Here is a 72,089-nt window from a genome sequence, read left to right as displayed (position 1 = left end):
ATCAGCGTCGAGTGTTCTCTTCTCCACATGGCATGGCCCTTGCTGCTCCCGTGATGCCAATTGCATGATTTGTACATAGCCCTAATTTGCTGATTACACTGATCTTCTCAGTTCCTGCTATTCTGAGTTCTTACCCCCTTGCTATTTTTGGTTTTAGTTCAGCATTGATATTAGGGAAATGCCATTAGAAATAACAAGGTATTCAAAATAAAATCCAACCAGATAAATTTGACAACTTAAAATACATGAATCTTTTTTGCACCTGAGTTATTCACCATTAGATATTTAATAAATAATTTAATCAGATGAAAAGGGAAACTTATTTTAAAAGATATATGTTTATTTTAAATACATGTCTCAGTCAAAATTTAGCTGGACTTAATAAATCACATGCCAAGCATAGGAAATTACTTTCTACAATAAATGCATCTTGTCTTATTTCATTCATTCTCAAATGGTGAGTATACATTGATACATAAATGTGTTAGAACATCATTGCATAATATTCTGTTCCTTCTTAGAGAGAAGGGAGATTCTGGAATCAGAGAAGAAGATGATTCAAGGGGTGTTAAGAGGGAAGAAAAGCTAATACAAACTCTTTCCCATTGCATCAAAGCAGGAAGCATGTCTACTATTCTCTATTCTTATTGTCGCAAGTGAAATGGAACAACAAAAGAAAAATATCTCCACCACTTACTGTGCTGTGTGACACTTCATTTCACATCTCTGAACACCAGGGCCTTCCTATGAGAAATGTCTGTCCCCAAGGTGTTTATGAGAGTGGCACAAGTTGGCAAATGGGAATGGCCTTACTGCAGTGCCTGCCAGAACACATGGTCAGAGCTCAGTGATTGTTCTCTCCACCCTCTCTGTTTGTTTGTGGCACCATATCCTCACTCAGCACCTCTTGACATTCACGGTGACTTGACTTTAGCAAGACAAAGGTGTGTGTTGGGTTGAGAGTTAAAAGGGCTAGACATATTCCAGGCTCCGCTCATCTCTGTGAATGTTCTAGCCTCTGGCTTTGGAACTGAGTTTGCTGGTGAATTTGTTTATTACATTTACACTGTTAGTACAGTTGTGTATTGAAAAAACCTCTACCATGATATTATTCTGATTTAGCTTAAAAATAACCTTTGCTGTGATTTTTTAATTATAAGGTTATTGCTTGCTTAATATTGTGAATGTAGATTTTAAAAAGATAAGTATAAAGAAAACAAAAGTTGGTCATAATTCCATAGCTCATTGTTAACATTCTGATATGTTTTTTTCTTGTCTCCGTCTATCCATGTGTCCATACATACCAACATATAGATATAGAAACATAAAAAATGCAACCATAAACACACATATGCACATGTAACATACCTATATGTATATGTATGTACACATTGAAAAATATGCAGAAAATGCATATAAAGACACATATATGAAATATATGTATACACACATATATAAAGGTGCATATATGTAAAATGTGTGTATATAAATGGTAGAGGGGTGTGTGTGTGACCTATTAGATTATTTCTAACTTTTTCTCTATTATCAATAGTGCTACAACCTAGATATTATAGCTTTTCATTTCAATTTATATTATAACCTTACAGTGGATTTCAAGAAATAGACTGGCGGGTCCCAGGCAGTCTAATATTTAGCTGTTCCGTACACGAATGGCGTATCTGTCAGCATTCATTTGGATTAGTCAGTGGTAATGACGTATCTATGGTTTAATATTTAAAATAAGAACCATTTCTCTGAGAGTATGAACATTTAAAATATGTTGCTTTTTAAAAGAGATTTTTACATTTGAATTTGCATGAGCCCTCACCAAACTGAGCTGGGAAAGTAAAATCTACCAGTTTCTCTTGGAGCTCTTTGCTTGCAAGGACACGAATCACAGGTTTATCGTGGAGTTTTGATCAATAGAACATAATGTAACAAATATTAAATTTGTAGACTACTCACAAAATTGGAAATCTTACCAAATAACATTCTTTCTGGCCCGCATCCATGTCCCAGGCTCACGCCAGGCACCCACAGAAGAACGTGGTTCGCTGTCTCCCACCAGTCCTGCCCGTGGGCCCTGCTTCCTGCCCTGTGGGGCCACCACTCTGGGTTTCTGATGTCAAATCGTCCTCCATCACCATTCCCAGCTCATCTCAGTTCTCTGGAATCTTCTCTAGTCGTATTTGTAGAGGGAAGGATCCCCATTCTTAGGTCTTCCTTATGAACTGCCACTGCACTTTGGCTCCCCTCTCCCCTCGCGGAGGTAAAGGTCTACTTCCTGCCAGGAGAGGCAGCACTAAAAGTACCTTTACCTTAGCTCTCCCTCACAAGGCTTTGCTAGCTCTTACCTCAGCTTCTTTCCCAATTATAGCTAATAAACAAAACCATCTGGATGCCTTGTCAAAGATATAAAAGGGTACTGCTACTTTGGTCTACTGGTCTACAAAAAAATTAATCTGAAGGCAGCATGTAACAAAGTACATTAAATTTGCCACACTATTATACAAGGGTTAAAGAATGAATGAACAAATATTTAACAAATAAATAAACACATCTTTAATTTTCTATAATTATTTAATCTTCCTTCAAGTGTCCCCACCCAGTATATAAAGTATATGGAGGTTGACAAAACTTGCCAATTGTGGATATATCTCTCGTCTTTTAGTTTAATCTGGTCTCTGACTTGTAAGTTTTCCATTAAGATCATCCACCTTTATGTTGCTCCCTTACCAAGAGAGCATCTCAGAGTAGGACAAAGCTTTTAGCCTGTTCGTATTGGTGGAGAGGGGTATCTGGCCTCTGGCTCTTTTGGGTGTATTCTCGACAGCAGGGTAGAGGGTAGCCGTTTTCTGGGTAAGTGCTACTTTTGAGATGTACATCAGGTCCAATCTCTGTGTTTCCTGCTGATTGCTGCTGTCTTCTCCAGGAACTCCCGTGGTCCATTTGTTTGGCTTTGTCAGAATCCTCAGCCCCAACTCTGGTGCTGTAGATGCCTCCAGAGAGCAGACTGTGACAAGGGGACCATTCCTGATCTCGGTGCTGCTCTGTTGCCCTCACTCATAGAGCCACATCACTGCCGTCAGGGCAATTTTCCCTGTTAGGTTTTCCAAGCAGTCCATCAGCTGTCTTCTTCATCTCCTGCACAATCACCCACCCCCCCCCTCTCTCTCTCACACACACACACACACACACACACACACACACACTTTATCGGGCCCTTTCCACTCAGAACCTCACTGTCCTGCAGCTCCAGAATGTTAACTTGGGCTCAGCTTCCACCAGTGCTCATCAATATCACCTCTTCATGTTGGAACGAAGCCATAAGGCACAAACAACTTTTCTCAAGACTATAAAAGAGAAACTCATCAGAGCTCTACTACTTTTATTTTTCCCCTGTTTGTGATGTCTCTTCCTCTCTGTGAGGGAGGCCAGGAGATTTTTCTGCTACTCACTTTTCCTCCTCCTCCCCCAAAGTTCACCAGGCTGGAAGGATCAGCTTTATTTTCTCTCATAATCTAGCAGTGACCTTTGCTTTGTTATATTTTCTTTTTTCTCTGGAGGCTCAAAACCTGACAACTTAGTTTTAATTGCAGATAGGATGAAGAAAAGGAAATGTTTACAAGTAATGAACATACATGGATTCGAATTTCAGAAATATTATTTTCATTACCTATTTTGTAGATATGATTTTCTTGGTATAATAAGAGGAGAGACTGATTTATCAGATGCCCCATGGGGTAGTCTATTGAAGTTAAGGCAAGAATAATACTGTGAGTTTCCTACCAAATAATAAGAGTTAACATTTCCATAACATAGCTGTGTGCCATGTTCTAATCTAAGCATGTTACATATATTAACTTATGTTCTCAAAATAATCCTGTGAGGTACATGCTATTATTTTCACTATTTTAGAGATAAGGAAGAAAGGACACAGACAGGCTGTTCATCCAATGCCAAACAGCTAGTAAATATAAGAACTGGGTTTCAACCAAGATAATAATTCCCTTGTTTGGAAATCCCAGCAGAGACAAAGCCAGGCTTACCAAAAAAAGAACTGATGATAACCTGCAACTCATATGGAAAATAAAATATTTGAAATTTTCACTGACCAGGTGTTCTACAAAAGCCAACAATGAAATGCAGCAGTTAAAATAATCACAATAAATCTTTGACAACAGTAACCAATGGAGAGAGTAGAACTCCCAAGAGAGGCAGCTATTCCACATTCTTCACTGGCCACAGCACAGCTGTAGTGCTGGGATTTATTCTTGGGACCACGCACTAAAAGATACTGGCAACCTAAGTCCACTCAGATGAGGGCAACTCAGGTAATATGGGTAATATAAACCAACTCCAAATCAATTCTTGAAGTATCTGAGGGTGTTTAAAATGGAAAAGAGAAATTCAGGGAAAATGATAGTGATCTCTAAGCTCTTGGAACATGGTGAAAAAAGAAAATTAGACTTGCTGTGGGTCCTGGAACTGCAGTTCTCCCACACATCTCCCAGTGGGACACACTTCTTTTCATTCAGTTTGTAGGTGAATCCCAAGTGATATGTTACTGAAAATAATTAAAGACTGCAAGTCTGGAATTGAAACTCACTTGTGATAAATGAGAGAAGATTTGAGTTTACTCCTATAACATCACTTTCATTCATTCATTCTCTATTGAGAGAGATACAGGAGAATTATATACAGTGTAAGAAGAATAACACATAAACTCAGTTATCCTCAGTGAAGTGTCTCATACATACGTGAGCCACTTTAGAAGGTAGAACTAAGTGTCTTAGAATTACAAGTAGCCTGACTTCCATTCTACATAATGATATGGGATCTAACAGTAGAAGGGTTAGACTGTAACATGAAATTGATAATTATCTACACAATATTGTTAGATAGATCCTGATATTAAGTGTGTGGTTGGTCTCAATGATATCTAACTTTCCTTTCAATTAGATGATACATTTTTATTGAAAAAGAAAATGAGCCTGTCTTACTTCCCCTCCTGCTTTTAGCTCTAGGATTCACCTTGTTCCTCCTGTGTATTTCTTGCATACAGCCCAGCCTTTCATGAAGTGTGAAACACATATGTGACACATGGTTTCGGCAGGTACAGGAAATGGATTTAGTTTGTGGTACATAAACTTCAAATCAAATCGGCAACCTTATCTAAAAGATTGTTGTGTTTTCATTGTGCCTTTTATATGGTTACTTTCTTTGGAACTGATTGCCACTTACACTAGTAATGTAAACTTTCTCTTTTGATGTATGATTATTTAAACAAAAAAGTAAATTATCATAAAGAACTATATTAAGTAATAGCATAGTTGGTATAGGACATGACCATTTTTGAGAAGATGGTCTGATGATTGACTGGACTTGGGGAAACACTTGAAAGGTTTTCTGAAGCTCTCTACCTTCACCCCAAAACATATGACAATACTGACATGGGGAGACGAGCTTACTGCTTGCTGTGGGTTAAGTACGTACTCCAGAATTCATGTTTTGGAAATCTGGTCCCTGGTGTGGCAGTGTTGGGAGGTTGGGACTTTAAGAGGTGATTAAGTCATTAACAGAGATTAGTGTTGCTCTGGCAGAACTGGGCTAATTCCCACGGAGGTGAATGAGTTTTTGCTCCTGTGGGACTGGATTAGTTACTGCAAGACCAGGTTATTATAAAGGAAGGCTGCTTTTCATGTTTTGTTCACTTTGCATGTGCTTCCTCTTCTTCTTTGTCATGTCATGATGCAGTAAAAAAGCCCTTGCCAAAAGCTGCCACCATGCTTTCGGACTTCTCAGCCCCTATACCATGAGACAAATACACTTCCTTCCATTACAAATGATCCAGTCTCAGGTATTCTTTCATAGCAATAGCAAATGGACTAAGACACTGTTATTTTTCATTTCTACATCTATTCTCCTTGTTAGATGACCTTTCCTCCCTCCTCATTTATACAAGGTTTCTTATGCACTTCCAAAATTGTCCGTAACTATCCCTATTAGAGAACTTGACCTGTTCTATTTAATTGCCTGTTTACTAGTTGATATTTCCTGGAGAATGTAGATTTCTTTTAAAAAAGCAATAGATCCTGAATTGCTACTTTTCTCAGTGAAATGTATGTAATATATACTGGAATTTCAAAAAATTCGGTTGAATAAATAAAATTGCCCACAGATAAAATCCATGATTTGTATACCCCCACCTAAGCACTTAGATAACTCTAATCTTATGCTATACTCTGCACTTATATCTCACTTTGATAACTTCATGGAACAAGACTTATAATATTATGCTTTTAAGTTATACATTGGTATAAAGTATTTACTAGGCTTGCAGAATATTTAGGTTTTCTATGTCAGTTTTGTTTGCTTTTAGTGCTTAAGTTTTTGGAGGCCAAAGTGAAGAGTATACAAACTCTTCTTTCCATCAAGTAAAATGTTATAACGAATGAAGCATATTATAAGCACTTTCTGTTGTGTGAAATTTACTCATTGATGAAATGCCTAATAATGCTGAGACTCAAATAATCAGTTGTATTCTTTGATATTGCCCATCTCAGAAGTAAATAGCTATACTATGAGTTTGTTTTAAAGCTCTGAGACTACCCCTAAAATTGAGAGAATCTATTTATAGGTTAAATCATTGGGGATACTATTTAATGCAAGAATAAAAGAAAAATAGTAACCTAATTTTGGGGGGCACTTCTATTTACTTCTTGGGTTTCATCTGTGATTAAGTACTTAGCATATGAATGCTTGATTTATTAAGACTGTTTCTATAAGTGACCACTGTTTCTTACCACTTTTTTTGAAAGAGTGGTCTACCTGCATAAGTAACAGTGGCCCTCAGTTATTATGTATGAAATCATGAGAGTATTTAAACCTCACTTCTTTCTCAGTTTGGGGGACATGGAATGGTACCTAAGGTGACAAAACAATAAGAAGCTTAGAAGGTAATTTCCCAGAATTTCCCTCCCCCAAATGACATATTATCTCATATTTCTTGTTCCAGATGTGGCAATTTATCTTTAAATAAATATTTCTGTGATTTTAAAGCTTTTTCTCCCTCTTCTTAGGCCCTTGGTTGTTTTATTTCTTGTTGTGTGTTCTAAGATAAGAGAGCACATTTCTCATGAAAAACAATGCAAGCATGAGGATAGCAGAGCAACACCTTTAAAGTACTGAGAGGAAAAAAACTGTCAACCTGGAATTTTATATTCAGTGAATACGTCTTTGAAAAACAAAGGCAAGTTTTCTGTTTAAAGTTTCAACATGTAAAAGGCTTGTAAATTATCGCTCTCATTCTTACAACAATAAATAAAAACGCTAAACAAACTGAAAATCAACAACTTTTTTTAGAGCCATCAGAGGATTAAGGTGGCAGAGCAAAGAGCAACCACAAAAATTGGAGAGAAAGGAGAATATGGAAAATCAAAGCCCAAATCACCTAACCTGTAACGAAAGCCACTGGAGTTACAAAGTGGTGGGAACATTTAAAAGGTAATTGTGAAGAATTGCTGAAGGATAGATGTGGCTGACAGTGAGAATAAGAAACTTCTAGGGGAAGTTTCTCAGATCTCTGCCTTCAACACACATTTTCATGGATTTTACCTCCAGAAACCCCATAAGGTTGCCAAGCTGAAGATCCCAGAGACATTCCTGAAGGTTTCAATTAGGGATAAGAAGAAAGTAACCATTTGAAATATACCCCAAACATTCACCATAACAAAGGCTTGCTCTCCTAGGGAACCTACTTCACAAGAGCCTCTCTACCTGGAGGAAAGTCAATTAGTCAACTCCTTCCTCCTCTAGCTCTCCTAATTCATCCTCAGAGAGGGTGGGGGAAAGGCTAAGAACTCACAACTCCAGGGTTCAGTCCAACTAAAAAGTGAAGATTTAATCGTAGAATTACAGAATGCTCCCTTCCCCCAATCTTTACCACCACATCAACAGAACTCTGGTATAGTAACAGTAGATTATTACAGTGAAAAGCACTGCAAGTCTCAGGCTTGATTTAAGAAGATGTTCTTAGAGAAGGGGGAAAAAAATGAATAAGGACATTGAGGAGACTGAAGCTTTCGGCATGTAAACGTGCTGAAACATTAAACATTAAACACAGCCTAGATCTTAGCAATAGTAATGTAAAACCTCACACTAAAAATTTATCTTAGTTCTTATTAGCCAATGCATCATATCCAGATTGCAACAAAAAGTACAAGACATGCTAAAGAAAAGCACATTATCCTAGGAGACAAAACAAGCAACAGAATGAGAATTAGTTATGGGCACAGATCTTGAAATTATCAGGTAGACAATTTTAAAATAACCATGATTAATATCTTAAGTCTTCTAATGGAAAAAGTATACAATACATAAGAATATGTATTAAGCAGAGAGATGGAAACTTGATGAAAAAAATTGAAAAGAAATGATGAAACTCAAAAATATTGTGATAGAAATGAAGACTACTTTGGACAGGCTCATCAGAAGACTAGACATAGCTGAGGGATGTATTAGTAAACTTGAAGATACATGAATAAAAAATTCCTGTTTGAATTGCAAAGCTAAAAACGAATAATAAAAAACAAAGAATATACAAGGACTGTGGGACAATTACAAAACTGTTACATGAGCATAATTAGATTAAGAAAAGAAGACAAAAGAAAGAAAGGAGCAGAATAATTATTTGACTAATGATGGCTGAGAACTTTCCCAAATTAATGACAGACACCACACAACAGGTAAAGGAAGCTCAAAAAATAAGGAGTATGAATGCAAACAAAAAACAGCAACCAAAAAACCCCTACACCCAGGCAAAACATATTTAAACTAGAAAATCAAAGACAAATGTAAAATTTTGAAAGAAGCCAGAGGAGGGGAGGAAATGCCCTCCCTATAGAGAAGCAAAGATAAGAATTAAAGCAAACATCTCATCAGAAACTATGTAAACAAGAAGAGAGTGGAATGAAATATTTAAAATGCAGAAATAAAAGCAAAACCACCAACCTAGAATTCTATAATCAGTGAAATTATCCTGCAAAAGTGAAGGATAAATAAAGACTTCTTCAGACAAACAAAATATGAGGGAGTTCATCATAAAAGAATTGTTCTGCAAAATGTTTAAAGAAGTTCATCAGACAGAAGGGAAATTATGTAGGTAAGAAACTACAATCTATATAAAGAAAGGAAGAGTAGTGACAAAGAATAAATATAAGTAAAATAAAAATATTTTATTTTTATTATCTTTAATTGATCAAATAGATAATTGTTCAAAGAAATAAGAATAACAATTCTTGGGGATTATAACATATGGATAGCTGAATGAATTACAGCAATGTTATAAGGGATGAAAAGGAGAAATTGGACACACTCTGTTACAAGGTAAGTGTACTAACCATGAAGTGGTATAGTGTTATTTGAAAGTGGACTTAGATTAGTTGCAAATGTACATTACAAACTCTAGGGCAGGCACTAAAAACTTTTAAAATAAGTATAATTTATGTGCTAAGAGAATAGAAAAAAATATTGCTCAGTGAAAACTAGAGAAGGTAAAGAATGAGTAGAAAATGTTAAACATAAATAAAGGGTAAGTGCAATATAACAATTATGAACATCAAAGCTACTAATCAAAATGTGTCAATATTCACTTTAAATGTGAGTGATCTAAATACAACAATTAGAAGACAGACTGTCAGACTGGATTAAACAAAAAAAAAAAAACTTGGCCCAACTGTAAGTATTCAGTTAGAAACTTACTTTAAATAAAAAACATAGGTTAAAAGTAAAGAGATGTGGAAGGATATATACCATGCTAACAGTAACCAAAAGAAAGTGGGAATAGCTATATTAACTTCAGAAAAAGCAGACTTCAGAACAAGAAAAATTATCAGAGATAGAGAGAGACATTACATAATGATAAATGGGCTAATTCTCTAAGAAGACATGACAATTCTTAATGTATATCCATCTAAAAACAATTCATCAAAATACAAGAGGCAAAACTGAGAGAAAACCAACGACAAATACCCAGTCCACTATTATAGTTAGAGACTTCAATACTCCTCTTTTATTAATTGATAGATAGAACCAGCAGAAAATCAGTAAGGGTATGGCTGAAATGAACATCACCACTTATCAACTGGATATATTTGACATAGAATACTTCATTCAACAACAATGGAATATGTATTCTTCTCAAGATCAAATGGAACATTCAACAAGATAGACAAAGTTCTGGGCCATAAAAATACCTTAACAAATTTAAAAGAATAGAAATAATGCAAAGTATGTTCTCACACCAAAATGGAATAAAATTAGAATTAAATAATAGAAACCCTAAAAATCCTATGATATTTAAATAACACAATACTAAATAACCTGTGAATCAAATAACAACAAAAAAGTCTCAAGAGAAATTTTTAAAATAATTTGAACTATATGAAATGAAAGTAGAACTTATTAAGATTCGTGAGATATAGAAAAAAATGGAGCTCAGAGGGAAACTTATTACATTGACTCCATATATTAGAAACGAAGAAAAACCTAAAATCAAAAATCTAAGATTCTAAGGAAACTGAAGGCAAAAGAGCAATTTAATCCTCATGCAAACAGAAGAAAATAAATAGTAAAAATTATAATAGAAATCAGTGAAATTAAAATCAGGAAATCAATAGAGAAAGTCCACAAAACCAAATGCTGTTTTTTTTAAAAAAATCAATAAAATAAATAAAGCTCTGGCTAGGCTAACCAAGAAAAAAGAGAAGGCACAAATTACTAATATCATAAATGAAAAATATATCATCACTATAGATTCCATGGACATTTAAGAGGATAATAAAGGAACATTACGAACAACTCTAGGCCCACTTATAAGATAACTTATATAAAACAGACCAGATCTTTGAAACACACAAACTACCAAAACTCACAAAAGGAGAAATAGATAATCAGAGTAAGTCTATAATTATTAAATAAATTGAACAAATAATTAATAATATTCTAAAGCAGGAAGTACTAGACCAAAATGGTTTCACTGGTGAATTCTACCAAATATTTAAAAAAGAAACAATATCAATTCTTTATAATCACTTCCTGAATATAGAAATAGACATTTCCTAATAATTCCATGATGCCAACAACTTTTTTTATACCAGCAATGAATCACTGGAATTTGAAATCAAAACACAATACTATTTACTTTAATATCAAAAAATGAAATAGCACTACGAACCTATTAGAATGGCTAAAATCCAAAAATCTAACAATATCAAATGCTGATAATTGAGTATATAGCACAATAGTAACTCTTATTCATGGGTAATGGGAATGCAAAATAGTGTAATTACTTTAGAATTAGACTGATGGTTTCTTACAAATCTAAACACAGTTTCACCATATGATTCTGGAATTGTGTTATTCAGCATTTATACAAATCAGTTGAAAATGTGTCCACAAAAACTCCCTGTACATACATAGCAGCTTTATTCATAACTGCTTAAAACTAAAAACACCCAATATTCCTTCAATAGGTAAATGAATAAACAAACTGTGGTATATCCATGCAATAGCATATTATTCAGCAACAACAAAAAAATAGCTAACAAAGCCACAGAAAAAGGCATTGAAGTTCCTTAAATTCACGCTGTTAAATGAAATAAGCTAGTATGTGCAAAGGCTACATCATGTATGATATGACATTCTGAAAAAGGCAAAAATTATAGAGTTGGTAAAATGATCAATATTTGCTAGGAGTTCAGGGGGAGAGGATGAATAGGTGAAGCACAGGAGATTTTTAGGGTGGCAAAACTATTCTTTATGAGACTTTAATTGTGGACACGTACCATTATACCTTGTCAAAACCTATAGTATTTAAAAACACACAGAGTGAACCTTAAGGTATACAGATTTCTAAAAAATCATTTAGGAGGTTAGGGAATTTCAGGAAGGATTGCAGACTATGGCAAGAGAATCTTATTGTATGACAAATGTATCAAAGGACCTAAATAAAGTGAGCGGGAGAAAGACACTGAACTAAGTAACATTAGAAATGAATGGAGTCTGTAAGACTAAAGGCAAAAGGAGCCATAATTAAGTCCTGTACTTTGGTTGGTAGAGTTGTTTTCTGTGGTGCTACAGGTTCACAGTTGTGATAAAGCTATAAATGCATACTGGAATTAATTAAATAAATGAATGGCAGATGGAAGAAGCAATATTTCTCATTGTTGGAGTGAAAATTTACAGATTAGTAAAGGAAAGAAGCAAGCTAGAATGATTCAAGTTTTAATGAGTTAGAGGTGCAGCTATTAGTATGAACTCATGTTTAATTTAATGTACATACAAATGTCTACATATAGAAATATCTATAGATATGTGTACATAAATGGATTAGCATACATGTATGTATCCCCTTGCTTTTTCAGCTGACAGTGCAAAATAGAAATTATGACTTAGTAGCAATGAGTACATATTACATCCAGAGATTGATTTCTAATACTAATTTCCAATAATATGAACCAAGGCTTTTTTGGAGAAACAGCTGATTATTGGACTGGGGCAGGAAATGTACAGGATGAGCTTGGAGCATCTTGTAATGGCAGAAAGTAAAACAATATTAAAAAAATTGATGGGGATATGTCAAATGGGCACAGCACCCGTTTGAAAGAGCTCCCAATGGCCAAATATGAAACAATTTGAGCAACAATTATAGTGGTATTGGATTATAAGCCAAAGTATAAAATAGGTGTCAATGTATCCATACTAACATAAATAAATCATTGAATAAATTAATAAATGGGGAAATAGAGACAAATTTCCACTGCAGAAGAATTCCAAGTGGATTATGTTGATACTTCAACCTAAAGGAGGTAGAGCATAAATCCCCACTCCTTAAGTATAGACTGTACACCGTGATTTTTCCTTCCAAAGATTACAATTTGAAAAATGCAAAAGAAAAGAATAACTTTACTGTGGAGAAACCTGTAAAGCACTACTCTGCCATATGATCAGTTAACACTGACAGTGATAAGAAGTCTTGTTGATAGTGTGTAAACTTGATTTGATATAACAAAAATGGCACTTTACCTCTGTGGTTTTCCTCCTGTAAACTCACAACCACAATCCAATCATGAGAAAAGCATCACGCAAATTCTAACTGAAAGACATTTACAAAATGCCCAATCAGGACTCCTCAAAATTGTCAAGGTCATCAAAACCAAGGAAAGTTTGAGAAACTGTCACAACCAAGAGGAGTCTAAGGAGATATGGCAATGAAATGTAAGCTAGTATCATGTCACAACCAAGAGGAGTCTAAGGAGATATGGCAATGAAATGTAAGCTAGTATCATATATGGTCCTAAAGGACAAAAGAGATGTTAGATAAAAACTAAAGAAATCTAAATAAATTATGATGGTATTGTATCAGTATTGGCTCATGAATTGTAACAAATATACTGTATGAATGTAGATGTTAATAATAGAGGAAACTGGGGGCAAGGATTAGGGTATATAAGAAATGTCTCTATTATCCGTTCAATTTTTCTGTAAATACAAAACTATTTTAAAAATAAAGTTTACCAATAAATTTTTAAAATAAAGTTGAAATAATGACACATATTAAGAAATAGACAAGCTAAAGGAATTTATTCCTATAGGCCTATACTATCAGAAATATTACAGGAAGTTCTCAGGCAGAAGGCTAATGATACCAGATGGAAACACAGATTTACCGAAAGAAGTAAAGCATCTGGGAAGGAGTAAAAATGTGGGCAAACATGAAATAGATTATTCTTTATTTTTAAGCTCTTTAAATAAGTGGCTGTCTAAAGCTAAAATAGGACCAAAGTATTGTAGTACTTATAATACATGTGGAAATAAAACGTATTACCAAAAATAGCACAAAATACAAAGAGGAGTAATTTGAAAGTGCTCTATTTTAAGTTACTTGTGCTTTATATAATGTGATATAATATTATTGAGCAGCAGACTGTGATAAGTTAAAGATATGTAGAGAGAAAACATTAGAGCAACTGATATAACATAGTTATAAGTAATGAGCCCATATTGATGATAAAAAGGAATATTAAAAATGCTCAATCCAATATAAGTCTGAAAGTAAAAATAAGAAACAAAAACCATATGAGACAAATAGAAAAAATTTTCAAGACAGTATATTTAAATGTAAACATACCAATTACTATAATGTAAATTATATAAGCACTAAGTTAAAAGGCAAAGATTGTCAAATCAGATTTTAAAAAGCAATATCTAATATATGCTATCTAAAAAGAAATCAGTGTTAAATATAAGGACATAGATTTTCCATAAGCAAAAGAATGGACAAGTATCTAAAAAATTAAAAGAAAACTGAAGTAGCTATATTATACCAAATTAGACTTGAGAAAAAGAAATATTATATTACATAAAAAATGGAAGAAACTTATGAAGAAAACATATTAACTCAAGAATGTTTTTGTTTAATAAGAAGTTAAAATAAAAATCTTAGAAATATAAGCAAATATATTCAAATCCACAAGTAATGTAGAGAGTTTAACAATGAAAAGTGCTTCTGTTAAATACCCACAGCTAACATGACATTAATGGTGAAAAAATGATTTCTCCCTAAGATCAGGGATAAAGTAAGTATGTTTGCCCTCACTACTTCTATTTAATATTGTACCAGACATTTTAGCAAAGACTGTAAGACAAAGAAATAAAGTACTAATATAAGTGGCAAAAATCTATCTTTATTTATAGATAACATAATTGTCTACAGAGAAAAATCACAACAAATTCTACAAAAAGAAAACGCTCAAGAGGAAATGAGTGACTTTAACAAGATCACAGGATACAAGGTTAATAGATATAAAAGTAATTGTATATTGAATGTTTCACCCAAATCGCATTTGAATATTTCACCCAAAGTTCATATGTTGGAAACTTAATCTCCAATACAACAGTGTTGATAGGTGAGATCTTTAGTAATCATGCAGTCATGAGGGCCCTTTACTTGTGAATGGATTAATGCCATTGTCAGGGGAGTGGGTTAGTTCTCATGAGGGTGGGCTCCTGAGAAAAGGAATGAGTTTGGCCATCTTCCCCTCTTATTCTCTCCTGCTCTCTTTCCTTTCCACTTTCTGCCACCTGATTACACAGTATCAAGGCTCTCACCAGGTGTGGACCACTTGATCTTGGACTTCCCAACCTCCAGAACTGTAAGATATAAATGTCTTTTCTTTATAAATTACCCAGTCTGTGGTATTGTGTTATAGCAATACCAAGTGTACCAAGGCTTTCCTCTTGGATGTTAATTAACGAGAACTAAAAACTTTTCTTTACACAAAGACATGTGCATAAATGTTTATATTGTTTTATTCATCATAAATAAACATCATAAATAATGCAAAATATTTATCATTTTATGAATAAATAATTTGCAACACATCCATAGAGTGGAATAGTACCTAGCAATAAAAAAGAATAAACTAGTGATACATGCAACAACCTGTATGAATTTTGAAAGCATCATACATTACAAAGAAGCTACATACTATATGACATGAAATTCTAAAAAAATGAATATATAGGGACAAATATCAGAAGAGTAATCCCCAAGGGCTGGGAGCTGAGAGAAAGGAGAAAAAGGGCAAGAGAATATATGATGAAGTGAAGAAAATACTCTAAATTTATTCTGATGATTATGTGACTACATTTGTCTAAACTCATCACACTGTACACTTAATAGAGTTTATTGCTTATAAAACATACATCAATAACTTTACTTAAAATAAATTAACTGAAAAAACAATGAGTGATCTTTGTCTTATTCCTGACTTCAGGGAGAATGATTCTAATGCTTTATAATTAGACATAATGTTGGTTGTCAGCTTGAAATAGAGAGCCTTCATCATCTTGGGGATTTATTCTTGATCTCCTATTCCTAATTGACTAACATTTTTTATCAATAATTGATGTTGAATTATTTTAAACTACTTTTTCAGTGTCTATCAAGATAAAATTTTGTCTTCTCCTTTGATCGATTGTTGTGATGAATTATTACTCGGTTTCCTAATATTGAATTGTTAGTGCATTCCTGGAATAACAACCTATTTGGTCAGAGTGTGTTATCATTTAACAAACAGCCACATTTGATTTACTAATATTTTTCAGTTGTAGTTCTAAAGATGTTTAGCCTTATTTTTTAATATTCCATTTTTATTATGTTTTGTATAGGATTTTGCTTGATTCATAATTAAAATTGGGAAGTTTTTCATCAATTTCTATTATCAGAAATAGTTAAACCAGAATTAGTTTCAAAGACTACAGCATAAATTGTTTGGTGAGAATGACCTTTTGATGACTATTTCCTTTCCTTAATAATATTCTCTGTTTCTTTGATGTTTATGAGCTTGTTCTTAAGCTTCATCATAAAGCACTAATTCTTATAATAAAATCTTTTCTGACAAATGATCCATTTCATTGATATTGTAAAAGATATATAGAATTTTAAAATGTTCTCCATATTTGATCTTGCATTTTTACTTCATAATGTAGCGTAGATGCATTATCTCTTTTTATCTTCATTATCTTTGCCAAAATTTCTGTAATGTCAGTAGCTCACAACATTCAGTACGATTTGGAATAGACTGGAATATTTGTCATCCTGAATTTGTCTTAGCAGAACCCGAGAAGTAGTGAATTAGCATTTCTGATATGGAACGATAAAATAAATATTACAGATTTTACTTATTTCTAAAATTACCTAAATCAGTGTGTTGTCCTTCATCGTTTTTGGTGAGGTTGTTTCCTACATTTGTAATGCAGTGACATCGGTTTGTCACATCCTGCATTTCATCCTAGGATTTCCCAAGGACCTAAATTACTTTTTCTTTATTTGTATAAAGTATATAGGTAATCTACCCTCAAGAAAGTGGACCACAACTCCTCACATTTTGAGTGTGGACCGCATATAGTGACTTCCTCCAAAGGACTATAGTGTTGAATACAGGGAAGAACAAAAGTAACTTTACAGTAAAGAAAGCTGACAAACACTATGTTAGCCAGGTGATCAAGGTTAACATCAACAGTGATAAGTCTTATTAACAGCATGTACTTTTGATATGATGTGATAAAAATGGCACTTTATGTCTATGGTCTTCCTCCCAAAAACCTAAAGTCTCAGTCTAATCATAAGAAAAACATCAGACAAATCTCGTTTGAAGGACAGCTACAAAATATATGACCAGTATTCCTAAAAACTATTAAGATAATTAGACCAAGGAAAATCAGAAATTGTCACAGACAGGAGCAATCTAGGGAGACATGATGGCTAAATGTAATAGGGCACTCTGAATGACACCCTGGCACAACAACAACAAAAGGACATTATATAAAATCTAAGGAAATCTGAATGAAATATGGACTTTAATGATAATAGACAACGTTGTTTCATTAATTGTAACAACACACCATTAAATGTGACGTAAGATGTTCATGATAGAGGAAATTGTGCAGGTTATATGGAAATTCTCTACTATCTTTACAATTTCTCTGTAAGTATATAACTGTCCTAAAATTAAGACTCTATTTTAAAAAGTTGCATATATCTAATCACTACCCCTTGATAATTAAAACAAATGCACTTTCTTTTATTATCCTCTACTTTTTGCTTTTAATCTAATATTTTAGATCATGATTATTATATAACATTTTAAAATATCTGAGATGCCTCTTTAGAAAATATATTTTCCTATTTGCAATTTAAAACCCACATTAAAAGTCGTTTAGGAAACTGTTTCATTGGTTTATTGTTCACTGTTATTTGGTTAATTCTATTTCTTGAGGAAGTTGATTCATTTTTTAAAGCAATGGATAATTTATCATAAATAGAATTTAAATATAAATTCAACAAAGTCAACCTTCTTAAAGTCTACTTTGTTAAAGGCTCTGAAACTGATCTCTATTTGTCAAAATAAATGTTTTCTGCACTCCAGTGTTTATGGCAGCACAATTCACAATTACAAAGATGTGGAAACAACCCAAGTGCCCATCAATACATGAGTGGATTAATAAAATGTGGGATACGTATACCATGGAATACTACTCAACTACAAAAAAACAATGGTGAACCAGCACCTCTTATATTATCCTGGATAGAGCTTGAGCCCATCCTTCAAAGTGGGGTATCACAAGAACGGAAAAACAAGCACCACATGTACTCACCATCAAATTGGTACTAACTGATCAACACTATGGTGCTCACATGGTAGTGATATTCACTGGGTGCCAGTCAGTTGGGAGGCAGAGTGGGGCTGCGTAAATTCACAACTAACGGATGTGGAGTGCACTGTATGTGGGAAGAGCATGCTTGTAGCCCTGGCTTGGGAAAGGCAAAGGCATTATATGTAACCAAAATATTTGTACTCCCATAATATTCTGAAATTAAAAAAAAAAGTTTCTGAAGTGCTATGAAAGCACTAAAGATATACTTTATCCAAAACAGAATCTTTCTTCTTGATGTCATCTGAAGTATTTGAAAAGAAAATAGAAAGAGAATACTATTTTCATTATGTAATTCAATGGTATTCATTGCTATGATCGCCTAGCATCTAAAATTATGTATACCCAGGATGGTGTCATCTATTGAAACAAAGGATACAAGAAGGGGATAACTTTATTCGGAGATAGACAATAGATTCCACATTATACATTTTAAATCTGAATTTCATTCAAAAGTTAAATTCATTCATGTGGGGATATTCTGCAATTAGACATTCTAGTCATGTATTACACAAATTGCCCAGGTTGCAGAGTTTTTAAAAAGTGAATCCTCAGAAGTGGTAGTTGCACCTTTGAGAAAATTTAGATTAAGAAGGAAAGAAAACTTAGGGGAATAAAACAGACAGATGTTAATATTAAGTGTGAAGGAAAGGAGACAAAGTAGGAGCAACCACAGCACCAAAAGGAGACACAAGAAACTGGTGCAACATGAACAGGGAGGAAGAATCTGAAGGAGACAGTAACCACATGTGTCAAAGGATGAAACAAGAGTAGGGTTGATGGGTAGGATAGTTAACACTTATTAGTTAACACCTCCTAGAAGCTTTTTGTATAATATCTAACTTATTCCTCCAAAAATCCTGCTTAGATAAAATTATCCTTTTTCCTTAATAGGAGAAAGAACTGGAGCTTAAGTAATCTAAGAAACTGCCAACGGTCATGAAGCTAAGCTGAAAAATTGAAATTGAAACCCTAGTCTGTAGATCCAAAGTCCACACTTTCTTCCTTTTCCTGTGATGAATGAATGTTGCAAATAAATATGTCTTTTTTAAAAAAAGAAAAAGTTCTAATCTAACCCTGATGGAAGAGCACAGATTTTCTGAAAATTGAGGAACTTATTAGAAGTGAGAACATGAAAATTATAAGGGTAAATGTCCTTGTTGAAAAGGAAGATAAGGGTAAAACTCAAGGAGAAAATTGTGGAAAAAGTAAGCAAAATTAAAATGAGAACTGTTTGAACAGGTTTAATACTCTAGGATAAAGAATTGATAAAGAAGAGGTTGAAGATGTAGGAGAAGAGGGAAAAGGGATGGAGAACAGTCCCTGAGATGGTAGAAGGAACAGAGAGACAGACTAGGGGCATGAATTTGCCTTCAGGAAGGAATTGTTTTTCATTGAAAATACAGGAAACAGTGAAGAAGGTGTGTGGCCATGCATGTTCTTTTACTGCTTTATAGGTAGGAAGTCAGAAGTGTGAACATATCCCTGCCTAAAGGCAATTAATGTTTTATCCTGTGACACAGGAGATGGCAGTTAGGGGGCTGAGCAGGGGACCAGAAAAGAGTGGCAAATGTATTATGCATTGGTGAAATTAGAAAAGGAATTAACATGGATGTTCTTGTCTGGAGTTCTGAAGGCCCACTGAAAGTTGGAGAACATAAACTTACACATGAGAATGGTTAGGGCACAGAGTTGCACAGTGGATTTCTAAATATATGTGGATGGAAGGACAATTTAGCAAAAAGTGGAATAAGGGTTATATAAAAAAATCCTAAGGGCATGGGTAAATAGAATGAATGAAGAGAGTGAGTATTAGAGGTTACAGATCAAAGATGTAATCCACTAATTCTAATTCCCAAATTGATGTTCTGTGGATCACTATGCTTTTGTGTTGTTCTTTACATAAGTTTGGTTAAAGCTGTTACAAAATCTTGATTATTCAGAATAAAAGTTAGTATACTAAATTATTTCAGTAAAGAAACATTTCATCTTTTGTTAACCCTACTCTCCTAAATTTATTTAACTACACACAATTTTATCTTCATCTCTGTAGCTCCTATTAACATGCTAAAACACAAATGTTTCATATAATAACATAATTTGATTACTGATGGTGTCAAAGAAGTAGAAAAAGAAGAAAATCAACATAAGAAGATAGGAGTCAAAGAATGAGTATTTAAATTTAAATTTTTAGAGCTGATGCATATATACAAGATTCAGGAAAGACAGAGCAGGTATATGATTAGGTATCACAAGTGGACTGTAGCTAAAGGTCACTTGAATTGAAAAGGTCAGGAGCAAATGGGGTAGATCATTGGGAAGGTCACCCACATGGTTACAGAAGTAACCTAGAGTCAAGTGGGAATTCCATGTGAGAACAATGGCCAGCTGCCAAAGTAGTGGTCCATTGTTGGGATTAATTTTGAGGTTGGTAGAGGAGAATATTGCATAGGAATAGAAGATACATAACTAGTTGTTAGGAATTTGTAAGAACAAGAGTTAAAAGATGAAATAATTTAATAGCATCTTCAGCAATGATGAAAAAAATTACTCTTATCTTTGGAAGCTGTGCTATGGGATCATGGGAGAGCGAGTGATCTCTCTTTGGGAGGTCAGGAGGGCAAGAGAAAACACTAGCGGGAGGATCCAAGGTTTATTTTGTTGATGCTATTTATTTTTTAAGTAGAAGATGTCATTATGGGTTGAATTGTGCATCCCCCTCTCTGGCCCCAAAATTCATACGTTGAAGTCCTAACACTGGTACCTCAGGATGTGACCTTGTTTGGAGACAAGGTCTTTACAGAGGAATCAAGTTAAAAAGAGGTGATTAGGGGGGGCTCTAATCCAAAATGAATGGATTTCTTATGAAAATGGGAAATTTGGAAACAAAGACAAACAAGAGGGAAGACGACATGAGGAGACACAGGGAGAAGACAGCCATTTACCAGCCAAAGAGAGAGGCCTGGAACAGACCCTTCTTTCACAGCCCTAAGAAAGAGCCATCCTTGATTTTGGACTTCTGGCCTCCAGAGCTGTGAGAAAAAAAAAATTCTATTGCTAATGTCACTTAATTTGTGTCACTTAATTTGTAAAAGTAGCCCTAGCTAAACTGTTATATACAGATGCATTCAGTGAAAAGTTTGAGGATGAATGGAAATAACTGGCTTTTATTTTTAATTTTTACTCTATTTTTTTTATCATGGAATGAGATTTTTCTAAGAACATAGTAATAAGGTCTAGGAAACAGAAGGTATTGGCAGCTGATTTTCTCTCCCCTAGAAAGTGGACAGTATGCCATAGACAATCAAGGTGCTAGGTGGGTTGGTCATCGTTGCCTCATTATTATGAACAGAAAGAAATTTACATCAGAATTCTCTTTGCCTTTAATCAAGGTGCTGCCAAATGTCACAACGTCCTAGAAAGGCATAGATGACCTAAATGTTCTAATGCAATCTGTACTCATACTTTAATAGTCCTTGATGAAAACCGATCTTTGGCAAGTTATCTGGAATTTTGCTTTTCAGAGTCAGAGTAGGGAAAAAACTCTGCTTTGTGGGAGCCATTCTGTTCACCGTCTTCTTTCGTACTGAATATACTTGCTCACTATCTAAGGCACTCACTACGTAAAGATCCAGGAATGGTGGGAATAAGCTTTTCATTGCACATGACACCTAGAATGGTGATACAGGAGCCTGTGATACTCTGATGTGCACAGAACTTGAAATTTTAGTGAATCAGTCCACTGAGGGTTAGAATTTTTCTATATACTCTAAAATATTTCTGTTCCTAGAAGACAGCAGGAGGAAGAACTGCTCTTTGAATCAGAGTCAGGTGTTGTGTGGTTTTTAAAGATATAATATATATATATATATATATATATATATATATATATAAATGAATACTGTGCAGACTGAGGTGGCTTCTTTTCCATCTGTCAGCACATTCTTTACAACCATGCATAAACCTTATTATCACACTCAGTGTGTTACTACAGAAATTATCCTGGCCCTCAGAACAGTTTCTCTACAGCTTTGAGTAGAATTCAAACTTCAGTGAAGATAACATAAAAACAAGCAACCTAGTAAAAAAAGGAAGGAAACCAACAGACATTTTTCTCTTGTAGAAAATTTTCTACAGCTCCTTCATGTTATCGTATGTACCAGGGCAAATATTTTACATGGAATAAAATAGTTCCTGATGACACACATTTGGCCTTGATAACATTTTCCCCTATATTCATAGATACTAACCTTTGATGAAAAGACCACATGAAGTAAAAGACGTGGGATGAATATGGCATAATTTCAGAGATTTTTTTTTCACATAAACCTTTGAATTCTGAACTGTTGTAATTGTATGTTTGGGGGTATATTTGGATAGAGACATTACTGCCATCCTGTTCATATTTATGGGCCTGACCTTTGTGTTATAGTAGCCTGCTTTGAAGCACAGTTATTTTTAATTGCTTTATGTGTCCGTGGAGACTATTCCTTGCCTCCGTCAGTTATATACAGTACCCTGGCACATATGTTTGCTCAATGAATCTTTCAATGACTGGATCTTTATAACCACATCTGAATACAAGAGGAGGAAATGTTGCATTTTGGGGTTGTGTGTGTGTGTGTTGTGTGTTTGTATGAAAATATGTTTTATTGTCAACATGGCCATCTACTTAATGAGGTGACAGGAAGAATTTAAAAGTGACAGATTGTTTTCGCCGCACTGGGGCCATCTGAGATATAGTCTCCTATAAGGCAGCTCAGTAAACCTAGCCTGTGTGAAGCCCTCAGTGTGTGATTCATCGCTGGCAGCAGGGCTACTCACGGAGGTTTAGCAAGAGAGAGTCATGGGCTGAGCAGCGAGAGCCTGAAATTGCTCTCGGAAGAGACTGAGAAGTGGTGTGTGCCAAGCCCGTGCCTGGAATTCACAAGGGTGCTCCATCACCCGTATCACAAATGGCTGTGGACCTGATTAGGAGCTCAACAGAACGACTGCCAATACCATGTGTCTCTGGACAACTCATTTGCAATAGAAGGCCGCCCCATCCTTTTGGGCTAAAGAAAGCAGGTCTGTGAAGTTTCTTCCACAAAATAGGTCCCAAGATATTCAATGATGGTAAAATCAGCTCAGGCAGTATTGGTCAAAATGTGGTCCCCGAACTAGCACCTCAATATCCCCTGGAGCTTGTTAGGAGTACAAACTCTCTGCCCCCTCCCAGACATCCGGAATCAGAACTTTGAGAATCAGACAAGGAAGGAAAGAAAGGAATCTACGTTTTAATCAGTTTTTCCAGATATCTGTTCTTCACCACCAAAGCTATAGCATTTGGTGGACAATACAAGTGACCATAAGAAATGAGAAAAGAAAAGTAATTATACTTATCAGAGATTCAATTAATTGCATCTAAGGTAAAACTACAGTTAACGGGAACCAACTAAGTGGATTCTTGAAGACAATCTGTGTTCTTACTCTACCATTTATTAGCTTGGAACGTCAGCAAGTCACTTAACCTGTCCAAGATTCATCCCCTCTATTGTTAAAATGAGAAAAATAATAGTGCCTACCCTACTGAATTTATGAGACTTAAATAAAATGATGTATTTGATTATATTTGTAAGCAGGAAAGTGTGGAAAAATGTTAGTTGTACTTAACATTAAATGGTCCTTATTGTGCACTCCATTTGAAGACAGATCACAATGAAACCAGTTTACAACAGGACTGGGGTAATAACAGCTATTCTGTATTTATTACATTCTCATTGCTTGCCAGACATGGGTTGTAGATACATTATTCCATTTAACCCTTTTAATTCTCAAAACCACAATATTAAGTGGGTTGTAAAAATGTACCACTAAGATTTTTTGAAAGAGTAAAGTGGATGAAAGAAGACAAGCAATTTGTTGAAGGGCACAGAGCTTGTAAATCACGTCCTTGTGATTCACACTCAGAGCTGTCTGACTTGATATGCTGTCTTACCTCCAGCACGATTCCTTCTCCAGGGGAAGGAGAGAATTTTTACAGTGTTCCACAGCATCATAACTTTATCGATCTCTTGGTGTATAGTACCATGACTGCTGAGCAATAATGACTGGAATGATACCCATGGGTTACAGTAGGATGCCTTGAAATTAAAATATAATAATAACAGTTGCTATGGCTTATATGTATATGTCCTCCTGAAATTCATATGTTGGAATCTAAGACCCAGTGTGATAGTATTAACAGGTGAGCCCTTAGGAGGTGATTATGCCATAAGGGTGTAGCTCCCATGAATCAGATTTACAACCTTGTAGAAGGACTGGAGGGATCTAAGCCCATTTTGCACTTCCATCTCTTGGGCCTTATGAAGAAGATAGCATTCATCCACTCAGGAAGACACAGGCTTCAAGGTGCCCTCTTGGAAACAGAGACTGGGCCCTCATCAGACACCGAACCTCCTGATGCCTTATCTTGGACTTCCCAATCTCCAAAATTGTGAAAAATAAATTTCTTTCTTTATAAATTACCCAGTCTCTGTTATTTTAATAATAAAATTTTAAAATGTGGTCACTATTCTTTGAGTAATAAAGTAGAAAAAGTGATTTAAAGTATTTTTTAAAAATTGTAATAGCAAGGAGAGATACAAAGATAGGTTATCTTATGGACTCCCAGTTAAATGAGTGTCCCATTCTAAAATATTCTAGCTATGCAGGTTCTCACCATCTTCTATAAATAATATTATATAACATATTTTATTACTGGAGCCTCCCAGGGACTACTGTGCAATTTCTCGTGATACTATTTTGACTCATCAATTATGTAGGCATAAAATAAAAGATCAGTAAATAACTAAACCAGGGACATTTCAGATGACAAGAGCTTAACTATCTTTATGCCAAGTTCCCAGACCTTGACAATGTAAGTTGTTCTCTGGTTTGATTTCTCACTGTCAGGGGAAACAAGGGTTTGGTATATTTAAAGTGACTTTGCATGGTTGGGTCAATGTAGCTGACACCAGCTCCCTCTCTTTCTTTTCCTGTGTGTGTGTGTGTGTGTGTGTGTGTGTGTGTCTTGGGGAGAGATGGCGAGGGGGCTGTCTCTCTTCTCTCTCTCTCTCTCTTTCCTTCAGAAGCCTGCCCAGGCATTGCTACTAAGTAGTTTCTTTGTAGACTAGACAATGAAAAAAAAACAAAGAAAAAAGGCAAAAGGACAGGAGAGAAACAGGACAGCAGAAAGGCACAATAACAACTACTGTCCTGGAAAGAGAGTCTTTGTGCCACACAATGGTCTGACCATTTCAATGCATAGGGCAGAATAGAGCACACCCAACACTGCTTTGCTCATATCCTGAAATGTGAAAAGGGTTGTCCTAGTTTCAGTCATTTTCTTTTATTCTTCCACTCAAAGGGAGCTAATGAAATAAAAAGCCAAGGCTATATGATCACTGTTTTCTTAGCAGGCTTTTGAGGAAGTGGCATTTCCATCCTTGTTCCTATTCTTGGATTGTTCCTGAGTCCAAGCAAGCATTCCTCCTGGTGAGGCACTCTCAGGACGTCAGGCTCATCCCTAGCATATCCTCAGCCTTTCTCATAGGTCCAGACGATGCTGCATAGTCAGTCGGTCCAGACTGATGGAACATTAATATAATGGAAGCCAAGGGTTACCGAAGGTATGATAAATACACTTTTCCTTTTAAAAACTGATACTATAACCTTCCCATGCTTGTTCCCTTTCTATTGACTATTTGATAGATTAGACACAATATGACTCATTACCGAGTAACCTAATTAGTAAATGAGAGGCAAATTTATGGTAGAATAGACATTTAAAATCCTGTGAACTAGTGAACTAGGGAAATGTATTTAACCTTTCTGAGCTTCAATTTCTTAATATGTGATCAGAATAATAAAGCCTAATTCACAGGGTGATTTATAAAGTTTAAATTACATGAAGTGATAAACTATATCTCCCTTCGTTCATTTGGCCAGCAAATACTTAAGTGTGTTTACTAAATTCTAATAGTGTATGCAAAGCATGGGCATATTAAAATGAAAATCTCAAAGATCTTAGTGTCTAAAACTAAAACAAAGATTCTAGAATTCAGATTCTCCATGAACTTGGTTTGAAATAATAATTACATCCTTATTTTTACTTACTGCTAAATGAGATTTAGCATTTTAAAGAATTATGAATGTAGATAACAAACCACAGTAGTACTTTGTCACAAGTAGAAACTACAGATATCATGTCAGAGTGGCTGAGATATCTTAAAATATGGTTTTTATTCACCACTGCTTTCAAATTATAATTGTGGACTGGCTGCTAGATTTTCTTATTTAATGCTATAATAAATAAACATAAATAGATATAAAATACTATATCATGATATATTTTGTTAACATTTTTGATAACTGTATTCATTATATACATACATAGTTTTTGTAATCATATATATTTGGTTTTACATGTTTAAAATGAATGGGTTTATGAATTTCATCAAATTACCAAGGGGGTTCTTGGTAGGAAAAGTTAAGAATTTTAGCTTCAGAAAAATATATAGCTAAGTAAATTAACAATTCCAATACATTATAATTAATGTTATCACAGCCATACAGTCAGTGTCATTGTAGAGATATTATGGGCTCCCAGCCTGAGTCAATGTTTGTGTGTGTGTATATGTGTGTGTGTGCAGTGATGGAAGCCCTGGATGGTTAGTCTTGGAAGAGTTCAAAGGTTAAACAATGCTTTAGCTAAGCCTTCAATAGGAAGTTAGAGTTAACTAGGTCAAAAATAGAGGTTTTGGTAAAGGATAAGCTGTGGGGGAAAGAGGATGGACATTGTGCATCATGCATTAGGCCAGGGTTGTGTGAGAAGGCTGCATAGATGTGGGAGCTGCATGGCCACAGCCCAGGGTGCACCTAGAAGAATGTGGGAGATAAGGCCAGAGAGGTCAGCAGGTGTGCAAACACTAGATCAGGAGGAGATCTGGATGCCTCGCTAAGAAGTCTGATTGTTATCCTAGATGTGGTGGAGAGCCACTCAAGTATTTTTAGCAGAAGGATGCTTCATATTTGTGTTTTAGAAAGATTGCTCTGGCTGCATTGTGGAGGTTGGATTATGGGGGTGTAGCAACTGCAGGAGTGGTGAGCCCCAGTCAGGGGAGAAGGAGGTAAGGTAGGAGCCTATGGATGTAATCCAGGCCAGAAAGGATGAGGGTCTACACCGAGGCAGAGGCAGAGTGTGAAATTACACTGTGCAAAGTAAAATGCTACTGCAGAGTTAAGAAAAGAAGGAAAGAAGTGAGAAAGGAAAAAAGGAAGGAAAGGAAAATGAGAAAGAGGGAGAGAAGGAGAAACAGAAAGAAGAAGAGTGAGGAAGGGGAGGAAGTCAGAGAGGAAAATCAGCCTTTTGCTAAACAGACTTTGGAAGTCAAAGTGTTTCATTAAACAAGATCATAACTGTTAGTCTACCCTGGAGGTGACCTAAGATTGCTAGTAACCCAGGTCTAGGCCAATCCGGCAGATTGCTGCTGCTTGGTTAGAATAAAAACTAATCAGAACCCTTCTTCAGTGGTTCAATTGTTGCACAAATAGTCACAGTCAAAGTGAGCTCAGTGCTGTTGCCAAGTACACAGCCTCCAAAAGGCAAAAGGAAAGGCAGTACAACTTCTTTTTTGACAGTCAGCAGTAGCTAGGTTTGTTTACAGATTCCCAAAGATTGACTACACACACACACACACACACACACACACACACACACACACACACACACACACACCGTCCTGGAGTTTTGTATTTAATAAATGTAATATAGGCTGTATTTCATATTGGATTTAGTATGAGAGAGTTACAAGAGCACATCTAAGGGAATAATTTGACCCAGAAGAAGTAAATCAATACTCACCCATTCTAACATGCAAAATGTGGATGAAAAAATGCTAAAAGCAATCATACAAAGTAATATCTGAGGATGGCTTCAAGGAAAATCCAACTATTTTATGGAGCTCAACTGTTAAGTTTCCTTTAGTTTTTTCTTCTTTTCTTTCCCTTTTTTGTATTAGTTGTTGGTGTGAAGCAGGAATTACCTATTAGACACCATTAAAGCTATTTCTAAAAATTATTAGCTTATTGAAACCTGTTCTTTTGTATGACAATTGGAATTTTGTATTCCAAATAAATGATATTCTGCTTTAATCTTGATGAATTCCTGAATAATTGAATAATTCTGTAGGAGAACAAATCTGATCTTAGAAAATACCCAAAATAAAAAATGCTAAGAGGGAGATCCCCATTCAAAAGATATGGTTATGCAAATGAATGGAGGTACACGTAATTCCAGAAGAGATCTTAATTTAAACAACTCTTCTATTCTACTCCAAAGAGTGAATGCAAATTCACAATTCAGCCAATCCAAATCCACTTTTCAATGGATTAGCTTTTATATAAGAGAAGGATAGAAGGAAGGTAGATTAAGCCAAATAAAACAGGAAAAGTAAGGGAAACTGTTATGAAAGTTAATAAAAGCAAAATTCATGACACTGCAGAGGCATAAAATTAAATTAAAAAAAGATGTCAACATAACTGTTTTAGGATAAAACTTATATGAAGGGTGCTATTTCCCTATTAAGTAGATTAACATTTAAATCCATGTTTTAAACAATTTTGATGGTACTTCTGAAGCTAAAACATGCTTGTTCCCAAGATTTAGGAAACAAAAAAAATGCATACAAGTTCAACACATGAAACCCTTTCCATTTTGAGTAACTGGGTTTGTGTGAATATCTGACAGCCCAATAGAAAGAAAAGGTCTGATTTTACATAGCTTTTATAAAGCCAGCAACATTTTCCAGCACATTCCAAAAGCTCCTAATGACACTTCACCCAGTTCAGCCTTCTGAAGGTTGATACATAATTAATGAGGTGGTGGAAGTTCTCTGGAATTAGTTTTCATCTAAATAAAGGTGCCCGATGTTTATCTGTACCCTTTGTACTCATTGTTGCCTTGAATATACCGAGCTTCCTGTTGGTACAGGGAACTATTGATTTGCTGACTAATCTTTTTATCTGATCATTATAGATTGTAACTCTCAGTCTATAACCTTTACACACACTGCTATTGTGGTTAAATAAAACACAATACAAAATAATTAACATGTTCCCGTATTGATATTTCTCTTCCAGGCAAGAGCAGAAGACTCCCAATTGACAACTGGACATTCGTATTTTTAGAGAAAAGTATAAATAGAAGATGAATACACAATCTTTAGTTCCTTAATATAAATTACTCAGGAAGAAATAGTACGTAGCCTTGGGGAAATCAACAGCTTCTTCAATTGGATTGCTTCTGTCACTGTATGGACACAGTCTTGTTTGATGTCCTCCTACCATTTGTCTTGTATGGAGTCTTTTATCTAAATCCAAAGTAATGCAGTCATCAGGGCTGCAATTCAATAATGGCTCCACAGGAGCTGTCATCCACAGTTTGCTATTCATCTTGTAAAAGGCTTTGAGTTTTCAAAGTACCAACTAAGGTTGGCATTTCAATGCTGTGGACAGATCTCTTAAAGTTCTTTTGTGTTCACAAGAAAGGGAGCGAAATGGAGAATGGGGGAGGTTAAATGGCCAACCTACTACTCTACCTGCCTACCTAGGGGTAGCCCCAAGCTACCCAAGGGAGCAAAGGCATTAGTTAATCTGACCCACTCTGTAACCGGATGTTGCGATGAATGGGGGACACAATGAGTGGTGTTTACTTCACACAGTTTCACTGTCATAATTAAGAGGCAGCAAATTTCCGAAAAATGACCAGAAAAGGGACAGTTAACAAGAATGATGAGACAGGCAATTCCTTGGGACATTTTTAGAACCAAATCATTTTAGAAATAAGAGCATTTTTAAGGAGTTTAGAGATGACTGAACTCTAAACTGAAGCTGAAGCTGTGCTCCACTGGGATGTGTGGCTGTGTGAACAGGCTGGATGGGGCTGCTGTCATTGGATCTGATTGTTGAGCTCTTTTGTTGGCAGTGTGTGTATATTTCTGCCATCCACTTAGACTCAATTTCCTAGTCCTTCTGTGATCGTGATATGTAAGCAGGCAACGACTAGCCTAAGAAAGGGGAGGGGTAAATTTTTCTGAAACCATGAAGAGATTATGCCAAATACAATTTTATCAGACTCATGACACTCAACTATCTGTTTGAGAAGGATGGAGACATTGACTCATGACTGAAGCCACCCAACTGCTACACTAATTCACTGTGACTCTGGCCCCTGGCTTGCACTTTGGAAATGAGATTGGCTAACCGGAGCTATAACATAACAGAAAGAGTTCAGAATAGTAGTGGAGACTCAGATTATAAACCCAGCTCTCATTCTGATTATATAATCTTGGGCAAGTCATTTGGTTTCAGAGCTTTAATTTTCTTATCTAAGCAATGAGGCATTTAGAATAAAATATTTCAAAGATACTTATCTTCTAAAACATACCATGATTCTGTGAATGTAATAGGTGATGACTATATTTCTTCTCAACTCATAAGTTATTTATTCATTCATGCATCATCAAAATAGCTACAACTCTTTATAGAGCTTTTTCTATTTGTTAAATTCTGTGTTAGTGGCTGAGAATACAACAGGTTGTAAAAGCACATTTTATTCCTGCCCTCCCCTCATAGAACTTCCTGTCTAGTGAGGGGGACAGACATTTTGTCAATAATGATGCCAGTTGTAAATTTGCAATTGTGATAAATGCTAAAACTGTAACAAATGCATGGTGCAATGAAGGCTTAACAGGTGAAATTGACCCAGTTGAAGAGCTCAGGGAAAGCTACTCTGCGGATGTAATAATTAAGCTGAGATCTGAAGGCTGGTGATATGATTTTCTTTGCCATCTGGATCAGTCTAACCTTCATCCTGAAAAGAATAAAGAATCATTGTGATTTTAAACACAATGTAGCATAATCAGATCTCTTCTGACTCATTTTCAGAAAGACCATTCTGTCAAAGTAAAGAGAAAGAGTTGAAGGAGAGCAAAACCAGACGTAAAATTAATCTCTCTCATGAGATAAGTGAAATTAATTTGCAGCAGGAATATAAGGAGATAAAATAGTGCTTGAACTTGCAATATCAAGAGTTGGGGCAGGACACAGGTGTGTCCTGTGTCTGATTGCTCCTTGAAGTCTAGCTCTCAGGGTTGGGCCCTAAATTTAAAAACATCATTTCCTTGCCATTTGTGACAAAGTTAAAGAGTTGGCTGTCAATTCACAATTGTGTATTTAAAGAAACATAAGTTAACTTTATGGAAATAATATCTTTTTATATTTTTCTATTCATGCCTTATTTAATGATGGATTGCCATAGGAGCTGATGTGAATATCTGTGGCACTAGTAAATTATTTTGGTGGATTCTAAAGCTGAATCATTACTTTATAATGGTTGGGCCAAAATGAGCATCCTGTGAAATTTTGCCGGTCCTGCGGTGTGGTCCATAATCTGTTAAATGTTATTTTGTAAGCCTGCCTCTTAGAAAGGTTATGGGCAAGTTGAAAATCCTGATTGATCATTTTAAAGGCTGTTCACGGTGACTGACATATTGCTAAAAAGGAAGACTTTCCAAGCAGATCCAAAATATTTCCTCAAAGTAACTTCTAGGTGTCCTGTCACATCCACAGTTAAAGCAGAGAAGATAACTTATTTTGGCTTGAAACCTCCTTTCCAACTTTATTACTCACAATTCTTTTCACCAATATACTCATTTTTCCAAATTGGCCTTCTCAGCATTTCAAATTAAGGTAAATGTGATTCCGTAGCCATGCCTGCATGTCTGCATGTGTCTTCCCTCTCATAATCTCCTAGTCAACCCCCATCATCCTTCAAGGCCAAGTTCAAATTTTTCTTCCTCAAGGAGGGTATCACATTGTCTCTTCAGTTTATTGAAATCTCTCCTCTAAATTTCTACAGGTTTTATTAGCTACAATATATTTTGTCTTTATATCCTTACACTGAATTATTTTAGTTTTAATATATATTTGTTATATTAACATATGAATTTGGAGACAGATATACATAAATATCCAAGTAGATTGAAAGATCCTTTAAGAAACCAGACCCTAGTCATACACTTTTCATGTCTTCATTCTTACAACATCTGAAAGAACAGACAATAAATATTTGACAATATTGTAATAGATGATAGATACTAAATGGTTAAAATAGTACCTATTAAAGAATCTTTCATGGCCAGGCGCGGTGGCTCACGCGTGTAATCCTAGCACTTTGGGAGGCTGAGGCGGGCGGATCGTTTGAGCTCAGGAGTTTGAAACCAGTCTGAGCAAGAGCGAGACCCCATCTCTACTAAAAAATAAAAAGAAATTAGCTGGACAACTAAAAATATATAGAAAAAATTAGCTGCATGGTGGTGCATGCCTGTAGTCCCACCTACTTGGGAAGCTGAGGCAGGAGGATTGCTCGAGCCCAGGAGTTTGAGGTTGCTGTGAGCTAGGCTGATGCCAGGGCACTCTAGCCAGGGTGGCAGAGCGGGACTCTGCCTCAAAAAAAAAAAAAAAAAAAAGAATGTTTCAAATCTTTCCAAGAAGATTAGATAAAATTCCTTCAGTATAAAGAGCTAAGTTATAATCATGATATTGCCAAAGAAATGGGTTGATTTTGGTTACTTTTTCTAAAATGTGACAAAGTTACTGTGTGCTTTCTAGTGTAAAGATTCCTAAAATCAAGAGTAATATGGTGGTCAGGGAAATAGAAGAGGAATTACAAAGTCTGGCCAAAAACTCTACTGCTATTCAAGGCAGTCATGTAGTGAATACAGGCTTTGCTAAAATTAATGTTTTGGACCATTATTAAAGGACTTTATGGGATTAACCAGATATTAATAAAATTTAAGAGGCGGTCACACTCAGCCTCCTCAGAACTCATCAAATTATAGTTTCCATGATTTCTCTTGAAAGTTCCAAGACAAGGAAAAATATGAAACCTCAAATTTATTGAAGGAACATTATTGCAGAGCTTGAATAGTGTATGGGAGAGTACACAGCAAAGCTGTGTCTCTTACCCTGGGGTGTAAAATCTTTCATAATCTGCTCCCTGCCTCCATTTCCAATGTAATCTTGCAAAATTCAGCCTGGCTCCAGCCTGGCTCAAGGCTAACTGTTTCTTGTTTTTGTTTTTGTTTTTGTTTTTTCTGGATACTGAACATGCAGAATCCATTTACATCCTGGCTGTTCATTCTGCTTGCAATGTACTTTGCATACCTTTGCCTGTGATTTTTTTCTTTTTTTGTTTTTGAGAATTTCTTTAAATCATTTAATAACTTTTCTTGGTATACAATAAAAGGTATTTAAATGCATTCCATTTTACTTTAGGTTATATCACTAGGGGTTGCACTACAAAGTTACTTTCAAATATAATTGTAAATAACAATAATACATAAAGTGAAATTATTTTGCTTGTCTGACAAACTGACATGGGATATTTAATTTACTTTAATTATGTAAGAAAAGGATATTTTCTCAAAAATAATTTATTTTTTCATTGATTTTTTTTAATTTCAGAATGTTATAGGGGTACAAATGATTTTTTTCTTGTTTTAACTGAAAGCTCACCTTCTCAAACTGCCCTTCTCTGACCACACAATATGAAGATTCCTCCCCAACAATCTCAATTTCTTTCTTCAAGATTTGCTTTCTTCATAGTACAGTGCATCATATACAAACACACGCATACATATATGTGTGTACGTGTGTATATGTGTGTATATAACATGCTCCTATCTGGCCCAGTGGAATCACTCATGTATTCTTTTCCCTGAGGTGTGAAGTTTCATACCCATCTCAAACGTTTTTACTTTGGCCCCTCCACCAAGAATTCATCTCAGGTCTTCCTGATTTCTCAGACAGAGGTCAGACAGCATCAGTTACATTCTCTTCAAAATGCAGGAGTCTCACATTAGGCTCACAGTGGTCCATTTAAGGTCGTCTCTCTTGACTTGAGGTGAAGGGAAAAGTAATCTTATTTGCCCTGGAGGGTAGCACGGGGATTATACCAGAGTACCTCAAAGACATCTCGTTCCCAGTTTCTTTATTCCTTGGATTCTTCTGTACAGTCCAAGTGAGTTAAGGTTTGAAGAGCTTGCTAATCCTTCTCTGGACACTACTGTAAGTTCTCTTTAGTGCTCTGTCTCAAATCTCACTTTGTTACTTGACATGTGCTACTTTAAATCTTAATTATAATCTTTGTTTTAACAATTTAGCACCCCTAAATCTTTTAAACTAATATATTTTATTTTCCAGAGAAAAACTTCTTCCTCAGATCTCACTTTTGTTTTGTATGTGGAAGCTCCAAGCAACAGGAGAAAAGCTAGATGAAGAAGATGCGATGTAGAAAAGACACAGAATGTGGAAGAAAGAATAAAAAGAAACAACAACACAAACAAATACTGAATTTATCAGCTTCAAAAAAATATGTTATGACTTTTAATTTTAGAAAAGATATGCATCAATTCAATGAATTAAGTCATCAGTTCTTGAATATTTTGATCTTGGCATACCTTTAAACTCTTAAAAATTAACAAATCAATAAGGACCCCAAAAAGCTTATACTTATGTGGATTTCACCTATCAATATTTACTACATTAAAAATTAAAACTGAAAAACTTTAAAATACAAGAATATGTAAGTATGCATTCTATTAACTATCGAAGCAATGACATCATCACATTTCATGTATTTTCTGAAAAACTCCACAAGTCATTTATTAGAAAATAAGATTTAAAAAGATAAATAATATTTAGTATTATGAAAATAATTTTGACCTCACAGTTCACTTGAAAGTATCTTAGGGACCTACAGGAATCCCCAGACTATATTTCAAGAACTGCTAAACTAGGTGGTCAGTAACTAGTTTTACTTTATTTTATGGGGCAGAGGGGCAGGCTAACAAAAGTACGAAGTTGTACTACAATAACTCACTGGCAAACTTTCACCTGAGGCAACCGCTTATGAGTGTAAACATTTCTAGAACTCTCAGCTTATAACCTGGGGTAAAGAATCAAGCTGATGAAAAAACAACCAGAAAACAACTTTTCTGACTTTAAATAATTTGCTTTAACATATATCTAAGTCCATTTGTCTTCCCTGTTATATTTTATTCATTGGATGTGAAGGAAAATAATAAACATAACAGTTTTGTCCATTTAGATTGGCATATAATCTATGCTTACGGATGGATCAGAAAAATATAATATTGATTTATTTTATTTTTCTCTGTTTTGAGTAAAGTCTGAATAGATCTGCAACATAAAATAAACTTTAAATTTAGACTATGTCCAACAGCATATCTCATCTCAAAGATAATAATGCAATAGCTCTGTCTCACCAACAATTCCAAATTTCCACGGGTTCCCTTCACGAAGCAGAGTCTGACCTACGTGATGATACACCCTAGGGAACATTCCAAGTATCAATACCTCTGACCTAAACAGCTTACTAAACTTTAGAAATTACCTGAAATTTTTAAATTACAAAATTTAAAAATTATTAGTATTTAAAAATTATTCTCCAAGAATTACTATTTCCTATTTTGGAGTCAAACTTTCACCTATACACTTTTTAAGTAAGGATACTTCCCCTGATGGAGAATGTTAGTAAGAAGGAAGTGACCTTCTCATATTTAAATCTTAAAGTGCTTAGATTAGTTTCTGAACTTTTTCAGAATAAAGTGATGAGAATAAGGAAAGCATCAGTTAAGGAACCAGCATTATTTTTCTATTGAAAAACTTTTAACCTAATATTTTTAGTCCTTAAGGAGGTTTCAGTGTAATTACTGTAAAGGTCAGTAAACATGAAAGTTTCCAGTATTTTTCCTAATTTTACAAGTAGTATATGTTCTTTATGAAAAACTTTTAAAACAGAAAAATGTGTAAAGAAATATATTGTTAAAAATCTCTAATCATCCCTTTTGAAGATAAAATATTGGAATTATATTTCATTTAAAATGTTGAATTAAATTATAATATTAATGCTCTTTTTAAATTTTCTTTTTGGCTCTAATTTTCTATTTAATCTAGCCATTATGTTTTTAATTTAAATCATTTCATGATAACTTTCTAAAGATTTAGTTTACTATTGGTGTTTTTTTCCAAATATACTGAATCATTTTTGAACATTATTATTTTATTAAGTTTTCAATTACTTTTTAAGGCCCACATTTTAAGTGATTTTATTATATATTGTCAATCTAATAATTCAATTAAAATTCCTGAGTCTTTAATCTTGTTTTTTGTATTGCATGCTGACTCTCATTCCTAGTGGATTGCTTCTTTGTGATTTGATTAGGAGTTTATCCTCAGAGGGATTTATTCATGAAACTCCTGGATGGCCTGAGTTGAAGGTCTCTTTCCAGAATTGATTTGGGATTACAGAAATAATATCATTCTGGAACGCTTTATATTAATTTAATGCAACTCCTAAAACAATAATTAATTGAATATCATCAAGGCATCATTGTAAGGATGAGGGATACAGCAATGAACACAACAGATAAAACACTTGCCTTCATGGAACTTATATTTTATGTTGGGCAGGCAGAGACAATAAACAAATAAGCAAAATATATAGTATAATAGAGATAAATGGTAAAGGTAAAAATAAAAGGAAGGAAGACATGAAATTCTAGGATTGAAGATTGAAATCTTGGAAAAAGTACACTGGGTTTGGAGAATCTTGCACCACTGGAGTAGTATAAATTTAAACCCAGACTTCTTTAACGGTAAGCCCAGAGATGAACATTGTCCTGCAGACATTTTCCCATCCAGAATCCAGGCTAGCTCAGGTTTTCATGTCATTTCCTTTGTCCAGTGGGTGATTTTTTTTTTAAATAGATTGCCTTTAAAGGATGTTATCTTTAGTTGGAGAAGAAAGGAGATCTCAGTTCTAATTTTATATATTAAAATGGTTATGGGCATAAGCCTCTACTCCTGTCCCCAGAAGTCTATTAAACAAAAAGCTTCTTACTACCAGGGCTAGCCGACTCCTCGTGTAGCACAAACTCCAATTTAACCCATGATGACTATTCAAGTTATGGGTTTGCACTGAGTTTTGACTCTGTAGATTCAACATATTTATTGTGTCAAAAATAGGCTAAAGATAAAATAATGACTTAAGAGCACTTTTCCTGGCCCAAAGAGGAAATAATTGTATTAATACTTCCTTGCCTATAGAAAAGAGATCTGAGAGGATAGGATGAGGTGAGTAAAAGTTTGCACACTCATGTAGGGCCCAGGCTTTCATCATTTTCAGAGGCCAACACTCCCCTCAGGTAGAAGAAATTCGAAAAGAGTTTTGACGATGGATGGAAAGATGAGGGGGAATTGCGGGCTGGGGAAAAGGCAGTTTCTCACAGTGTCCCACACCAGTTGTAGGCAGCTGCAGGGGAGTGGAAATAACAGAAGGGCTTGCAGGGGAAGAAGCAGGAGTGCCTGAGAAGCCATCCTGCATTTAACCAGTCCTTTGATTCTATGAACTTGACTATTATATATACTTCATATAACTCTCCCCTGGCTCCTGTAAGGAGTGGGGATATCCCAAAAGTTCCTGCTTGTCCAAAGTGGCAGAGATGGTGGTTAAAGCTGAGAGCCTGTGGATCTCCCATGGAGTTGCTACGGTGAGGTGTTGAATGAACAACTCAAAGCTTGTGCCAGATTAACAATGAAATTAACACTGTGGTTTTGATTTGCATTTCCCTGACGATTAGAGATGCTGAGCATTTTTTCATGTTTGTTGGCCATTAGTCTATCTTCTTTGGAAAAGTTTTTGTTTATGTCCTTTGCCCACTTTTTGATAGAGTTGTTTGATTTTTTCTTGCTGATTTTCCTGAGTTCTATATGGATTCTAGTTATCTGCCCTTTATTGGATGTGTAGCATGCAAATATTTTCTCCCATTCTGTAGGTTGTCTATTTGTTCTCCTGATAGTGTCCTTGGCTGTGGAGAAGCTTTTTAATTTGATCAAGTCCCATTTATTTATTTTTGATGTTGCTGAGATTGCCTTTGGGGTCTTCTTCATAAATCTTTCCTTAGGCTAATGTATCTAAGAGTTTTTCCAACATTTTCTTCTAGGGAGGGGGGATGGGTATATTCACACCTATTGGGTGTGCACCATCTGGGGAATGGACACACTTGAAGCTCTGACTCGGGTGGGGCAAAGGCAATATATGTAATCTAAACATTTGTATCCCTGTAATATTCTGAAATAAAAAAAATATATATCTAAAAAACAATGACATTAACAAAGTGATTGGATCTCAGAGACCCAACGGTATCGGTAGGAGCTGGAGCCCAGCCAGAAGGAAATACAGTGAGCTCCTCACCTATCTTTACTGCTGTAAAGAGAACAGATGGCAAAGTTCACTAGCAGCAGGCCCAACCAAGAAACAACCACCCTGACCAAAACCACTCTTCCTTCTTGCCAGGATCAAAGGTAAGCCCTGCTACTGAGGATAGGGAAGAAGGAGGAAGAGAGGAGAATCGTGAGCTAGAGACTTCACTTAAGATGAAACCTCCCAAATTCACAAGTTTGATGAGACTTAATTTTTAGTCATTAGGGAAAATAGGGGCCCAAGAACAAGTTTGTTTCAGTTAAAGAGAAATAAAGAGAAGTAAGTTTTTGCACTTGCATTTATGGAATGTTGTAATGGGGAATTTTAGACTTGCAACACAAGAATATAGAATTCTTGCCTAGGACCCACCCAGCAATACCATTTGATATGGACAGGCTTGACTGCAACGCAGCCAAGTCCAAGTTTTCATGTGCACCATAGCACTTGCTTCTTTCAGATAGACTGTATTATTTTCTTATTTATGTATTTTCAGTTGCCCATCACTTCCTTCCTCCTTTACCCCCACCTCAAGGATAAAGTCTATAAATGCAGGGAATTTTGTTTGGTTTGTTTTTTACTATATTCCAGTGTCTGGCACATATTAAATGTTCAATAAATATTTTTTGAATGAATGATTTGATGAATGAATTAACTATTCTAATACTGCTGCTTTAGGAAACTCCTACCTTGTACAGCCATTTCAAATTGTCTCAGCATGAGGAATCCCAAACCAAGTTCCTTCAAATTCAGGTAATCTCATTCTTCCTATTATGCACTGGATAAAATACATCAATTTTCTCTACTCTCAGAAACCAGACTACATGTCCAGCCTCTTAAATTCTGATAGCGCTTATTTGTATTATAAGTGAAGCTGTGGGAGTGTAAATATGAGAATAGTCTCCACTTATAGCACTTATTTGTAATATTTATTTATATTACAATTTTCCTCTTGAAGGGTACTTTAGTAATATTTGGATAACTCTTACCATTCCAACCTGAAAGAGAACATCTGTGATGGCCATACGTATGGTCTAGGTCTCTGAGTTTCCATTCAACATTTCTAAATACATAAGCGTTCTGACTCTCTCTTCTTCAGGCAGAGTCCCAAGTATCTCATGTGATTTCCTTGGCAGATATTCAGGTTCTGATAAAGGTGATAATGCCAACCTCATCCCTACCTGCCACCCTGAATCTGCTGCTTTTCTGCCTTGTGACTTGACCTTGACATTGTGACTGGAATGTGACATTGCTATAACTCCTCACATTGTGGTCACTTCTTCTGCCAGTCCATTGCTCCTCATTCAGAAAAAGGAACACCTCAACCTCCCTAGTATTACCAAAGAATACTAAGAGAAAACATAACTCACTGCTTTGAGCTAGCTCACAAGATAGGAGTATCCTTAATGTCCCTTCATTAGGAATGACCTAGTGATTCTAAGACTGGGAATATGGCTTAGTTCTAATTCCAGTGGATGGCAGGGCATAGATTTCTGGAAATACATAGTGTCGCAGTCCAGGTAACCTGAAAGACCATGGCAGAACTTAATCTTATGCCGATGGAGCTAGGTATGAGAATGAGACTTGTGATTTAGGCAGAAAACAGATATGGGAAAATCAAAGTGGGAAGAAAGGAAGGTGAGGCATACCATTTTAAGTATAATGAGTTCAAGAGGACTATGAGGGACACAAAAGTGGAAACAGTAGCCAGTGGCTTAGAAAAGAAAAATAACATAAATTTAGCAGTCAGCAATGTAAGTGAGGTTGTAGTAGCATAAATATGAGAATATTCTTCATATCTAACAAATCACAAAGAACTTACCTACCTGAAAAGATGGTTAACTACATACCAGAAAAACTTTTCTGCTGTGAAACATCTAGGAGTATTGAATTGTAACATAATAATTAGCTTTGAAAATATATAGCTGAGCTTGTAAGTAGAAAGAGGTGGCTCTAGAAGGACAAAGGACATAAAGGAAGCTGGAAACAAGGAAATAGGACAGGTGATGAAGCCATACCTATCTTAACTGCACACATGAATCTTCTACAACCCAGAGATTTGTGTTTTATGACATTGGGCTCACTCAAGGTGAGTATGTAGAATTGGAAGCCAAAGCTCTTAAACGGCCATGAGTTCAGTGAAAGTGTGGAGCAGAAAAAGAAAGTCTGTCTGAAAGCAAAGGAAGCTACAAAGGAAACCAATATGTTTTAGCCCAGACTTAGGTGAAAACAAGTCTCTTAGAGAAGTTGTAAAAATCAAGCTATCCTTCAAGTGTGTGTGAAATTGTTATTTGTATTGTTGAAATTGTTATTGTATATGATTTCACAAACCGAAAGCTAAAAATAATGAATTCAAAATCCTCTGAAGTTAATAGAATCCTAGACTACCAAGCAGAAGCAAACATAAATATGCTCTGAAGAAACACACTGTGATAGAAGCCCTGCAGAATTTCTAAAGATAAAGCCCTACCATTTGAATAAGAATTCATAACCCAAAATCAGAGGGAAACACACCACCAGAATGAAAGTCAGAATAATCAATAAGCAGTAGAATTAGACTTCACAGGGACTTCTGACATTGAAATTCTCAGATACAGAATTTAAATATATATTTTTAAAGAAATTAAAAGTATTGAAACACAACAAAAAAATTTAACTATCAAAAATAATCCAAATTGAAAAAAATATAAATTGTCAAAATAAAAAAACACAGTCACAGAGATAAGAAACTCAATAGAGGCATTAAATATTACTCATAGCTAAAGAAAGAACTAATAAACTGGAAAAAAGATCTGAAAAAATCATCTAAAATCCAGTACAAAGAGGCAGAGGTGTCAAATAGATTTTAAATACGCATATATATCCAAATGGAGTTTCAGAAAGAAAATAGAAAGAACGAGACAGAGACAATATTTAAAGGGTTAATAACTGTGAAATTCTTAGAATTGGTGACAGACTCTAACCCTCAGTGTGGGAGACTGGTCAGTTACTCTTGGCACATGGGCAAATTATTTTTCCTAGCCCCCTTGCATTTATGTGAGCCCTTTGGTTCTCAGCAACAGAATGAAAATGAAAGAGATGGTCCCTTTCTGACTGATACAGTTAAGAGCAGGTGTACCTTCCACATTTTCCAAATCTCTCTCTCTCTCCCTGTCTCTCTCTCCCCCTCACTCTCTCTCTCCCCTTTCCACCATTCACCAAATATGACAAATTAATGACTTCATGGAAACTTAAAGGAAATAGGCCATTGCTTAGCGGACAATAGCCCAGGAAAGCCACTAACCAAGAACATTTGCACTGATGTATGCATGAGCAAGAAGTAAAGCCTTTAGTATGTTAAACCAATGACTTTGGGTGTTATTTGTTATAGAAGCTAGAACTAACTATACTGATCAATACACTGGTACTCCTGAAACCCAGTGAATCTAAAGCATGATAAATAAGAAACACTTATTTACATCAGACTAAGACAATAAGAACAAAACAAAAGTAAAGAAAAATCTTAATCAGAAACCAAGTTCAATCACAGCAACAACAAAAATAAATAGGACCTGATTAAATTAAAAAGCTTCTGCACAGCCAAAGAAACTGTCATGAGAGTAAATAGACCACCTACAGAATGGGAAAAAATTTTCGCATGCTACAAGTCCGATAAAGGACTAATAACTAGAATCTATTTAGAACTCAGGAAAATAAGCAAGAAAAAATCAAACAACTCTATCAAAAAGTGGGCAAAGGACATGAACAGAAATTTTTCAAAAGAAGACAGAAGAATGGCCAACAAACATATGAAAAAATGCTCAACATCTCTAATCATCAGGGAAATGCAAATCAAAACCACAATGAGATATCACTTAACTCCAGTGAGAATGGCCTTTATCAAAAAGTCCCATAATAATAAATGTTGTCATGGATGCAGAGAGACAGGAACACTCATACACTGCTGGTGGGACTGCAAACTAGTGCAACCTCTGTGGAAAGCAATATCGAGATAACTTAAACAGATACAAATAGACTACCATTTGATCCAGCAATCCCATTATTGGGCATCTACCCAAAAGAACCAAAGACATTCTATAAAAAAGACATCTGCACCCGAATGTTTATAGCAGCACAATTCACAATTGCAAAGATGTGGAAACAACCCAAGTGCCCATCAATACATGAGTGGATTAATCAAATGTGGTATATGTACACCATGGAGTATTACTCAGCTGTGAGAAATAATGGGGATATAGAATCTCTTATGTTCTCCTGGATAGAGTTGGAACCCATTCTACTAAGTGAAGTATCCCAAGAATGGAAAAATAAGCATCACATGTATTCACCATCAAATTAGTTTCACTGATCATCACCTAAGAGCACATTCAGGAATAACATTAATTGGGTGCTTGGCAGATGTTGGTGGGGAGGGGATGGGTGTATACCTACATATGAGTGTGATGAACACCACCTGGGGGATGGACACGCTTGAAGCTCTGACTCAGGGCAGTGGAGGGGGCAAGGGCAATATACGTAACCTAAACTTTTGTACCCCCACAATATGCTGAAATAATAATAATAATGATAAAAAATAATAATAATAATAAATAAATAAATAAAAATGAAACCAAGTTCTCTATATAATTCTTTCTTAATCCATTTAAGCTCCTATAACAGAATACCACAGAGTGGTGGTTTATACACAACAAACATTTATTTCTCACAGTTCTGGAGGCTGGGCAGTCCAAGATGACGGCACCAGCAGTTTGTGTGCTCAGTGAGGGCTTGCTTCCTGGTTCTTCTCACTGTGCCCTCACGTGGTTGAAAGGCCTAAGGAGCTCTCCGGAGCCTCTTTCATAAGGGCATTAATCCCATTCATGAGGGCTCCACTCTGATGACCTAATCACCTCCCAAAGTTCCCACCTCCTGTTACCATTATGTTGGGGGGTTTGGATTTCAACATAAGTACTTGGGGAAGGGGCACAACCACTCCATCTATAGTACCTTTCTCTACTGTTTCTCCCAAAGTTGACTAATTTTTTTCTATCTCCATCACAAATATCTGAGCCAAAGGATCCATCATCCTTTCCATGCAACACTGAAATAGCCTCCTAACTGGTCTCCCTGCCTCAATTCCTGTCTCTCCTCCAATTCTTTCCCCACCCAACAGAAAGCGTGATCTTTAATCAGTGGAAGTCCATTGTTACCATATTCCTGCTGTAAAGGTCTAGTGAAATTACACTTCTCCTAGGATATGGGTCAGACTCTGTAACAAAACTTTCAAGGCTTTTATCAACACCCCTTCTACCTACCTTACTATTCTCCCTGTCTCAAGCCATACCAGATTTGTTTTATTTCCTTTAATGGGTCATTCTCTCATTTCTGGGTTCTAACATTCTGTTTATTTACCTGGAATAATACTTTTCTTTTCACCTAGTTATTTTTTGTGCACCCTTCAGGTCTCAGTTCAGTTTCCTCTTCACCAGAGAAGTTGCCCCATAAAACAAAATTAGTTTTGGTCTTTGACCTTTCACTTTTGAAACATTCAGAATTCTGCCACAGTAGGTATGTTTTACTTCTACTTTTGAACCATTTATCACAGTAATAATTACTGGTTTATTCCTATCCCAGTATTGAGCCTTAATTCATGTCTTAGGGATTGGGTTTATAAACTTTTTATTTGCTATATACTGAATATAGTTGCTAGTGCATAGTAGATGCTCACTAAATATTTCCAGAATGAAGAGTGAATGAATAAATGACAAATGAACCAAAAGAACACAGAGCAAGACCATGTTTTAAAAATCTGTGTGTTTATTTTGAAGATGATTATTGGGCACCAGATTGGTATTTGATCTGGGTCTTTATAAGAAGAATAATCAAATCTTGACAATTAAAGCAAAATAAAAAAGTTCTTACTACTGATAATACACTCTAATGTATTTTTAATGGCCTTCAAGTGAACAAAATCATGTTAATCACAAACCTTGGTTCATCATGGATTGCAATGATTCGTATAAGTGTGGTCCTTATTTATTAATTATTAATTCATTCATTTATGTAATTATTGACTTGTTTGTTCATTTATTCATCTAGTCACACACTCATTTATTCATCCAGTTGTAGTGGCATTATAATGAAAACCTGTGTATACACCATCTAACCTAAGAATTAGGATGTTTCCCATCCCCTCTGACCCTCTTGCTCCACTATCTAAGATAAAGAATATTCTGAATTTCATGTTTATCTTTTTTTGTTGTTTTCTAAAATTACATTATTATGTATACAGCAATTCCTCAAATGTATGCTGTTTACTTCTGGTTCTAAACTTTAATTATAATCAAGAGTGTTGATATTTGGCATGTTGTCTTCTGGGACTATTTTTTGGCTCAATATACCACTATTAAGATAGATTCATCCATGTTTTTACATGTAGCTGAGCTTATTTATTTTGCTGCTGTTTAATATTTCCTTATTTAAATATGCTACAATTTATTTATCTACCCTGTCTCTTGTTAGTGGGTGTTTTTCTTTTTAGTCTTTTACTTTTATGAATAGTACTTCGTATGGACATTCTTATACATATCTTCTATGGCAAATGTGAAAGTATTTCTTTTGAGCTTATCTGTAAGAGTCAAACTACTAGGCCACAGAAATAATACCACCTTGTTTTCCAATATGTCTGTATGAGCAATGTGTATGAAATTCTGTTGATTTATAATTTCTCTAACACTTGATATTATCAGTCTTTTTAAATTTTGCTAATGAAAATGTTATAAAATTTATTTTTTATGTTCTTCATTTATAGTTTGCTTTCTAATACTATAAAATATTCAAAATCAAAATGGCCTACTTAAAATTTGCTTTTTAAATGTTCAAAGATTAATTGAATATTCACCTAGGCTTTCTTCTTTAGCCAAGAGATAGGACCATTCATTTTTTTCAACAAACATAATTTAGCACCATGTTGGGTCTTGAAGATATACCAGCAAATAGGATAAGCATGGTTGCTGCCATCTTGAAGCAAAAAAGACCCAAATAGTCAATTATTAATGTGGTGAGTGTCATGAAGCAGTATATAAAGTTATAGAGTGAATAACAGAAAGATTTATTCTGGTCAGAAAATGGGAGGGATGTAGGTAATACTTCCCCTAGGAAGTGATCCAAAAAGCTTAACCTGAATTATGCATAATTTTGCTCAAGAGAGAGGAGATCAAGAATATAATGGAAAGGGTTGCCCCAGTAGAAGATATGGCATGTGAAAGATCGCCTTAGACTTTGGCCTAATTTTTTTTCTCTCAAGACTTAAACAGAATTCTTGGGTTCAAGGCAGAAATTAGTGCCTCACATAGCCATTTTTATGTCTTCCCAAACTTCTTTCCTCACTTTGCATTGTCAAAAGAGCTCCAATACATATCAGCTTCTGATGACCAACCCTGGACATTGGTTTATCAGCCACAAACATGTATAGCTGGGACTGGGACTTCCTACGATAACGAAAACATAAGAGTTATTGAACTCTCCCATGAAAGCATAGTAGTTATCGAACATTTCTGAGAAAGGAATGCAAACTTCAGAAAACAGTTTGGAGGAGATGGATTTTGCATAGGGTTAGCTCTTACATGGGAGCAAACTTAACATCTCTAGTGTATGAACTAGATGGAAGGTAAATCATGAAACTGGAAGTCTTTTCTCTAATTGGCATTACACTTCAATATTTCTGATCACATATATGTCCTCTCTTTTTCCTGGGTCTAATTGTATGGTTTTCATTTTTGAGTTTCCTTCAAGTCAATATGCTGAGAAGTTTAAAAGTATACAAAATTTCTATAGAAAGGTTTTTTTTGGGGGGGGGTTAAAATCAGATGGCATCAATCAATAATCAACAAGTATTTTTTGAGTCCACTAGATATTTATAACTATTTTGAAATAGACAATTTAAGATGCTATATCTGAGCCTCCCAAATATCTTGCTTGTTGAGTGTTTCTGTGTGTCTGTATAGTCTTTACATTCTCTTTTATTTAAATTCTTTATGTACTATAAAAATATATATAATTATAAATTAATATATGTGTAAATACTTTAAAAATTTATGTTATTTATACATAATATTTCTTTTTCTTCTGAGGCCTTAACTCGGAATATTGAATTTCCTCTGTCCTATTATAAAACCTATGCATGGCCTTCTAATATTCTTTGTGAAAACTATTTGACAATAACAAACTTGTTCTCCTTTAATCCTTGGGACAAACAGTAATTTCTATTTATTTAAGTCTTAGTTTTCTGACTATTAATGTACAAAGGGTCATATTGTGAAATAAAGGCTTAACAAATATCCTGTTTGGAATATCAATGAGATACTTTTAGTCATCAAAAAGAAAATGCAAGGATTCTTTTAAAAAGTAAATACTAAACTGACACAAAACTCATTTGGAGAAAAATAAATTAAAGAACATTCGTCTGAAACTCTCTGGCTTACAGCTTGTTTTCAGGTATGGCTTGGTGGTCACAGATCTGAAGGGGCCTTAGAATGACTCAGATTATGATGCTCCTCTACCACCACCCCATTCTCCAGATGAGGAAACTGAGGCCAGGAAATGCAGTACTCATTTGTCATATGGCAACTTTGCTGCAAAGTCAGGCTTGGAATCCTTGGCTTTTGACACCCTATTGATTTGCTCTTTTCACTACACTATGGTTTATCCTAATAAGCAACTTTTTTCCTAGAGAAATGTTTATGGCCATGGTGAAGCTGGTAAAAGATGAAAGAAATCAGTCTGGCAGGGTAGGCATTGTTTTCTAGAAAGTTTTCTTGAAGTGGTGTATACATCCATTCTATCACCCCCCACACACACACACCAACACACTCATACATACAAACACAAACAGAGGATTGTGAGATACCTGAAGGTGAAGCAGTCTCTTATTCGTTGTGATCCCTTAGGAAAAAACAAAAGCTTCTTGCACATAATTAAGTGGAACTGAAATTTTATAGGGACATTTGAGCATCTCTAGGGCATGTAACACACCTATTTATGTTGTTGCTTGCCGTTACACTCCTCATGTCTTCCTCTCTCCTATTTGGTGTCTGGATGCCTGGCTTTCTGTTGTGGAAAAAGGAGTTAGGAATTTGGAGTCAGACAAAACTGGATTAAAATCTTTACTTAAGTTTTATTACATGTGCTATTTTGGGGAAGTTAATATTCTCATGTTAAACATTGAGTTATCTGACTCTTGTTCTCAAGTAGATAATTATAGGACAGGTTGAGACGGCTACTTTGGTCACGGATTGGTACTCTGTCCTTATGCTCTGGGCCCTACATTCGTGTGCACACCAGCCTGACTTCCAACTCATAGTATGTTCATCTTTTTGCTAGGGGCTGGTGTACACAGCAGGCTGGAAGTGCCCCAAAATTATCTTATACCCAGCATCACCCCCAGTCCATTAGCATAAGCCCCTCAGCCATGACTAATAGGTATTGGTGTATAAATAACCCAGCTCCCTCACTTGTCAGTTAGAACAATTCTAAGGCATACGTTTGACATTGATTCCCAGAGTTTCTCAGCAGATTTATGTTCCAGTTACCAATAGTGGCAACTTACATGAGGACATTCACTTTATTAGCTTTCTTCTCTCCTCTAACTCATTTCTCCACACCCTCATCAGAGTTTCCTGGACTCAGCTTCATAATGAACTATTTGCACTTGAAACCTTCTGTCACGATGTGCTTCTGAGTAAACTCAAACAAAGACAGAGACAAAAAACTAAGTAAGCGATCACAAAATAACATGTTATATGCTCTAAGACAGTTAAGAATGAGATATTATGGAAATACGTAAGACAGATTCTAAGGGCCTTTGTTCAAAAAGCATTTTCTGGAGTAGGTAGTATCTGAGTTGAATTTTTAAGAACATGAAGAGGTTATTTACATGAGAAGAAGGTAGACAGTTCCAGAAAGAGGAGATTGCAGGTACAAAGTCTTGGAAGCAAGAGACAGTATGTTATAATGTCTAAGGAGCTGAGAGCAATTCGGCGTGACTGTGAATGAGCAGGAGAGACAAATGCAGAGAAGACAGACCAGAGAGGCTGGCAAAGAGCAGTTGCGTTTTGCAAGAGTAATAAAGAGGTGTGTGGGAAGTTAACGTGAACAGTGACATGTTCAGATTTCTGCTTCAGGAAGATTCATATTAGACAGCAATGGGCAGAATGGATTGCTGAGATTAAGACAAAAGATGAGGAGACCCATCGGAAGCCTATGGCAGTAATAGGGGTAAGAAATGATGTGAATCTGACCTAAGTTAGTGGTAGAGATAATAGAAAGGACAGATCTCGGAGATAATGAGTTGGCCAAGTCCACAGGACTGAATGATTGATATGGAGGGGGATGGGAAAGGTGGAATCTGCCAATGACTCCAGGTATCTGGTGTTGGCAGTTGAGTCAGGTGGTGGCTATGCTGCTCCCTAAGGAAGCAGTCACCAAGGGAAAGGAAAATCAGAAGGTCAAATTGTAATGCAGTTTGGGATTTGCTGAGGGCTACACGCCTGTGGGAAATTCACATAGAATGAGAGGTCTGGCCTAAGAGGAAAGTAAGTTAGGTCCAAAGATGGAGAAGTAGAATTCACACTTCACGTAAGACAGTGATGCCATAGGAGTGGATACATTCAACATTGGAGAAAATGTAGAGTGGAAATGCATATGTTTAGTATGTGACACCAGCAAAGGGTAAGCAGAGAAAGAAGAATTGCAATAGGAGCCTGAAAGATTGGCAAGAGAAGAAACAGCAACCATGTGGCAAAAGGACCACCAAACCCACTCTTGTGCCCACAGCACACAAAGTATTTATCACAGGCCTTGTCCTCACTACACTTCAATTTAGCCTTAGAATCTTCCTCAGCTAAGCACCTTTGGAGAACCAAGAGCTGTGACTACTTCAGAGAGCTGCTGTTTGCACTGAATAAGATAAATACAACAAGAACTTAGAGTAATACTCCAACAACTGGCAAGAACCTAATAAAAGACATATACTTAAGGATGGGGTGGATGCATATAATTTTGTCATAGGAGACAAAGGGAGGAAGCTGAAGGAATCCTCTTCTGAAAATGTTTATTTTCTCTGAAGTAGTTGTCTTAGTCCATTGAAACTGCTGCAGCAAACTACCATAGACTCAGTGGCTTATGAACAATAGAAATTTATTTCTAATAGTTCTGGAGGATGCAAGTTCAAGACCGGGGTGCCAGCATAGTCAGGTTCTGGTGACAGCTCTCTTCTAGGCTGCAGGCTGCTGACTCCTCCCTGTATCCTCACAGGGAAGAAAGAAGGCTAGAGAGCTCTCTGAGGCCTCTTTCATAGGGCATGAAACCCAGTCATGAAGGCTCATGACCTAAACTACCTCCCAAATGCCCCACCTCCCTATCCTATCACATTGGGTGTTGTGAGTTCAACATATGACTTTTGAAGGGGAGGGTGGGGCACAAACATTCAGTCCTTAACGGTGGGCACCCAGGCCACATGCAGAGAGAAGCAGAGGAAGTGGCGGAGGAGAAAGATGAGAAAATTGGAGACAGCTCCAGGTCGATATTACAGGAAATGAGCAGAGATATAGGTATAGATAGATAGATACATAGATAGATCTTATTTATTTCAGCTTCTTTCTTCTCAGTGCTGACATTCAGTTCATAGTTAAGGGAATTCCTTCAGAGTCAGCGATGAAATAGACCCCAGACTGCTAGTAACAGTTTAAAACTAGCCTTTGTTGTAGTGGGCTTTTTCTCCCTCATGCAGTTATGGAGTATTTGATCTACTTCAGTTGAATTTGATTTTAATGCAAAAATTAAAATAAGTGCCTTTGTCTTTGTTAGCAGAGATGGATGTTGCAAAACAAGAGACACTTTAATATTCACATTTACCATTCTTTTCTCTCTCTCCCTCTCTCTCTCTCTTTACACACATACACACACACACGCACACACACACACACAAAGGTAATTCTCATTATTCATAGTAGTTCTATAAAGTCTCTGCAACCACTGAATTAACAAGTATGGAACCGAACTATGGCTCCTAGGGGAAATAAAAGGTTAGGTTCCTGTGAGCCTCTGGTCACATTTTAGTCAACCAATCAATATATAACCATATTTTGAAGTCACCTTATTTAATATTATTGTTGACTCATTAACATTGAACTTAAAGCCAACAGCACTATAACTCATGTCTGAAGGAAGCATATCTGACACATTTTTTGTCTGTAAGACACATCACAGCCTTCTGGCACATAGTAACACTAGATAGCAGTTCAGTACTATGCTTGAGGGGCATTTTAGATTACAAAAAAAAAAAAAATCATGGCACTGAGTAGACCACCAAATGGACCCATGTTTACTGTCTGAGTGCTGGAAAAAAAAAAAAAAGCAGAGCATAGCCTTGTTTTATCTCACCTGGGAATGTGTGTGTGCCACTCAAATTTTCCTCACTATCTGTATGCCTAAGAATAACCAATAATTACCTCAAGTATTGATTTTGGGGTTTCAGATAAATTTTAAGGAGTGAATTTGAAAATACAGAATCTATGAATAATGAGGATTAACCCTCTGTGTGTCACAGATATAAATGCTGCCCAAGCACCAACTAGCATTTCTTAACATGTTAGAAATTGTTCCATGGAACAAACTGAAAGGACTCTGCAATTGACAGAGAGTTCTATGTGAAGTCTCCTCAAGAAAGGATCCTCAGAAAAGTTTATGAAGTTTGGAAACTACTAGAAAACAACCTATAACATTTGAACAGCTTAAAAAAATATAATATGCTTCCTTTAGACTACCTCCTTTCTGGGATCATTTTTATTTCTTTGCATCTCTTTCATCAGCAAAATGTCAAAATGATGTCTACATTCTGTGCACATAAGCCAATGTGCAACACTGGATGGGAAATACCTTGGAATTTGTTTAAAGCATTTCTACTTTTGCCAGAACACTAGAAACTAGTTTTTCACTTTTACTTTTTAAACAATGGTTGTCAGAATATAGTAATATATACTTTTGGCCAACGTTTTGGCTCATAGTATTTCTGTTCCTTCAATATTTATCCTGCTGCAGTCAGAACTTTCACTGCTACTGGAGAACACAGTAGCATATAGCATATAAACTGTGCAGCTAAGCAGAATTTATCAGCAGTACATCCCTTTCCCCTTTGAAAATAAAGGAGATAATCTTGGACTATTTAGTCCAGGGCCTATTGTTTTCCTAATTAATCGTGTTTTGTGCAAAAATTGTAATGGCTGTTTAGCTGCAAGACCATTGTAGAAGCCATACATATTTGAGGTTCTCAGTAAACCTTCTCCTCAGATACTCGGAATTACTACACTGGCCCCCAGAGGCGTTGTCTTCCTTTACCATCATGCAGCCAAGTTAACACCTTTTGTTATGTCTTGGGTACAATGGTCAATTTTTTTCCGTCCATAGCCTAAATCATTTCATATAACAACAGATCGTACTTCTCTTAGGTCTTAATATTTAAAACCCCTTTTCTAGCACTCTCTGTCCTATAGCTAATTTTATTGAGTATGAATGTTACGGTAAAAGCCACTCCAAGTATATTTTTGAAGTCAATGTCCTTGTAAGTTATCAGCCCTAGTCTGTCCCCCTCCCCGGACACTGAGGTCTTATTCATTAGGAACAATTCACCCCTCTAGTGGAAGGATCTTGGTATTGCAGCTTGAGCTCCAACGAATAGCTAAGTAGGCTTCAAGGCTTAAGGAGCATCTACAAGATTTTTAGAAAATTATTATTACAAAATTCCCCCTTTTATGCTGGTTTGTTATTAAATGTAACCCAATAGAGAAATCTCTTTAAAATGTTAATTTGATTTCTTATGTTTATACACAGGGAAATGCTTAGAGCTATAAAAAGGCTGTACTAACACTGACTAATAGATTTTTGTTTACTCTCATCTCCATTTTTCCCTTGTTTAAAGTCAAATAGAAATTGATTGGAAAATGGTTTTTGGTATACTTTACAGAGTTAAATAATAACGGGGGGGGTGGTTTTTTCCCATATGCTTTCTATAAACAGTAAGGGTTTTTGTTTGTTTGTTTAAATCAACACTCTGGTACCAAAGGCGAAAACCATTCAGCCAAACTGAATGACAGTGGAAAATAGTGATGTTACTAACAATGAATACTGGTAGCTATTGTGAGAATAATGTGAAGATTCTGATTTCAACCCTGTTGCTGAGATGTCCTTGTCAGTAAAAATGTTAGAACTGAGAAGTGCTTTCAAGATTTACTAGTCCAAAATGTGCAAGAGGTGAAATAATTTGTCTAAGGTCACAGAGCTAGTTAGTGGGCAAGCATAAGCCCATTTCTCCTGATTCTGAAACCCATAACTCTTCCTAGCACACAATCCTGATAATTATGGCACGACTCTGAAGTAGGGACTGAATGGGTTTGCATCCCACCTTGGCTGTGTACTGCCTGGGTCATCACCAACCTTACCCACCCTGTATGTCCCTGTTATTACCTGTATAGTGAGGGGATGGGGATGCCCACCCCAGAGATGCTTTTGCAAGGATGAAAATGAGATGCTGCAGGAAAATTGCTTAGTACAGGGCAAGACACATAATAAGTAGTCAGTATGGGTTGGGAATCACTCCTACTAGTATTATTATTACTACGGGCTTTTCTTCTCTGCTGTTTTGGGGCATTCTAAAAACAGAACTTCTTTTCGCTCCCAGGAGTAAATGAGTATGTAAATTAAGGGAAATTTAAGTCTTTGTTTTTTATTCCATTACTCATAAGTATCTCGGTGCTATAGGAGCATTACTAATCTTACCCTTCATTTATGCAGTGATATAAGGGTGATAACAGCTGTTTTAAGAGAGGATTTTGATTTTTTTAGAACATTGTATGCATTGCTTCTATTAAGCCAGATTTGTAAAATAATTCTAGTATAATTTAGATACTATAGTATATTAGAAACCAAAGATTATAAAGTGAAAATGAGAATTTTTTTCCGCTGCTGACATCATAACAGTTTTTACAGAGCCATTATCATCTCAATAGATACGGATGTCATGCAGTCATTATCCTCAGATCATAACGAGGTGGACCATTAGTGCCTCCTTTGGAGACCTTATGGTCTGAGATGTTAATGAGCCTTCGGGGAACCCTAAATCCTGGATGGTTGGCAGGGTACTCCAGACCATAACAGAACCTTCTTTGCAATGACAATGGATCCTGTCAATTTCTACTAAGGAGCTCCTTAATTCCCCAATCATTAAGATAGTGGAAGGCTTTATTATAGTAGCCTATAATTAAGCAAGCTTTCAGCCATAAATCTCTTTGGTAGAAACCTTCCCTTTAGTCAATACAGCATTTGCAAAGGGTAAGGCTCCCACAAGAGGAACTCTGGAGACAACACTCATCTCAGAAAAATCTTGCAGGGTGAGGATTCTCTCTGGTTTTATCCTAGATGCCCTCAGCCCCTGTTCACTCCCTCCCAAAGACACAGAACAAGTGAGGCCCCTTAAGTAAACACTAAACATCTCCAGGAACTGATCCGGCAGGCATCTCTTGTTAGGATTGTCATTCAGATTAGACAGTGTTCGAGTATTTATGCTAGGCATTTTGACAGAGAAACACAAGTTCAAAGCACTATCGTTGCCCATAAATAATTTACAATCTTATTAGAAAGAATGGATGACAAAGGTACAATATTGACATCAGAATGCAAGGCAATACAGAAAGAAACAGAGGCAGTTCTAGGGTACTTCCCAACAATTGGTATAAACAGTATATGTGCTAGAATTAAATGAGAAAATGCATGTGAGGAATGCTTAATGAATATTATATTCCTTCTTATTTTAGGGAGAATGAGCTCGATGTAAACAGTTCACTATTGACTCATTTCTTTAAGCCTCAGTTTCTCAATAATTAAATGACTGAATGACTACATCCTGCTAGAAAATATTACTAGAAGACTTACATTTGCCGTTATTTTCTGTGAAAGGAATAATCCATAGCAAGCTAAAATAATAGACGCTATATTCACTATATTCAGATAGGGAAACATACTGGCTTGATTACAAGTGAGGATTACTATCTTAACTCAAAATTTATTGCTTAAAAAAAAAAGCAGGAAGCCAACTAGAGACAGAAATTATGTGCTGCCATAAAAATCAAAAATGAAAGAATCCAACCCATTGACCTTGGGTGTACAGAAACTAGAAGTTCCCTCATTCTTTTTGATAATCCTAGATTTTTCATCTAAATTTCATTCGACCTCAAGCAGACCTGCATTTGGCTTATTACTGAAATTTCATTGCTGAAATTTTCCAGTGTTAGAAGTTTTCTAATCAGAAGTTAAATTTATAGAAAATCTCCACTGTATTGAAGAAGAAATAAATGCCTGCTTCTGCATTTTGCGCTTTGGGAATTTCAGTTAGTTTTATTTTGGTGTTTCCAAATCAGCTCTCCAATTCTAACGGGGGAAAGAATCACACAGAACTCCGTCTCTGTGCCAAAGCCCTGAATGAATTGAAAATGTATAAAGGGGTCTGAGCTTTGCTGTAAGTTGTTAATAAGAAACTCCTGAGTTTCAGTTTCTCTCATGTTAGGTAATTAGTGCTTTAAGGGCATTCAGAAACCAGGGTCTGTGATATGATATTTGGGACTTTTTTCATTGTTCTAAGTAATTTCCTTAAGGCAATCCATCTTTTCTTGCTTTTCTTTTGTTTATAATCACTTTGTATTTGACTATTATGTCAGAGAAGTCTGAGGAGCTAAAGATAGGTGAAAAAGGTAAGCTGGTTTGAACATTTTCAGCTTCCAAGGGCATCTCACTAGAATTCTCCAAGTTCATCCATCACATCCATTCTTCCTAAGCCTCAAACAGGAAAGGCCCTTTAAAATACTGACTGCTCTCCTCTGTGCCACCTATTCCCTTTGAGAGCACACAGCTTTCTTGCCCCAAAGTTGTTTAAAAGGAAATAAAAGTAAGAATGAACAGTAAGAATAACAAAACAAGAGTGAGGCTCATGGACTCTTGCCCCCATCTGCTGCCTGGATCCTAGAGGCATGATCACAACCACATACACACACACACACACAAACACACACACACTCCACTTATTTTTTTATCCCCCTCTACTTACTCTCCCAAAGGGACAGCTCTGTTGTAAGAGGGTTTCATTTAGAAAGTCAGAGAGCAGTTGAGAGTTCCACTGGATATCTGAATAACTCCTAGGTTTACACAAGCTCTAACTCAGAAAGTGAGCATCTTCTCCTTAAAAGATAGCTTTATACTCTAACAACTGCACAAGCCACCTTTATCTGCATTATCCAAGAGGGCACACCCTCGCCTCAATCTTCAAATGGGGGTGATGTACCTTTATAAGAAGTATGTACCACAGCTGTGGTAAAAAGATCTGACAATAGTCCCAGATCAAATTAGAGATTAAAAAAGGAACCAAATATAAGCCCTTGAAGGGCAGATGTAAATTGGATAAGCTTTAATATTACAAGACTAACAAAAAGAAATTCTGAGACAAGAATAAAAAACAGAATGCATGGACTCCAAGTTGCTGCAGAAGGAAAAGACAGTAAGATCCGGGCTGCATCAGGTGCTTCTCTTACATATGCAGGAAGGCATGACCTGGGCACCTTGCAAGACCATTGTAATTATTAGTAAGAGCTACATCTTCCTCCAGTGGGTATCCGGTTACACTAAGAAAGAGAAGGTGCTGAGTCAGCAGCTTTAATTCGGGTGCGGCAAGAGGTAAGAAATAGAAGTTGATCTCCTGCACAAGTGCCTTCCAACCTGGGTGTGAAGGATGTCGTTTGTTTCCTGGCCTGCTAATTAATACTCTAGTTAGCACTGCCCAGTAGAATTTTCTGCACTAGTGGAACTCTTCTATATCTGCTCAGTCCAGTATGATAACCACTAGCCTCACCTGGCTATTGAGCTCAAGAATCCTGGCTCATGCAACGAGGAAATGAATTTTTAATTTTATTTCATTATAATTAATTAACATCTAATTATAATGAATTTACACTCAGCCACCAGTGTCTAGTGGCTACCATATTGGATAGCACAACTCTAGCATGTAAACATTATTACAACAGATCACCCTGGATCACATGATATGTTCATCTCAACAGCTGCCCTTAGAAGCTGTGAAACATTGAACAGATTAGTTAACCTCTCAGAGCCTCAAATGCTTTATCTGTAAAATGGCTAAACTCATACCTGGTTCTTGAGGTTGTAAGGATTATATAGGATGTGTATGGGTTGATGCCCTAAAACAAAGTTGATACAACAGCACCTAGATTTTGTTTTCTTTCTTTTTTTCTTTTTAAATTTTATTTATTTAATTATTTATTTGTTTTCTTTTTATAATTGACAGTGAGAGGTTTTTTGTTTGTTTTTTCTTTTTTTTTTTTTTTGAGACAGAGTCTGGCTCTGTCTCCCCTGTTAGAGTGCAGTGGCATTATTGTAGCTCACTACAACCTCAAACTCCTGGGCGCATGCAACCCTCCTGCCTCAGCCTCCTGAATAGCTGGGAATAGTGGTGAACTCCATGAAGCCTGGCTAATTTTTCTATTTTTGGTAGAGATGGGGGTCTTGCTCTTGCTCAGGCTGGTCTTGAGCTACTGAGCTCAAGTGATCCTCTCGCCTTGGCCTCTCAGAGTGCTAGGATTACACAGGGTGAGCCACTGCAACCGCCCTAGATCTTGTTTTCTAATACTTTTCTCCAGCTAAAGGAATTGGCTGATTCTAGGGCTGGACAGGAAATATACAAAATGAGAAGGGAATATCTTGTTATGCCAGTAAGTAAGGAAGAGTTCAAAAGACAAAAGGAGGGGGGCATGTCAGTCACTCAGGAGCCAATTGAAAGAGCTCCTCCATTGGCCAGGCTGGAATATTCTGAGCAACAAAATAAATAATATAGTATTGGATTATAACCCATAGTATAAAATAAATAGCCATCTGTCCATATTAATATAAATAAATGATTGAATAAGTAAACAAATGAAGGAGAAGAGATAAATCTCTTATATGGACGAATTCCACATACTTTATGTAGATACATCACCTTTAAGGACAGTTTGCACTTTAGTTTATTTTTATTATTTAGTTACTTATTTTTATTATTGCTGCTTTTGTTCTTTGTGATGTTGTGAACTACAAACTCGGTGTTGTGTCTTTTTAATTTCTTTTAAAATTAGGGGAGAGTAAAAAAGCTGAGAGATATGAATAAAAGTCAACAGGTAATAGTATCCAAGACCCATTCAATGGGTCAGTGGGAGAGGGAACAGAAAAACTGGTAAAATAGTGACATCAAAATGTTATAATCCACCAAACATTGATGTTGTATTATGATACTTCAGGTATTAAAATGAGAATGTTATTGCTGTGGTCTTTCCCAGCAAGAAAACACATTGACTTAGGAAAATGAGTTATGTTTTATTTTGCTGTGATTCCACTATTCTTTCTACAACAGAAGAAACATCTATGTGGGAAATTTCTTCCAAGAGTGCAAAACTTTTTCAAGCTAAACTTCATTAATCTTCCTAGCACCATCTGGGTTAGGGGGCAAGCTCTCTTCTTTAGAGCTGCTACCTCGAGACTCGAGTTGATGAACTTGTTAGGGCCGTGTGGCGAAGCCCAGATGGGCTCCACACTCTCGTGGAATCTGATGGCTGAATATTCGGCAACTTCCTAGGCTGCTTCATCTAAAGAATCCTCACAAGTAATGAAAACTGCTTTCATCTGAATTTTGCACTGTGCAAGTGTGACCCCTGCATCTTCCTAATGAGTCCTGCGTGGAGAGAGGGGTTAAATGAGTTGGTCCTGGAATGAGTCAGCAGTGCTCAGAGGAAATAAGCATATGACCCCAGAGCTTCCTCCAGGGATCTTTCTAAAATGAAAAGCAAAACTCAGAGAAGGTCACAACTGTGTTCTCCCACCACCTGCTTCAACATTATCAATGACTCCCTCGATGCCCTTGGGATAATATTCATGGACATATAAAGGAAGCCCTGTATGATCTCAAGCTACCTCTACAGACTCTGCATCCGTTCGTCCTTCACACCCTCCATACAATAGAACTAAACTTGTTGTGCTTCCAAGTCCCTGCTCCGTGCTGTGCCTTTTTCCTGTTGTCCTCACTGCCTGAACTGGGCCCCACCCTCGCTGTCACCTTCACCTGCACTTCCCTACAGCCCACTTGGCAAACTCCTTTCACCATTCAAAACTCTCATCAGAGACTTCTACCATTAGGGACGATGTCCAATAATTCTAGTCTTCATGAGACAGAGAGGTTTCCTGGGACTCAGAACTTCAGTTCTAAAACCAGAAAAATTCCAGGCAAGCTTGGATGAGTTGGCCCTCCCACCCCAGCTCTCACTGACTGACAAAATCAATCCCTCTCTCTTCTAATTCTCCTACACTTTTTATTTTTAATGTTACTAAGAGTAGCTCACTGCCTCACATTTATTCACTACGAGTGTAAACTCACGAGAAAGAGATCTTATTCCATTTATCTTTCTAGCCCTAGGCAGTGTTCCTCACATAGTGGCACATTAGAATCACCTGAGAAGTTTGTTTTTTTTGTTTCTTTAAATACTAATACTCAGGTCCCCGACCTCTAGAGACTCTGATTTAATTGATCTGAGGTGAGGCCCGGGCATGGGTTATTTTTTGAAGCTTAACCAAGTGATTCTAATGTGCAGTCAAGGTTGCTAACACCTGCTCTAGGGTAATTATTCTCAGCTGGGAGTAGCGTGCACATCAGACCCACACACATCACCCTAGCCCCAACTACCCACAGATTTCAATTTAATTCATTTGGAACAGGGTCCTGGCAGCTGTATCTTTCAGCACCAGGTGAGTCTAATCTGTGGCTATGCTTAATCACTGTTTAAATATGTATGTATATATAACCAAACTAAATTCCACACCATTTTACTGCCCTTAACTCTTCCCAGGCCTCTAAGTATTAATAAATGCTGATCATAAACAGATTTGATATCTAATGTAACTAATGCTTTCAATTTATGGCTCATGCCATTATAGAAGCTTGTTTTCCTCAAAAGTCTCTCTCTACAAGCTGTCTCCTTCCCACCCACATGATCGAAATACATCCTTGTCTATCTCTAAATCGTCACTCATTATTCAGCCTTTCTCAAAGCCTTTCTCTTAATTTCTGTTACTGCACTCATATTCATGGTTTTATTTTCCTTCCTTGCCACCATGTACCACTTGTATAAAATAATGGTTTTTCCACTGTGCTGTGCCACCTTTCTAACCCTCCCCAGTCTCCTACAGCTCCCCTGGTGACCAGCTAAGATCACAAACACACTGGACTTCTTCGTCCTTCTTAAATGCACTAAGCTAATTCCCCAGCTCAGAAACTGTTCATTTGTCAGAAAGGATTCACTCACAGATTGTTAAATGACTTGTTCTTTCATGTCACTAAGGTATGAGCTCAAATATCACCCCCTCAGAGAGGCCTTTCCTGTCTGCCCAGTCCTCATAGTCATCATTCTCTATCCTGCGTTTCTTAGGTTCGTCGTGTCACTTACCATTTTCTGAAATTATCACGTTCTGTTATTGCTTTTGTTTTTGTTGGATTCTTTCTTACAGAATGTAAGTTCCTTAAGGAAAAAGAATTTGTGCATCTCGTTTCTTGATATACCAATAGCACCTACAACAACAATATCTGGCCAAGAATATTTACAGAAATGAGATAAATATCTATATTTACATAGATAGCATAGGGGCCAGTTAGGAGGCCAACATCACTGGGTCTGGAGCTATTGACTTATACACCAAATGCAGATATTTGGAACATAATTGAGACTCTATAAATGAGCAGAAAGTATGTCTCACTGGCCAACATTTATGTCAACATGTTCAAAACAGTGTGATTTCATGAAAATAGTGCACTCTGAGGTTCAACAGTCATTGGCTGAGATTCCATCTCTCACTTTCTAGCTATATCATCTATGGCAGGAGTCCCAAACCTATAGTGACCTGTGTAATTATTTCATTATATATTACAATGTAATAGAAATAGAAATAAAATGCACAATAAATGCAATTGCTTGAATCTTCCCGAAACCATCTCCCCACTCCTCAGTCCATGGAAAAATTGTCTTTTATGAAACTGGTGCCTGGTGCCAAAAAGGTTGGAAACTGCTGACTAGAGAACTTTACCCACTGATCATCGAAATTAATGTTATTTGGGAGCTTGCTAGAAATGCAAATATTTGAGCCCACCTCAAACCTACCAAACCAGAGTTTCTGGAGTTGGGGCCCAGGAAATTGTTTTACCAAGCTCTTCCTGTGATTCTGATGTACACTAAACTTGGAGAAGCACTGATCTAGGTCAAATTAAGGAACTCTTTGAGCCCAGTAACTTTCTTTAAGTTGCAAAGCTTGTTAGAGGCCAAAGTGATAATGATGAATGCAGAAATTGTTAGCATGTAGGAGGTGCTCAAGAGATAATAGTTTCCTATAATTTGCCTTTATTTTTTAAAAAATATAGACCTAATTACTTTCAGTTGGGCAGAATCCTGACAATGTTTCTTCTGGACGTCCATCCTACTAGGAGAAGAGAGAAGGCTGTGTTATTGCAAAAAAGCTAATTGCCTATATCCATAAGGAAAGAAACAGAAGAGCTATAAAGAAGATGTCCATCAGGAGTTATTTAGGACAGGGGCAAACAGTCCTTCATACCTCAGTGGCCCCCTAAACTATAGCACAGTTCAATAATTGATGTCCATAATGATGATCCTGCATTATTAAGTAAAGGCAAAATTCTTCTCCAGAGTCTCTCTGGTCAAGTGTGTTCAATTTCTATTAAAAAGATTTCCATTTGAAATATTTAAGTCACTTTTTCGTGAGCCCAAATGGGACAAGCTTTGGTTATTTGGAATATTTTATTAGATAAAATCATCTCATTCTCTGAGGATTCGAGAGGAATTAGACACAAGCATGTACTTGTCAACACATTTCCCCTAGTGAGTAGGGCATTCGTTAACAGAAGGGCTGTATTTTTTCTGACCTTAGGAACCCCATTCTGCACCTAGTTCAAGTGACCATATGAAAGGTAGCCAGAAGGACTGTGGACCCAGAAGCTGATTGACTCCAATAACCTGCATTTTCCACTGGAAAGAGAATGGGTCATCACTGCCCTCTTGGATACCCTTTAAGCTTGTGCTCTTGCCAGATAAGCTAAAGGGATAGCAATTCTCAAAGTCACTGGCATTTATTGAAAGCCAAAGAAATTAGTGAGCTCTGACATTTATAGCTCTTAAACATTAAAGAAGTTAAAAGTAGTTTGAGCAAGGTTCAAGTCTTGAATGTAATGCCGTAAGAGTTGCCGTTAATTCTCCAATAATTACTCTGTTTATTATTTCAACAGCCAGATTTACAGTTCCAGTTCAGCCCTAACTTTAACAACATGGTCTCTTACCTTCCAAACTTTTCAAATTCCCAATGACCTAAATCCTCTCTCATGGGGCATTCCTAAATGGTTCACAATTTAGAGCGCTTACAATATGTCAGGATTTGTTATAGTTACTTTATGGATATTAATTTATTTAATCTTCACAATAACCCATTAAGGTGGGAATTATTATGAGTATCATTTTTATGGGTTCAGAAGCCCAGAGATGCTAAGTGACTTACCCGAGATTATACATCTGGTGGGTGGCACAGCCATGATTTACCTTCAGAATCTGTGTGATTAACCATTCTGCAATGCCATCTTCCAAAAAGATAAAGTACATTTCAGTTGAGGAAAAGACAATAAACTCTTAATTATTTAGTATGTGGGATAGAGGCCACAGAACTCTAACTCGGGGCATCCCAGAAAGCAGGGAAACCCTTCCATCCTACCAGCATCCTCCTTCCTTTCTCTCCTGCAGCACCACCTTCCTCACCCTCCATAGCACCCTGGGAATGGATGAAACTGTCTCTTAAATTCATGTAAAGCAACTGCTTAAAAACTTCTTGACTTCTCTGTGACATCTGATATTTCAAACTCAGTTCAGGTAGTCTGGTTAGCAAGGGCTTTGGGAAAAGATCCTATTGCAGATGAAGTTAAAATCATTGGTTAATATGAGGTTTGAGAAGTGTTTGTTGATTTGGCTATGCTCAGCTATCCCTGTTCTTGGTCTCCATTAACATCAATAATTGATGCCTGGCTGCATTTCTTTTAAAATAATTGAAATTTTGCATAATATACATACATATACACAAAACATATATACACGTACATATATACACCTATATACATGTATGCTTATATATTATACACATACGTGTATGTGATCCACATACTATATGTGTATATATAAATCTGTGCAGCCATCACCTCACTGGTAAGAGAAAGCAGTGAAGGGGAAGACTGGTGAAAACTGAATTCAGAAAGGAGGTGAGCATTAGTTTAGTTGTATTGAACAAAGTAAAGAAAACCTGTCAAGCAAGCTTGAATTCTAAATAAAATGAAGCTTCTGATGAGGACCGTGGGTTCATCCCTGAAAGAAGTCATTTTTTTCTGGACAAGTCTTGAGCCTGAGGTTTGATGCAAGAGCAGATAGGAGCTGTCTCTTTCACCTCTTCTGGGGGAAACGCAGGGCTCAGTCGGTATGGGTGAATGAGAAAACTCTTTTGGCTTTTCAGTGAATACAAAATAAATGTCACTTTCTTTGGAAATGACCTTTCTGCTATTCTCATCTTTGTATATAAAGTTGCTGTATGAGAGAATCCATGCCTATGAATTTCATTTCTGAAGGTACAATGGAATCATTCCATAGACATTTTCAAGATGGATGGACTAAAAAGTATCAGAATCAAAGATGAGAGTTGATTTCTTCAGTGGTATTGAAAGGAATCAACATATCAGGTTCTCATCTAGTGTAATTTATTAGGGGTTTTAGATTCTTATTAGATGAGTATTTGGATCCAGATATGTAGTGTATTTCTTAGAAAAGGGTTTGCCTAGAATTGTTTGGCTTTCATTAGCCAAAGAAAATTGACAGCAATTGACCTTTTCTGGAGACTTTTCTTGGCCCTCTGTCCATAAGACTCAGTAGCTCAAATGAGCTCTCTTGAAACAGTCATATTCATGATGATGTTAATGACTGTTTCATTTTAGAAACAGTCATGTTCATGATTATGTTAATAAAAAACAAAAGTGTATACTCTGTTGTAGAATTGCCACAAAAAAAAAAAAAAAGTCTGAGGTCTAACATACAGGTCTTAAATGGCCAGCATTTGTAAGCAGTGGATACTATAGCTTGTTCAAGCTTAGAATTGCTGCAAATGTATTGCATTCTTCAAGGACTAATAATGCAATGCCAAAAGCAATCAAGCTTTTAAAAAATCTCAGCTGTCTGGCAAATGGATGATCATTATTATAGCAAATCACTATGCACCTAAGAACAAATGAAGTTTATAGTTCAGTGTAATTCAATGGCCGGATTTCATCACCAGCTTTCCAAAGCAGGGCAATCTGTCATAGGAGTACACCAGGTAATTTCAATTTGAAGATCTAACCAAGGTCTAATTAAGCAACAACTCCAATCTCCTCCCATTCACCACTCCCCCACCCTCTCCACCCCTATACCACCCTCATCTGAGATTGGTTACCTGTCCTAAATGTTCTTTTGGGAAATATTTTTCCAAAATTCTGTCCACAAATCTCATCTTTTTTACACTAGACCTTATCTCAAAACACTTATGTCAGCTTTCAGATGCAAAAAGAAGAAAAAAAGTGGTGCATAAGTAGAATCACCGGGTTGTAAATTCCTTGAAAGAAGTAACTGGTATTGTTCACTAACATGGGGCCATATTAGTCCCAACACAATGCCTAGGACACAGCACTATAGTTACGGAATAAGGTAATAAATCAATATATAGTAAAATGTCCTTAATTCAGAATCCGTTAATATAGGATTTGTGTTAACTCATACAAGTCTCACGCTTGGGTTTTGATCTGCACCCTTTTATGATGAAAAGACATTTATTTATTTATAACTAATATCTTCACAGGTTGTAGGTATGGGCTGTGAAGGATAATCTATGTTATATAGCAGTGCTTTAAATGCAGTATTTATATAGAAATAATTATTATGCTAATTTCACAGCATCTTGATCTACTCATTAACACAGATACAAAGAATCAGCATGGTGTGGTGGAAAAGAATTAAAAAGGTAATTAGGAGCCCTGGGCTCTGATCCCAGCTCTACCACTCATTAGGAGTGTCACCTTGGCCAAGTCACTTAACCCCTCTGAGTCTGTTTCTTCACCTGTAAAATGAAGAGGTTGAACTGGAGCATCACAAGGGCCTCTTCCAGGCTTAATGTTTTATGACTCTATGGTCTTAATGAACAACCACGGCAGCACACTCTCCTTTGAATCCATTGTATGCACAGTTCTCCCTCTTATCACAGGACTGGCTTTTACACATGCGGTTCCCCGAGCCTGAGAAGCTCTTTCCTCCCATTGCAACTCCCTTCCAGTAATGAACTCCTCTCGTCTTTCAGAAGACTGATAAGACTGATTCCTCAAGGAAGTTTTTCTTCTCAAGTTCTATTATAATCTTGCATAGCTATGTCTCTCTCCTCCCTTGTATGCATCACAATTTTCATTTTTAATTATTTATTATGCAAGTAATGTCCCTCACCTCCACTAGATTGTCTGCTCCATGAGGGCAAGGACAGTGTCTGTTTTGTTTGTTTGCTTGTTTGTTTGTTTTTTTTAACTTTTGCTTCACCAGCACCTACCATGATGCCTGTCACAGAGTAGGTGCTCGAGAAATAGTCATGGAATAAATCAGTGAATGAATGAACATATAACACAGTCCCAAGCACATTGATTAATGTCTGAAGATGAAAGGGGATCAGAGTTTGCACATGTCAACCTGACTCTCATTACTGTGTGAATAGACTTAAAAGTAATAAAATTGCCCTTTTTCAATTGTACCTCATTTCTTTAATTACATCATTTGCAAATTACTTCAAAGTAAAAGATAATTATTTTGGTACCAGTTTAAAAGTTGGAATTGAAGTGACATGAATTTGAACCAAGATTTTAAAAATTTATTTATATGGTGACATTTAGGGGAGGTCCTGTGGCCAGTTCCAACATAAATTTGAATCTACATAGTTTATTTCTTCCATAAATGCTGTCATTATCCTGCTTGAATATGTTATAATTTTAGCCTTTAAGTTTTCCTATTACAGTTTCCTCAGTACATTTATAATCACGTATGAAGATTTTATCTACGTCTTTCTCTACATAGATAAAATCTTACTAAACTGATTTAATGCCGAGTCATTCTTTTTAGTTTTATCTTGTGCTTCTCTTGTTTTTGAAGCCTGTTATGTTCTCAAGCAGTTTTCTCCAGTCATTTTCTCTGGTTTTAAACCCTTCCATTGGCAATGAATTTTGATCATAAAGCACAGAAATTTCACATTTGCAGAAGTTCACTGTATGAATATATTTCATGCTATTAACTCGAGTCTTAAATAATATGTAACTAAGCACAGGTTCCCCCGTCATCTTTGTCTTCTACCCCTTTCTTTTTCCAGACAGACAGAAGAAGTTGTGATTTATAGTGAATCCTGGCATTAAAAGAATATCTTATATGTCTCCTTTGGTGGTTGTTCCGAATTTGAAGGATGGCATGTAATAATAAACAGTCAGGTTTTAAAAGTGGCAGTTTAGAATTTCAAGGAAGAGAAATGATATGTCAAATAGCAATATTACAATGTAAGTGTGGCTAAGTAGGTTGAAACAAATGAATCTAATTGCTACTTTTGTATCTGAGCCCATGGCTATAGATTCCACAATAGTCTCTGCCCATTTTCCCATAGAATAGCCATTTTTACCCAGTATCTTTAGGAAGCCTACAATTTGTGTAAACATCATAAACAAAAAGTCTTTTATTCATAATTATTAATATTTTAAATTTCCCAAAACATACAATGCTTCCACCCTGGGCTTCCTGAGGATGTTCTTATATATAGCCACATTCCAAATCCTCTCTCCATTTGAATTTGTGAATTGGTAACTATCAAGTTCTTAGAAAAATAGAAATTGGGCTACAGTCATTCTTGAGAGATGCATTACTTCTTCTTTTTGTCCTTGACTTGAACTTTATAGTTTGATGCACTGATATGCTTTGATGCATCAATAAGCCTCCCACTTTTGGGGGTACTTGAGTTTGTAAACAAATTAACATACAATTCCTCTAAGAGAAGACCTCTATTAGTTGGCCTTTTCTAAATAATAAACCACCCTAAATTGTTGCGAGTCAGATATCATGTGGGTGTTCTGGTGTGTGTCAGATCTTGTCTTTGCCTGGTGACATCTACTCTCAGCTGGCGGCTCAGCTGGGATGGTCTTACTTATTTGTCTGGTGTTTGGCAGGTAGACTGACCTAGAGCAGGAATTGGTAAACTGTGGCCCAGGGGCTATACCTGTTTTTATTAAAAGAAATAAAAGAAAGGGTTGCTGGAACACAACGAGGATCATTTGTTGAACAAAGCTGAGCAGTTGTGACAGAAATCACATGGCCTACAAAGACTAAAATATTTATTACCCCACCCTGTAAGGAAAAAGTTTGCCAATCTCTGGTGTAGCAAGTGTCAGATGGGACAACTTGTCTCTGTTCTGTGTCAGCTAGAGAGAGAAAAAAACCACAGTGCATCTCTGCTTACATCACATTTGCTAAAAGCAGGTTCCATGGTCAATCTCAAATTTAAGGGCTTTCATTGGGAGAAGCAGCAACACACACTGCAAAGAGGTATGTTCATACAGATTTTTTTTCCATTTTTGCAATCTACCACAATATAAAGGTATAATTACACTGTTAACTTTTTTATGTAGTAGAACAAGTTTTTGAACTAGTAGACTGTATGTTGTTTTCCATTTATGTTCTCACTAATTGCTTGACTTATACCTGAAGACTTCTTTCTGTTTATCTCCCCTCACCTCACTCCAGACAGCTAAGTGTGAGTGCTCCAATTTAGAATCAGAAACAAAGACCAGACACTCCACTCTTAAGGTTAGTTGATCCTCTTGTAAAGGAGACAGAAGATGTCCGTGTATTCTGGTAGAGCTAATTTTCCTCACTCTCAATGTCTAGCTGTTAGGATGATGTAGATTTGAGAGGAGAAGCCACACAGACAGGAAAATGACATTGAAAGACAGTGAGCTTTCTGCAGAGAGAGAGAATCAGACAACAGTTCAAGGGCCCTGGTTGCATTCTGAATCATTATCCAGTTGTTCAGTTGCCTTGATTCAAGACAGTTTCATCTCAGCAGTTCATCTCATACTGATCATCTCATTTGGAGTGTTGTTTCTTTACCTTGAGGCTCTATCCACACTAATTCATAAAGCTATCCATCCAATGGACTACTCAGAGGATAAGGATATTTAGAAAACTTTAGAATTGATGATGCAGCAGAAGAACTCTCTTGCTCCTGAACAACAGGAGACTAAGTAGAACAATTTTGAAACTTGCCTCTAATTTGGAGCAGCCCATGTTAATCCTTTTATGAAATACATGATCATTTATTTAAGTTTATGTATGCTTAGCCCGTTAGCAAAAATATAAATACCTTCCCTTGTCTTTCTTTGTTTTCTCCAAATTGTAGTGCAGGTCTGTGTAAGTCTTCCAATTTTTAAAACCATATTTGACAGCCTTCTCAAATTCTTTGGGACACTTAAAAATTGAATTTGGGACTCACTTTCCAAGAATATGTTACTTACAATAATAATATCATCATCCTCTGAGTGGGCTATTAGATGTGTTTATAGATCAGACATGCAGAAGACATTTTATCATCATCATTTTTGCTGGTTTGTATTTAGATTGCTGCTTGCAATTTCTACTTTTAGTTGTTAAGAGTCTTTCTGGTTGACTTTTTAAATGTGCAAAATCAAAATGCAGAAGTAAAATTCCTGTCAATGTTGAAAAAAAGACAGTTAAGAACCGTTCAAACCAAATTTATATTTCAGTCATTTGATTTCCCCCAAATGGAGAAAAAATGCCTAATCAACAGAAGAGCTTTTTCCCAGTGGTTCATAATTCTCTTTGAGTGAGGATTCGAGAAAAACATTTTCCCAGTATTACACCAAGAAGAGAAGAAACTCCCTGAAGACATATTAAAGCAATGAGAGAGAGACATCAGAGGAAAGAGGGAGAAATAGCCACAGTGGGAAGACCCGGGTACTGAAGCAGTCAGAATCGAGATGGCTCCGTTTGAATAAATGCCTAATGAGCTTAGAAACAGTGGTGCCAGCCACGGACCTTGTGGACAGCTCATCTGTACAGTCAGGGAGGGTCCTGTTGCCAGCCCTGTAATAGTTGTTTGGGAAAAATGGTTGTCCAGGGGAAGAGAAGGGATTAAAAAAAAAAGTGCAACTTTCTCCACAGTGCTATAAAACAACTGCTACACATCCAACTCAGTGTTTTCAAAATTTTCCCTTTTGAAATGGTTCATAGTAAAACATCATAAATTTGGACCCTATTATAGGTCCTTTCTCCCAGCAGTCACAATGGTTTCCAGGGAAAATTTTATTGTCCTCCTAAAGTCAAGGAACTCATTGGGAAAGAGTGATGTGACAGCTCAAGTTTGTCTTGCAGAAGTACATTTTTATCCAGGTTTATTTTAGTCACAAAACCTCCTGCTCTGTTAACATACAGCAGAATAGGAAACTCTTCTTTTTAAGGGAACTCATCTCCTTTTTGTTACAAGATTCTGGCTTGAGCTGACATCTCATCTCAGAGTCACTTCCTCCTTGGCGACATTGACAAATCAAACTCCACTATCCCCATCCACCCCTGCACATTGCTTTCTTGATAGGTTTTGCTACCATCTAAAATCATCCTGTTGTTTGCTTATTCTCTGTTTCCTCCATGAAAATGAGAGTTCCTTAATGCAAGAATCTATTAGGGATGTTTATTTTTACATTCTTGGCTATTAGAACAATGCCTGGCATGTAGTAGGTACTCAATAAATATTGTTAAAAGAATGAACAGGGTAGTGCTGGTGGGCACTATATTACATAGAGATAGGTGGTGAGGGAAGACATCTCTAAGAAAACATCCTGGATGCTGAGACTGGAAGAATCCAGTGGGAACCAGCCAAGATGAGGAGAGTGGGGAGCTGAGACGAAGTTGAGCCAGTGGGTGGGCTGGAGACGAGGCAGGGGATGGAGCCTGCACGGGTCTGTAGGTCCCGGCAAGGACTGTAGATTTATCCTAAAGGCAATGAGAATCTAACTTACACTTTCAAAAGTTTTCTGTCATTGTGGATATTTTTTCCCATTTTCTCCTATCAACAACCCTGGAATATAGTTGCATTTTTGACAAACTGAGATAGTAGTGACTAAAGCTTTAAGCAGCTAAGTGGCTCAAAATCTCACAGTTAGTAGGTGATATGAGGGGAACCTAAACCCAGGTCCATCCTATTCAAAAAAAAGTGTCATTTCTTCTACTCTAAACTCTTACCAAGAGACTATAGCAAGCAAAAAATTATCACGCCATTTATATCCGCTAATTGCAATGTGAATTATAAACCATTTTAAAGTTATGCATTAAAACAGGTTCCCAAGGAGCTCTGCTCCACAATACTTTAGTTGGTCTAGTTTGAGTAATTGCTTGCCCTTGAAAGCATAGGACTGTGTAATCTATGCGAAAGCTATTATTTCTTGATAGTATTTAAACATTGTAATTTTTCACTAAGTCAATCCCTTCTTCCAACCAGCAACTATCAGTTATATGCAATTGCAGAGCTCCACGGAGAAGGACTCTTTTGAGGACTTGAGCTCCTAAGACCTAAGATGCTAGAAAAGCCACAGAAACCTCAAGCTCCCTACTTTCTAAGCTGAAGAAACAGAGGCACGTATGAGTTCATTTCTAAGACACTGTGCAATCTTGTTTTGTTCTGCTTTTTTGTTTTTTTCTGTTCAAAATAAATTTTCTGACTCAAATTCAGGGAGTGCCCTCAAGCTTTCCATCTTCTCTGGAACAGTAATTGACAAAGCCTCTTCCTTTTCCTGCAGTAATTAGGAGGCTTCTGCTCCTTCTGCCCCAGAAGGAAAACAGTCTTCACCAGTTTTGCCTCCTCTGGCTGAGATTCTGGGCACCGCAGAAACGTGCGTAGGTGCGGCTTCATCACCGCTAACCCCAGCAACTCTCTCACTCCGACACCACGCGCTCCCCAGCTCCCCAGAGAGTGTGAATCTGTTCAGCAACACCTGCTAACAACTGAAAAAGGAGAACTGCCTCCTGAAGGGATAATCCCACACAATTTTTGATCTAATGTGGCAGCCAGAAAGAAGACTTGCCAGGGGTCAGAAGCATTGCTATTCCGGAACTGCCAGCCACCACCCCACCAGCATCGTGTGAGGCCTGGGGGACAGAGTAATGCAGGAGTTGACAAGAAACTCTGGCAAAGGGGCCAAGGCTTTTGATGGCAGGCTGGGAGCTGGCCTTGCCCTATCTGAAATGCGAACTGCAAGAGAAACGCGCCTCATTTAAAATACCCCTTAGAGAAAGAAATACCAGAGTGAACTTGGCAAAGTGGTATTGAGTCATTCCTTAGAAATGCCTGTATCTGTGGAATGCTTGCAGAGGTGGCTGTTCCGGGTGGGTTGTCTCTTGCTGCCCATTTCGAGGAGGGGGTTCTGAGCTGTGTGCCTTGCCCGCCCCCTGCCCCGTTCTAAATGTAGTTTTCCAGGTGGCTATCAATAAAATCAGATGGTTTGTCAGGAAGAAAGCAGGCCAGGTGCAGGGTCCCCAGGATCCCAGACACAGCCTGCTGCTAATGGAATCAACTGCTTAATGAATGAGGGGCTTTACACAGACCCTGAGGTTAAAAGTCAACAGGAAGGGCTTCAACAACAACTTTATCAGGCAGATGCGCGCAGTGGTGTTATAGGCTAAATATGCCAGTCTCGGATGGTTTCTCTTCTATTTAAGAATTCTAGTGGACAAAAACAGATTTAAAAATTGCTTAACAGATCACCCCGGGATAACTTGCTTTTCAGGTGAATAAAACCCCTTTGGCCTTAAGCGTCTGCCTTAAAATACTCCCCAGGATGTCCAGATAGCGGCCTGGAAGTATCAGCCATCTCATTTGTTAGGTAGAATTATCTTTTCAACTAGGCTCAACATGTGTACCAGGGAATTACCCATGCAGGAGTACTTAACACACGTTGGGAGGAGGAATTGATACACAGTCAATGTCATTATATAGTTTATGAATTTAAGAGCAAGTTTGTAATCTTCATTTGAAAAACACAGGCCCCAGTTCCAGTTTTAACTGGTGCATGACTACTAGCTTCTTGTGTAGCCACTCCAAGGCTCCCACAAAGATTTCTAAACAGAGATAAAGCAGATAGTCTTACAATATCTCCAAAATTTAAAACTAAAGTCAACTT

The sequence above is a fragment of the Lemur catta genome, chromosome 4 (assembly GCF_020740605.2).
Source record: "Lemur catta isolate mLemCat1 chromosome 4, mLemCat1.pri, whole genome shotgun sequence".
NCBI lineage: Eukaryota > Metazoa > Chordata > Mammalia > Primates > Lemuridae > Lemur > Lemur catta.
Note: the sequence above shows the minus strand (reverse complement) of the source record.